General features: G+C 32.9%; 2 protein-coding genes and 1 pseudogene across 3 annotated transcripts in view; all 3 read left to right on the forward strand.

Moving 5' to 3' along the window:
• Positions 1-4491, forward strand: part of LOC123228029 (probable protein kinase UbiB) — an 11665-nt gene extending 7174 nt beyond the window's left edge. For both annotated transcript variants that reach the window (XM_044653217.1, XM_044653215.1), the window contains 5 exons: positions 906-1063; positions 2705-2777; positions 2869-3063; positions 3337-3430; positions 3588-4491. In XM_044653217.1, the coding sequence (XP_044509152.1) occupies positions 906-1063; positions 2705-2777; positions 2869-3063; positions 3337-3430; positions 3588-4363 (1296 nt within the window). In that variant the 3' untranslated portion in view covers positions 4364-4491. The remainder of the gene's footprint in view (positions 1-905; positions 1064-2704; positions 2778-2868; positions 3064-3336; positions 3431-3587) is intronic.
• Positions 4492-24109: 19618 nt separating this feature from the next.
• LOC123226720 (disease resistance protein RGA2-like) lies at positions 24110-27145 on the forward strand. Its single transcript, XM_044651254.1, has one exon. The coding sequence runs from the start codon at positions 24110-24112 to the stop codon at positions 27143-27145; it is 3036 nt and encodes a 1011-aa protein (XP_044507189.1).
• A 2968-nt stretch (positions 27146-30113) lies between these two features.
• LOC123226721 lies at positions 30114-54423 on the forward strand (annotated as a pseudogene).
• The last annotated feature ends 17666 nt before the right edge of the window (positions 54424-72089 follow it).

Raw genomic sequence — 72089 nt, forward strand, 5'->3', positions numbered from 1 at the left:
TTGGTATGGTTACATTTAATGTGTTGCTGGAAATAGATTTGTATGTAAATGCAGGACTTTGCATATAACAAACTTGATTACCTGTATTGCTTTATAAATAATAACACTTATTTAGTCTGAAATTTATGTGACTTATCCGAAATACTGGAAGTGGAGATGTCTGCTGAATGGCTAGTAGAGCTAATCTCCAAGATCTTTAAATCCTGAAAATCACCTGTATTGCTGCTAAACAAAGCAGGGAAACAAAACTATGTATTAGGATCCTAAGTGTAAGGTATGGAACTTGTATCACATAGTGAAAAGTATAAGTAATTAGTGTGGGGTTTATATGACCTTGGACTCTTCCATCTCAATAGCTAATTTTTAAAGTGTGATTCTTCTAAGGTTCGTATCATTTGGTATCAGAACTATTACCACGTTTTCCAGTTGCAATCGTGCGACACAGGTGGTATGTTAAGATCCCAGATGTAAGGTATGAGATTTAGATCCCACATTGGAAAGTATGAGCAATTAGTGTGCGGTTTATATAGTTTTGGATTCTCCCATTTTAATAACTAGTTTTTAAGGTGTGGTTCTCGTAAAATTCGTATCACTATACTCCCAGGTGGTTGGTAACATGGGTTACCTTGAGAGACTTACTTTTGTTCTGGACATGAACAAAACCTTAATCTACCTCTCTAAGATTAAAGTGGAGAATGCTATAAATAATATGTTTATACTATTTTGATATAAGAAAGTTTAATAGGAATAGGCATTTATAGTGAATACTGAAGAAAAATATTTTCAGTTTGTTGGATTATTAATGAGCTTATTTCTCTATTTTTGGATGCCAAAATATGAAAAGGAAGAATTGAAGCGGCAATTATTCTTATTTTTTATCAGATTTTCATTAATGATGTCTTCAGGTTTGTGCATACAAAGATGGTAAGGTGATTATAGATACTGCTGCCGGAGTGCTTGGTAGATATGATCCTCGTCCTGTTCAGCCTGATAGTCTTTTTAATGTTCTTTCGGTAACAAAGGGCATTACAGCAGGATTGTTACACTGGCTTGTTGACAAAGGGTATGTTAATGTTCTTATGGGTACTATGCTTTATGTTTGTAAATCTGTATGCTTTACCGTGCTAAAATTCTATTTGGCTAGTTATTTTATGTCCATTAATATCTATTACCTGCAATTATACAACAGATAATCAGGTTTCTAATTTATGTTGTTGAGGTCTGGCTATACATATTAGAGAAGTGTTTCTTTTTTTTTTTTTTTTACAAGGCAAGATTTTCTGATGTTTTGGATGGTCCACTTAAACTGCATGTCAAAGGACTTTGTTATACATAGCACTTAGTTCAATATGATCTGGTAGAATTAAATGTTGATATGGTTAGAGATTTACTCGCATGACGTTTTTTAAATTTTGGTGATTTTCCTCAGTTTTTTTCTTGGTCTCTTTTCAGAAATACCGAAAATATATTTTATTGAGGATCATGGTATTATTGTAATATCGTTGGACATAGTCCAAAATATTGATGCCTGGAGATAAATCTATTTCTCTTCTTGAAAGAAAAGTAGAGTTCTTTCCTGTAATTGAGTAAATGAAGAAAAGATGACTATGCCATATATATTACTTGAGAACTTCTTAACCAATAGAGATATGCATTTGTAAATGTCCTAACTAGCATCAAACCTTTGGTTTTCTGGTGATACACCTACTTCTTTTGTTTATTTAAGAAATTTAGAATTAAAAAAGTAAAATCATAAAATTTGGCTACCAAAGTGTCCCTCAACCTGAGTTTTATTGACTGGTTTTACACATTGCTACCCAAGATTTCAAGTTTCTAGGATTTTTTGTATAAAAATCCAAACTAATCCTTGATTCCAAAACAAAAAATCAGGGTTTAGCAAAACCGATGGAGCATTAAAACTTTTAGGAAGATGACTTGGGTTCGAGTTTTTGCTATGTTTGTGAAACCCTAAAAAAATTACTTTCCAAAAAAAAAAAAAAAATTTAAGTTTCTAGTGCATTTCATGTCATTCATCATGAGCAAAATAACAATAATCTTTATTTTAGGTGTCAGGATACCCCACTATCTAAAATCTTAAGCTAGTAGGTAGGGAGGGCCTTGTTAACATTGATATTTATCCAATAGACTCTCTCATAGAACATGGATTTTCTTTTTCCTTTTTTCTAATCTAGTTGAAATGTAGGGATTTAAACTTTGCAACCTTTGGCAATGATATTGTGTTAAGTTACCACTCTACCTAAAAGCTTAAGCTAGATATCAACATTGATAGTTAATCCAATAAGCTCAAAGATGTGAGAGACCAACGATGCATACTTACAAAGCGAAATAGTAAATACTCAGATTATTCATTTTAGTTAGTGAAAGATGTAATAATAGTGTAGACTTCAGAGCTCCTTTCATTATATCACACTTGGTGTATTTTGAGATAATTAAATAATCCGGGTTTGAAATCATATGGCTTTAGTTCATGAACTATTCTATCATACCCTATAGAATTCCAAAAAGATTCTGTGAATTTGTCAATGATTTGTACTGGGAACAAATCTGCAAACAGCAAATTGATCCATAAAGATTCTCAAATTAATGGATACTTTGGTACATGAGAGACCAGTGTGTGATCTCAATTGTCAATGTTAGTTTAGCTGTTCTTCAATTTTACAAATTTTGGCATTTTGTCTTGCAGAAAACTCAAGCTTGAGGATAATGTTGCTGACATTTGGCCTGAATTCGGATCAAATGGAAAAGATCTCATAAAGGTTTAATCTTATCCTATGACCTTTTTAAACATGCCCTGTGGTTAGCCATTCTTATGAAGGTAACTGAACATAACTTGGTTTTGGATTTTAGGTCCATCATGTGCTTAACCATACTAGTGGTTTGCAGAATGCTTTAGATGAGATTGGACAGGAAAATCCCATTCAATATACTGACTGGGATGTTTGTTTGAGTAAAATTGCTGCATTAGAACCTGAAAGTAAACCAGGCCAAAAGCAGGTCTATCACTATATGTCTTTCGGTTGGCTGTGTGGTGCAATAATTGAGGTATTATAGCTTGCTTCTGTTGCTTTCAATTGAATATAACTTTCAACTATGGTTTCAATCAGAAGATTTATGAACCCTGAAATCTATAGATAACAAATATCTTGCCTATATTTATATGTTGATGTGTAAAGATGCCATGTGATCCTAGGTATGCCAGCTGGATTGATTGTGAGTAGATCTTTTTGCTGGCCTTCAGAGTGATCAAAGAATTTGACTATATTTTCAACTTCTCTATGTAGTCCCCTATGCTAATGATAAATTTCAATAATACAGCGTGCATCTGGCAAGAAATTTCAGGAGATTCTTGAAGAAATATTTGTTCGACCCCTAAATATAGAAGGAGAGCTGTATGTTGGAATTCCACCAGGTACTCGTCAAACTCCACTTTCTTAATCTTCTCATGTTATTTCGTACAAAGCTTACAGGTACATGTGTACAAAATTATATTCTAATAAAAAGAACAGAAATTTTGTAGTCTACCGAAATCAATGACATTATGATGCCTTTCAATGTCTATCCTTCAGGTGTGGAATCTCGACTTGCAACTCTTTCAATAGATGAATATGATCGCATAAAGTACTCGGACACATCTTATTATTCTGCTCTACCCCCTGAGTTCCAGCTTGACAAAGTTGCAGAGATCATCACCTCCTTGCCAGTTTTCTTCAACATCTTGTACGTTCGCCGTGCTGTCATTCCTTCTTCTAATTTACATTGCTCAGCTCGTGCAGTCGCACGCTACTATGCAACTCTAGCTGATGGGGGAGAGATTCCATCCCCACATTCCTCTTTATCCAATCCACCGCTTGGCAGTCACCCTCACATCCCCAAATTTCCTTCACAAGAGAAGTCAAAAAAACCAAAAGGTAAGAAAAACAAGGATGTGCCTTCTGCTTCAGAGAACAATACAAATATTAGGGGTAAAGATGCTAGTGGTGATGATAGCACTAGGCCCATAAATATTGGTGGCAAGATTTTTAATAACCCTAGAATCCATGAGGCGTTCCTGGGTGTGGGTGAATATGAGCATTTGGCCTTGCCAAATGGGCAATTTGGACTGGGGTTTAAGAGGAATAAAGCTGCTGATGGATCAATTATCGGTTTCGGGCACTCAGGCATGGGTGGATCAACAGGTTTCTGTGACATAAAAAACAGATTTGCTATAGCAGTGTCATTGAATAAAATGTCATATGGTGCTACAACAGCAAGAATCATGGAGTTGGTTTGTTCAGAGCTCAATATCCCACTGCCGGTGGAGTATAGTAAAGTCAAGGACTTTGACAAGCCTCTCACTCGCTGAAATTGAGTATCTCATATTCCCATTGTATAAATTATATCCTCATCTTATGTTGCTTCCACAAAAGCTGAATAAGTATACATTTCAATCAAGTCATGATATTGAATAAGAGAAAGTTCAGTATTTTATCATCTGGGTCTGGGGGTTGGAATTAACAATTTTAATTATCTAGTGATATACTGATATATCGGCAAAGCATTGTTGGGTGATAATAGCCAAAGCAACCTTATTAACAAAATTGATCTCATTGCATTGTTGAAAGTTTTACCTGCTTGTTTCAACTTAGAGAAATGTTTGTCTTGTCGATTTGTTGTCAGAAGTGTTTTTGTAGAGTTTTTTATCAGCTAGCATGCTAAATCTTCTATTAGTATACAATGTGCGCAAGGATGTTTAAGGAATTATTTGGTTTGTCAAGTTTTAGATGGAAAAAAATAATTATTTTGTAATGACTTATTGTTATAGAAAGGAAGAGACAGAGAGAGAAATGGCTATGCTATTGAGTAGTAAGATAGTTATTTGATAAAATTTTATATGAGAATATCGTATATTTACAATTCATTTTCTTAAGAATGGATTTAAGTCGAGTTGACTCGATTTAAATAAGTTTGAAACGAATTTAGTTTAATGAGTTTGAGCTCAAACTCGAACCTAAGAATTTTGTATTATCTAGCTTGAGTTTGAATTTGAGTTTACGGGGTATTCGAATCGTCAAGCATATGAACATAAAAAATTTTGATATAAATTCATTAAAACAATATCATTTTGGTAATTTTTAGTTTGACTGCAATATCAAATCAAATTTTGCACCCTTGCCCCTAAACCCTTAATTTTTTACTGCATAATCTGAAGAAAAATTATAATGTAATTTCCAACTTAATTAATATATCTCTAATGTACCAAATTGCACAAAATGAGCAAGTTAATTTTGAAAATAATTTTGTGGTGTTAGGGAGGACTTAAAAGTCTTTTTGTATGGCCTAAATCAAACACCCAAATAGTGGCATGAGAAGTTTGATTATGCATTTCTATGTGATGGTTTTTCTTCTATTGAAATACATAAATATGTTTATTCTAAACTAGTAGAGGATGAATGTATGATTATATGTTTATATATATGTAGATGATATGCACATTTTCGGTACTAGTCTTTAGGTAATACATAAAATTAAAGGATTTATAGCTTATAACTTTGAGTGTTATTATTAGGAGATTAAGAAAATATACACACAATTCTAAGTATGATCATTCAACCACATTGGTCAGACTAATGAAAGATATAACTAATTATAAGTATATGATTTTTTACTTTATAAATAAAAGTTGATCCCTTCTTTACCTTTAACACCATACTAACACTACAATACATTAATAGTAACAACTTACAAATAGAAAAACTTAAATTATTTTTATCTATCATTAAATAAATGAGTCAAGTGAGAGAAATTAATATGTTCTGAATTCTTTATGAATTCTCTTTATGTTTTATACATTTTAAAATTTAATGGATCAAGATATATTTATCCATCTTCAAACTATGTGAAGAAACATGAAGTTTAAGATTTACGGGTATAATGATTTGATGGTTAACTTATCTTCATGAATGAAATTGTGATTTACATGCATATGATAGTTTGATGTTTAATTGTTTCTTTATAATAAATGTAATTATGACTTATATGTGGTATCAAAGCATGTTTTAAAAACTCATGTTTTTCCATTAAAGATTGTTGATTTAATATATAGTATAAATTAAATTTGTTTGACTGCATATAAAAGTAATAATATTGATTTGTGTATAAATGTAAATAATGAGTCTTTGTATTACATAGACAAATATGACATATTCTTCGTCTTTTATTTTCTAAAGAACGCATAATAAATGTATTAGAATTTGTAATATCCTTAGTTATGCTCTAGAGGCACTAGTGCCATTTTCCTAAATTTTCATTTTTGACTGGGTCAAATCTAAGTCAAAATCAGAAATAGAATTCTAATTGGGTCAAAAATAAAAGGGGGTTTGGATTTGGCCACCCAAATATGTATTGACAAAAAATAAAAAATAAAAAAACAAAAAACAAAAATAAAACCCTAAATGAGGTGGGATGTATTGCATATTTAAGCAACTTCCCACCAGGTTTAAAGGTGGATTCTGCCACTTTTCTTCCCCATTAAAGTAGCAAATCAAAAAGCAACATTTTGACAATTGAAGGGAAGAAATTTGACCGGTAGGGAACTTTCTCTGACAACCAAAATCTTGAAGAAGAACCAACCTGTTGTTAACTTTGTTGGAGCAAATTTTAGGTGAGTAGGGACATCACTTTCTTCTCTCGGATTTCATGAATCTTGCCTTTGTTTTATGCATGTTTGGGGTTAATTCTTGTTAGCTTTATGCATTGGACTTTTGTTGCAAACTTTGGAAAAAAAACACTTGAATCCTGAATATTTATGAATGAAATATGCATTTATAGTGTGTGCTTGTATATGCTATGTACGTGTTTTTTTTTTTTGGTATAAATTGTTGGTTTGATGATGGCCCCTTGGATGGCTTCTTGATGGCTAGAATCCCATGAATGAATACATGGTTATATGTTACTTGCTTAATTTTGTTAAACATATTCATATTTGATCTAATTCTAATCAGATTTGATTCTAATTTAATCTGATTTTGATAAAGTCTGATTTTTTTTGGTTCTTCCTCTCCTCACAACACCAAAATACACAAGCTCCTCTCTTCACAAAAATGCAAGTACATGAAACAAACTATGTTGTGGATATGAAAGTAATAATGCATCGTATGTTGTAGATCATCCAACAATTAATTCGATGCAATTCGAGAACACAATTAATTGTTTTCATAATTTATAGAATTGGCATTATTTTCCAACATTGGTATTAGAGTCTAGGGTTGATGAGTTTATTTTCCAACATTGATATCAGAGCACTATTTGGACACATGAAAGCGCTTGGGACCATCTTTTGGTGTGTGACAACTCATGGATTATTACTTCAAGTGTGTTAATGGGCATGAATGGTCCCTTCCAATGTGCGACAACTATTTAATACACAGATCAATGCGTGGAACAAAATCAGTGGTCCTACACAACTTAAAAGCAAGCAATACCTCATTTCAGCTTATACAAACAAGTATCGGTATTTCAAAACACATGTTTCTAATTTATGCAAGCTTGTTGACTAAGGACCATTACATATAATATAAGATATGATTAACTGACAATCTAATATATATAAAAATAAAGATTTAAACTTAAAAGTAAGTCATATTCTCTTAATTGGAAAAGATATGATATATAGTCTAATTATATTCACGCATGACCATTAGACTCTCGTAATAAATGATATTAGTTGAGACAAGAATGTGAAGAACTTTTGGGATTATGTGGATACATTATAATTTGCTAAAGGGCTACATCTAGTGATAAATATAAAAAAAATCAACTACTTTATTACTATCTCCAAATCAATGAAATGTGAAACATTTGGCCTATCATAAAGACCTTATCGTGAATAAAGTAACTCAAAGAATTGTATCAGATGATGAAATAGTCCTAGTCATAATTGTATTGCATTTGTTGTATTACATATTATAAATGTTAAATATGAGAATTCCAAGATTTGTAGGATTTAATAAAATTCTCATCCAGAATTAATATTGGCACAATTGGATTGAATTTTAAAATGTCAAACATTTGAGTCATGGAAGATGACTGGAAACATGGTGAACTTTTGATTTTGTGCTTTATGTGAGATATTTTAAATTTTAATGTGTAATTACGATAATTGATGTGTATGTAATTGCAATAATTAATATTGTGTCTGATGTGTCTTTATGATCTAATTAACAAGTCATTCTAGAAATTATTGATTTGAATAAGGCCAAGAAACTGAATAGATAATTATAACGTATGATATTTAAAGATACACTATATCTTAGACGAGCAAAATGTCTTCAAGGTCATAAATGAGGTTATGAAAGAGCTATAGCTGACTAAGGGATACAAACCCGAATAGTGTCTTACACAAACACGATGTAGACACAAATCACACATGTAAAAAGAAAACTTTTATTGCGTGTGATATCTCGACCAGTTTTATGAATGACAATCTGGTATATTAGTACTAGTAATACCCAATTGCACACGTAACAAGAATGGTTTTGAAAGAAAAGTTTGGAGGAATTGCAATCCTTAAACTAAAGTAATTGATTGTCAAATTTGACATATATAGGAAAGTCTTCAATAATTCGATGAAACAATGTCTGGGGGACATGTCAAATATGATTATAGAGTCGACGTCAACTAGACACAACTTGATAGATAAACAACAGATTCATGTAGGAATACATATTTTTTCAATAGTTGGGAACATATGAAGGCATATATGACCCATAATAAGAATATAAAGACTTTTGTTGATATTTCTCACTCCATTGAGCTAAAAGACGAGTGCCTTGAGGTAGTTAGATTAGGTACTCATACATACATTGCAGAGTCGAGTTCCAAGAGTTATTTATGGCTTCAAATGTAAGTGGTACAAGTCTAAGAAAATGAAGGAGGTTGCATAAGGATCAAAATACAAGAACAAGCAATTAAAATGACATAGAGTGATAAACATGTTTGAAGAATAGACAAAACCAAGATGACATGTTGCAATTATAGCAATAAGGGTTATTTTGCTTGTGAATGCATGAAGCCAAAAAAATATTGTCTCATTCTACTTTAAGTGATAAAACGTTAGTTTCCAGTACTATACAATTAATTGAGTCTCATTCTACATAGACTATAGATTTAGGAACCACAAACCGTGTAGCCCATGATAAAGGGGTTTTTATGGAATTTCAAAGAGACAAGATGAATTTATATAAGCAACAATTCTAAGGATGTAGTATGAGGAATAGGTATATGTAAATTAGTTTTACAAGGTGGTCAGATCTTATACCTATATAAAGTCCTATAAGCTCTAGATATTCGATGAATTTTCGGTCTTAGTATTTGTTCTACTTAAACTAAGATATAATTGGATTTTCTTTAGGAACTTGGTCAAAATATATATAATAGTATTGACGTCTATAGATTTGGTTTGTTGTTGAATGGTTTTTATAGGTTTAGACACCCTTATTATGATAATGATAATGCTAGTTTTTCATTATTTTTTACTCCAAAGGCATAGATGTGAATGCAAACAAATGACATGATAGATTAAGACACATTCACCAAGATAGAATGAATAGATTGCCTTATAAAGGTTTATTAGGAACTATCATATAACTTGAACTGCCTATATGTGAGTATTGCCTTGCTAGAAAAATTACTAGAAACCCATTTGACAAAGCTGAAAGAGCTTAACTTTCTTTGTAATTCATATACTTAGTAATATGTGGTCCTATGAATGCTAAAGCAAGGCATGTTGCCTCATATTTCATTACTTTTACATATGAGTATACTCGATTTGGTTATATCTACTTTATCTCCTATAAGTCAAAAGCAATAAACTTCTTTAGACAATATAAATTAGGTTGAGAATCAATTAGGCAAAAGGATAAAAGCTTTAAGAACTAACTGAAGTTTTGAGAATTTGTTTGAAAACTTCAAGGAACTGTGTAATGAAAAAAGAATAGTAATACAACTAATAATTCCTAGAACTCCATAACAAAATGATGTAGCAGAGTAGAGAAATTGAACTCTAATGGAAATAGTTAATTTAATGATGGCGTAGACAAATCTTCAACATCACTTTAGGGCGATGTGTGTTAACTGTTACCTATGTACTTAACCGAGTGTTTATTAAATCAGTTACTTTAACTTCCTATGAGTTATTGACAAGTAGGAAACCTGAGTTAAATTAATTATGACTTCATAGGTTAGCAGTGTTTATCCATGACTCTTCCCTATAGGTTTGAAAAATTGGGACCAAGAGAAAGAAACATATTTTTATAAGATACGTTGAACACTCCAAAGGGTATGTGTTCACTAGGAAGGATTCCATTGGAATATTAATTGAAATCATATCAAGAGATGTTATATTCATAAAAGATGTTTTTCCTAATTGGTGTGATACTAATATAAGTCTTCATTTATATGAGATGAAAGAATAATGGGGATAAGTACATCTCAATGACCATTAGCTAAGTCTCAAAAGGTAGTTTCTATACTTGTTCTAGCTAATGGGAGCAAATGAGATTAAGCTCCAACCTATTTTGGAAGCAATAATTTTTAATTGCTTGTCTCATCCATCTCAACCTAGTAAAAACAGTGAGATTAAGTTCTAATATATTTCAGATAGTAGGAGTTATGATCCTTCATAACATAGGAGTAGACATCCAAAAGTACCTAAATGACATTTTAAAATTGAAAATGAGGTTTTCATAATCACTCCCCAAGATAATGAAAAACCAAATTTGGAGTTTGGTTGATTTACTATTGGGTCGAAAATCTATTGGGAACAAATGGATTCTCAAAATCAAACGTAAGGTAGACGAATCAATAGATAGATATAACTTCATCTTGTGATAAAAAGCTATACTCAATAAGAAGGTATAAATAACTAAGAAATGTTTTTGCAATTTATAAAATTCACTTCAATCTGTTTGATTCTAACTATAGTGAAATGTTTGATTTAGAGTTGCATCAAATGAATGTCAAGACAATTTTTCTTAGTGGAAAGATTGACAAAGAAATCTATGCAAAAAACTTTATAGATTTTGTTATTACAGGTCAGAAACGCAAAATGTGCAAACTTTAAAGATCAACATTTGACTTGAACCAGTTATCTAGACATTGGTACTTGAAATTTCACAAGGTTAAAATCTTATGACATTAAGATGATTAAACATGACTACTGTGTCTATGTGCCGAAGTCTGATGATAAATTTGTAATTTTATCTTTGTACATAAATAATGTGTTAATAGCTGAAAACGATTTAAAGTATATGATGACTATTAAAGGTTAATTATCTACGAATTTTGACATGAAGGATATAGGAGTGGCAAATTACATATCAAGAATTAAAATCAAGAGAGATCATTTAAAGAAACTTTTGATTTTATCATAAAAACATTATATTTAAAAAGTAACTAAAACGATTCAACATGGTAAACTGTAAACCCATTGATACTTCTATGCCAAAAGGCGAACTATTCAATCAAGAGATATGTCACAAAACTCAATATGAAAGAAGAGAAATATCAATATTATCCTATTTTAAATGTCATCGGATGCCTTATGTATGTTATGGTGCGTACATGCTTAGACATTTGTTTTTGTTATCAAGTTGGTTAGTCGATATCAGTTGAATCTTGAAAAAGAGCACTAGAACACTAAACCCATTTAAGATGATTAAGATATTTAAAAGATACTGTGGATTATTGTTTATGTTATTAATGATCAAATTTGTATTTGATTGGCTTTTTAAATGTCAGTTGGAGAGGTAATTTAGACCAACACAAACCCATTTCTAGCTATGCTTTCTTACTATAAAAAGGGTCCATATCATAAAATAGTGAGAAATAAACAAGCATAGTCTTATCCATAATAAATACCAAGTATATAGCTTGTTTAGTGATTGTGCAAGAAACTATTCAATTAAGAAGATTCTTACTGAATTTGGGTATACAAAACAATATTGTTGGAGTAATAGTTGTTCACTATCATATCAAGTCGGGATAGCTTTACAAAGGATCCTAAATTTTATAGAATCAAACATATCGACACTATACATAATTTTATGATTGACATCATTTCCAAGAGGAAAGTGAGTGTATAATATAAAACAACATATCATATGGTCACTGATCCTTTAACTAAACTTATTATAAGAGATGTTTATTTTACACATGTTAAATCTCTGATTGCATAAATTGTTAAGCTTATATATTGTATTAGTGACATAATGTTAAAAACCATGAATTCAAGATCATTTTTGTTTTTGAACTTGCATCCCAAAATTCATGTTATTTGACTGTATACACATCATTTTATCTGAAAGCTTAATAAAATTAAAATATCACACAAGTTTAAGATTGGCTCACTCACATGAGTAGTCACTTTTGGTGTTGAGAGAGTGTGCAAAGGTGAGACATATTTCTTGAGAAAAGTAGCACTAAGAGAGGGCAAAAAGAGGAGCAAGTTGCTTGAGAAATGAATTATTAATTGAAATGTCGCTTTGATGATTAATCAATATGAGGTCATAAATAGATAAAATTGATAATGACTTTGGATTCTCCTTGTTCAAATAACTTTTGACAATCAGATGTGAGTTCTTAATTAATATTTTTAAGCGTGAAGATGATCAAGAACTTAAGTAAGGTGCTAGGTGTAGTGACTAAACTAAGATCTGTACAACGTTGATATAATGACATTTATAGAAAATACACATTGTAGCACATGTTTCATGCCATGGTTGCATAAATGAGTTGACCAATTGAAATAGTGAGAGGATGAATCCTTGCTCATTCACTGTGTAAGACTTTATGAGTTTCACCTTATTTCGATACCCTTAGACTCTTTACTATTATTTAATATTAATGTTTATTACTCCTCCCAACACCAAAATACAAAAATTCCTCTTTTTAAAAAAATGCAAGTACATGAGCAAGCTATGTTGTGGATATAAAAGTAATAATGTATCGAATGCTATGGATCATCCAATGATTAATTTAATGTAATTTGGGCACGCAATTAATTATTTTCATAATTTACAAAATTGGTATTATTTTCCAACATTTTCCTATTTTATAGGATTAGGATTCTTGTTTAGACTACATTGTAATACTATATATTATACAATATTTCTTCAATAATATTAATTTGATTTATAACCCAATTCATAATTCTACATGGTATTAGAGTGGCTAATATCCATTTTTAGCCTTTAGTTTTGAAAACTGAATTTTCTTTTTCCCTAGCCCTACTCTCGTCTCTTTCATGATTGAGCCTTTGTTCTTGTCTCTCTCGCAATTGAGCCTTCACTCTAGTCTCTCTCACGATTGAATCATCACTCTAGCCTCTCACATAATTAAATACCAGTTCTCATCTCTCACACTATTGAGCACTTGTTTTCATCTCTCTGTTATTGGTTGTTTTATCACCCATACTATTGATGTCCTATCATTTCTCTATTTTTGAAAAGAACCAAGTTTTTTGTTTACTGTTTTTCTTTTTTTTCTTTTAATGGCTAATTTGAACCTTTTTTCAATCACTATTAATTCTACTACTATGGTATTATTTTCAATCCCCATTGTCTTCAATTGTTTGTGATTCTCTTTTTGGAAACATCTTTCTTCTATCTTCGGTCGCATGAGATTAAGCCAACATATGCTCAGCCTTTCTCTCTAACGTGTTCTCTCTCTCCTAAAGCAATTGACTTTTCAACTTCTATCTCCAATTGTAGCTTTGAGAGCTCTTGCTGTAATTATAGGGGAGTGTTAAACATATTCTTATTTAATCTAATTCTAATTAGATATGATTCTAATTTAATTTAATTTTGATTCAGTGTGATTTTGACTTGTTATTTATTATTTTTCCTATATCATATGATTAGGATTCCAATTTAGTTATTTATTATTTTCATATTTCATAGGATTAGAATTTCAATTTATTTATTTATTATTTTTCTCATTTCAGAGGATTAGGATTCCTGTTTAGATTACATTGTAATACTATATATTATACATATTTTGGCTAGATGACAAGCCATATTCAGAATGGAAAATATGCTTATCGAGTATGTCAATGACTTCAAAAAGGTAACCATGAAAGTCTTGCACATGCTTTTGAACATAATGCATTTGAGTTATGAACCCAGATTGGAATTTGAGTTGAAAAATATGTTGCAAGTTGCCCAACTACATATGTCATAAGAATTCATTATACAAGTACTAGCAATACTGGACTATTTCAACTTGTGGAGGTGCGTGGAACCATGTTTTGGTGTGTGACAGGTTGTGGATTATTGCTTCAAGTGTGCCAGAGTGCATGAATGCTTTCTTTCAATATGCAACAACTATTTAATGCTCAGATCGATGCATTGAACAAAATCTATAGGTCCTACAAAGAGTAAAAGAAGTAATACCTCATTTCGGCTTATGCAAATACGTATCGGTATTTCAAAACACATATTTCTAATTCATGCAAGCTTGTTAACTAAGGACCATTACATATAATATAAAATATGATTAACTGACAATCTAATATATACATATACATATACATATATATATATATATATATATATATATATATATATATATATATATATATATAAAATAAAGATTTAGACTAAAAAGTAAGTCACATTCTCTTAATTGGAAAAAAGATGATATATAGCCTAATTATATTCATGCATGATCATTAGACTCGTGTAATAAATGATGTTATTCAGGACAATAATGTGAAGAACTTTTGGGATTATGTGGATACATTACAAATTGCTAAAAAGTGGTGCATAGTAATAAATATAAAAAAAACCCACTACTTTATTGTTATTTCCAAATCAATGAAATGTGAGACATTTGGCCTATCATAAAGACTTTATTGTGAATAAAGTAACTCAAAAAATTGTACAAGATGATGAAATGGTCCTAGTTATAGTTGTGTTGCATTTGTTGTATCACATATTATAAATGTTAAATGTTGGAATTTTGAGATTTGTAGGATTTAATGAAATTCTTATCCAGAAATTAATATTAACGCAATTGGATTGAATTTTAAAATGTCAAACATTCGAGTCATGAAAGATAATTGGGAATATGGTGAACTTTTGATTTTGTGTCTTATGTGAAATATTTTAAATTTTAATGTGCAATTATGATAATTGATATGTATGTAATTGCAATAATTAATGTTGTGTTTGATATGTCTTTATGATCTAATTAATCAAGCCATTCTAGAAATTATTGACTTGAATAAGGCCAAGAGATTGAATGGGGATAATTATAATGTATGACATTTAAAGATACATTACATCCTAGATGAGCAAAATGTCGTCAAGGCTGTAAAATGAGGTTATGGAAGAGCCATAACTGATTAAAGGGTAGATACCCGAATAGTGTCTTACACAAACATGATATGACATATATCACACATGTAAAAAGAAAGATTTCATTACATGTGGTATCTTGACTAGTTCCATGAATGATAATCTGGTATAAAGTACTAGTAATGCCTAATTGTATATGTCACAAGAATGGTTTTGAAAGAAAAGTTTGGAGGAACTGCAATCCCCAAACTAAGGTAGTTGATTGTCAAATTTGACATATATAAAAAAGTCCTTAACAAGTCAATGAAATAATATCTAAGCGACATGTCAAATATGGTTTTGGAGCCGAAGTGAACTAGACACAACTTGACAGATGAAATATAGGTTCATGTAGGAACACGATATTTTCCTAATAGTTTGGAACATATGAAGGTGCGTATGACCCATATTGAGAATATAAAGACTTTTGTTGACATTTCTCACTGCATTAAGCTGAAGGACGAGTGCTTTGAGGTATTTGGATCAAGTACTCATGCGTACGTTGCAAAATCGAGTTCCAAGAGTTATTTATGGCTTCAAATGTAAATGGTACAAGTCTAAGAAAAGGAAGGAGGTCGTATAAGGCTCAAATTATAAGAACAAGCAATTAAAATGATATAGAGTGATAAACATGCTAGAAGAAGAGACAAAACCAAGATGACATGTTGCAATTGTAGCAATAAAGGTTATATTGCCCGTGAGTGCACGAAGCCAAAAAAGATATTGTCTCATTCTACTTTAAGTGATGAAACGTTAGTTTCTAGTACTATACAATTAACTGAGTCTTATTCTACATGGACTCTAGATTTAGGTACCACAAATCGTGTAGCCCATGATAAAAGGGTTTTTGTGGAATTTTGATCAAATTTTAAAGAGATGAGATGGATTTATGTAGGCAATAATACTAGGGGTGTAATAAAAGGAATAGACATATGTAAATTAGTTTTGCAAGATAGTCAGATCCTATACCTACATAAAGTCCTATAAGCTTTAGATATTCAATGAATTTTTGGTCGTAGTGCTTGTTCTACTTAAACTAAGATATAATTTGAATTCCTCTAGGAACTTGGTTAAAATATATATAATAGTATTGACTTCTATGAATTTGGTTTATTGTTGAATGGTTTTTATACACTACAACAAATATTAAATTTAAGAACAAAATATTTAGAGACAATTATAATTTTGTCCCAGAATGTTACTTTTAGAGACAAAATTTTAATTTTGTCCCAAAATAATTATTTTAGGGGACGAAATCTTAATTTCATCCCCAATAAGTTAAGATTTACTTTTAAGGATATTTTCAATGTTGTCCCAAAATGATAATTTTACAGACAATTTAATTAGGGTTGCAAAATGATAATTTTAGGGGACAAAATCTTAATTTTGTCCTAAAAAACGTACGATTTGTTTTTAGAGACGATTTTAATTTTGTCCTAGAATTTCACTTTTAGGGATAATTTTATTTTTGTCCTAGAATAATAAATTTAGGGAATGAAATTTTAATTTTGTCCACAAAAACATAGAATTTATTTTTAGGGACAATTTTATTTTGCCCCCAATAAGTTAAGATTTATTTTTAGAAATGATTTTGATTTCGTTCTAGAATGTCACTTTTAGGGACGTTTTTATTTTTATCCAGGAATGATAATTTTAGGAGACGAAATTAAAATTTCATCCCCAAAAGCTTAGGTTTTATTTTTAGTGACGATTTTAATTTCATTTTGGAATATTACTTTTAGAGACAATTTTATTTTTGTCTTAGAATGATAAATTTAGGGGATGAAATTTTAATTTTGTCCCCAAAAACATATAATTTATTTTTAAAGATGATTTTAATTTCATCTCAGAATGTTACTTTTAGAGACGAAATCTTAATTTCATCTCCAAAAAGTTAAGATTTATTTTTAGGGATAATTTTGATTTCATTCTAGAATGTTACTTTTAGGGAAGATTTTATTTTTGAACCAAAATGCAAAAATATAGGTTTTATTTTTTAAGGACGATTTTAATTTTGTCTTAAAATGTTACTTTTAGGGACAAAATCTTACTTTTATTCCAAAAAATGTATGATTTATCTTTAGTGTCAAATTTAATTTTGTCTTAGAATGTCATTTTCAGGGACCATTTTATTTTTGTCCCAAAATAATAACTTTAGGGGATGCAATCTTAATTTTATCTATAAAACATAAAATTTTTTTTTTAAAGACGATTTTAATTTCATCTCGGAATGTTACTTTTAGGGACAAAATCTTAATTTTATCTCCAAAATCATAAAATTTATTTTTAGAGATGATTTTAATTTTGTTTAAAATATTACTTTTAGAGATGAAATCTTAATTTCGTTCCCAATAAATTAAGATTTATTTTTAAGGACATTTTTTAATGTTGCCCATAAATAATGATAATTCTAGGGATAATTTTATTTTTGTCCCAAAATGATTATTTGAGGGGACGAAATCTTAATTATATACCTAAAAATTTGGTTTATTTTTTGGCACATTTTTAATTATGTCACAGGATAATAATTTTAGAGAGGATTTATTTTTGCCTAAAAATGATTATTTTAAGGAATAAATTTAAGATTTAAGACTTATTTTTAAGGGCAATTTTAATTTCATCTCAAAAAACATAAGATTTACTTTTACAAATGATTTTATTTTTGTACTAAAACGTAACTTTTGGGTACAAGTTTATTTTTGTCCTTGAAAGATAGTTTTAGGGGATTTCAAAAAATGTAGGATTTATTTTTAAGGATGATTTTAATTTCATCTAAAATTTTACTTTGGGGGCAAAATTTTAATTTTATCCTAAAATATTATTTTAAATCAAATAAACCTCAAGTTAAAAGATGTTTGTTTCAGATTGATTTTTGATCAATAATTCAAATTTAGATCTCGATTTAATTTAAATTCATAACTAAGTTAGATACAAATTTATAATTCAAATAGGTAGTTTTATGGCAACCTCTTTGTTCCTTTTTTTTATTATATTATTTCTGGTTTGCTAATTTTCTCTGAAATCCAAAAATTAGCGTTTACAAAAACAAGGCTCCAAAATCAATCACATTTCTTCCTCTTTGAAGGTAAATCCTCTTCTGAATTATCACTACTTCACTTACTAATTCTAATCTCGGGCGAATTCTTTCTGTAATTTCGTTTTTTTATTAGTTTTTCTTTCTGATCGAGAAACGACGTAACATCGATTCTTTTATGGTGGTGGCAAATGCGGCTGATGAAACCACACAAATATGCAGTCACTAGTAATCATATTACTTAGCCTATATATTATGTGATAATTTGTGGTAGCTTATGAATTTCGAAGTGTTTTTTTTTTTTAGTTTCCATTTGTGATTTTTTTGTAGAATTTGTTTTCCATATTTAATTTTGTTAGAGAAAATTTTTCATTTTGATATATGATTCATCTCTAGTTTGATATCTATGGAATGAGTGCAAAAAATCGTAAGTCAACTTAGTTAAGCTTGAGCTAACTAGTTTCTTGGATTCTTAACTTTCATTTTATTGTCCTTTATCAGACTTTCCAGATGGTTAGATTTCGTGTTTCATGTTCATTTCTGTACAGTCATTTATGTTGCATATGACCTTTGCTTTGTATTGTTAACACGAATTGATGTGTTCATAGTTTTAGGCAAGGTTTATTTGAGTCTATGGTATTAATTGATTTTTTAAAATTTTAGTCAGACCTAATTAACATGCTTTCCCTTAAGGTAACTGAAATTGTGGCCTCTGAGAGAACATTTGGTATTTCTTCTAGAGTAATATAGCAAATCTTTAGTTATAGAAACTATAAATATGTTTATGTATGAAGGTGGTTAAGTCAGAATCATTTATTGAATGAAAAAATATGAAAAGTTAGTTAGTTACTTTGTACAAATGTCTATTCCTTTTGCTTATCATTCATTTCCTTGGTTGGCAATCTAATTTATTTATTTATGAGCAATGTTATATGTACATATTTTTTTACATAATTTGGGTATATAAATGATATGTCATCATTTCATTGAGTATTATTTTATCTTTAATTCAAAATCATCTAATCGCATGATAATACATTATCTGTGTATCCAAATTATATATAAAAAATATGTATACATAGTTTTATTATTTATTTATCTATGTCATATATTTTCATGCAGATTTATAGTGAAATTGAGGTTACATTGCCTCTAAGAGGAAGTAGTCACCCCTCTTCTAGGCTAGCCACTACACATAAGCCACCTATAGGTAATAAACGAGGTGTTTCTTTAAAATTTGGTCACTTAGCATGAAAGACAATCTCTAATGAAGCAATAAAGGGATAAATAGAATTGAAAACTTATAGAAGTTAGAGAGATTGCAAACAGATTTTGTTAGTTTTTCTAATTTTGTTGTGACTGCAAATAGGAGAATGAGATTGAGTTTGTCTTTTGTATTTGATAGGTAATAGTGTTTACTTGTAAGGATGCTTGCCACTCAGCTCGTTCATATGCTTTGTCCTAATTTGTTCCGTGTATTGTATTTGTGATTCTCTAAACCAAAATATTATAGAATTGATGAATGTTTTTACGTTTTGGCTTTTGTAATGGGCAATTTGTATTTGTTATTCAATTAATTAAAGGAATTCCACTCGAAGATACTTTAATTAAATTTGCATTTTAATTCTTGAACTCGATTATGGTTAAGCTTGTATCTACAGTATTGAGTCCATAGAAGTCGAGTGTAAACATCACTCGACACATGAGTCCTAACTTGAGCATATATCCTTCAAAACTCATTGAACTCAATTATGTCTAGGCTTAAGTTCAACTCTTCTTATGCTAAGTTAAGCTCAAGTAAGTTAAAACTCAAACTCAACTCAGTTTGAGTCCATCCCTAATTTTAAATTACTAATTTGCCTTGTGAATAGATGGTGCAGAATTTTTCACCGGATAATAAAATCTTATGATTATTTAGTGCATGTTCATATGAATTTTCAACAATTCTACGTATTATTATAGATCCTGAGTGATCTAGATAATTATGCCAAAGCATAAATTCTTTTGGACTAGAGAGCTTCTTGTTCGATATTGCATAGTTTTCAATTGCCTTTATAATTATATAATACAATCCTGATAATAAAGTGGACAAATTTTCTAGTACAAGCCTTTTTTTTGAAAGCATTACCAATTATACAAGAGAATTTTACACCATTTTCACTCATGGTTTCTATGTGATAACATTATTTCTTATATCTTTAAACTTAAGTATATTTTTTATTGGATCTACTTGAATATAATATATCATTTATGCTTAATTTGATCTCATTTTTCAATAAAATTGTGGCTTTTATGAAGCTTTCAACAAGATTTATTAATCCTGAAATCATGTTTACTTTAGCTTCAATTAGTGCTAAAGTTAAGAAAATTTTCTTTTCTTTAATAATTATGTATGTTGTTGCACTATCCACCAAATATATATCTTTATCATCAACCTTTGAAGTTTTTATGCTTCAATTTTGGAGTTCATATCCTTCCATTTAAAAATTATGTTAATTATAACGTACACAAAATAGTGAAATAGAGGAGAACATGATAATAAGGCACAAAATAATATTCACAACTCCAAAATAAAGATTTGTTATGGATTTTAATTATGAAAATTTTTGAGCATGCACGTAATTAGTCAAGTGACATATATTTTTATTCTTGAAAGAAGTCTTGAAACATCAATTCATTAGATCAATATGATCTAAATCATCAAAAAATTCGATTATTTTTTTATAAATGTTTAATATAGATCCACCCAATGTTTGTGTATACTACATATATGCAACCAATGACATTTACGACCACACTGATTATTTTATAGTTTACTCTGTATTATTTATTATTTCATTTCAATCTTAGTCCACTTCTAAAAGTATGACTGAGATTTTCTATTATAATCATCTTTAGGTCAAAATTGTTTCATCCAAGACCTTACTCACACCCATGATAATTAATTCTAGTAGTTGCGTTCACTTGAGGAAATGATGTATTGTTTGTGAGGCGACTTTGATTGTTTTTCATTAACAAGACATATAACATTAATTTAGAATTTCTTTTCCCAATATTGTTATACATTATAAGGATGAAATGTGGAGAATATTATCTGTTTCACATTACTTTAATTAGGGAAAAAATTCTAAAAATTGTAAAGTTGTACTAAATTACAGAGCTATTAGGAGTATTATTAAATCTAATATTTAAATTTATCTTTCAAATTTCTTCACAAATTTAGTATATCTATCATTATATCCACGTATTCACTTTGCAATCATTCAGGAAAGTGATGTCTATAATATAATGGCATTAGATTTGTCATTTTGGGATATTTTATTTAATCACATTTTCAAGGCTCATAAATTCTAGGTAGAGAGTCACGTAAAAAGTCAATTTAATTATATCTATCCAATTTTAAAAACTTCAGGTTCAAATATTGTCCATACTCACAAAACTTATAGTTTTGTAAATAATATATTGGATTAATCTTTGAAACTTCAGGTTTAGATATTGTCTGATATTTACAAAATTTATAATTTACAGTTTACGGTTGAGGGTTTAGAATTAATATTTAGAATATTAATATTCAAAATAATATAGTATTTTAAATTGTAATTCTAATGATATTTTAGACTTCAAATCCATATTTAATTTATGCAAACTTCATATTACAAAAAAGATATAGTTATTATAAAACAAATAAATATTTTAATGAAATTTGGGACTTTGAGCCCATATGTATATAAATATATATTCTCACAAATTCGCAAACTTTAAATTACAATTCAGATACAATTATTATAATACAAATAAATATTCAAATGATATTCATAGTTTCGGGTCCAGATTCATGATTTTACAAACTTTGGGTTGCAAATGAGATACAGTTATAATTTGTATTTACAAATATGAAACAATTATAAAAATTAATATAACTACAGTTTGTTATTCACAAAAGGAAAAATAAATATAATAAAAAACTTAAACAGAATAATAATTAAAATAGTCACAGTTTGTTTTATGCAAATAGGATAATATCATAATTGAGATATCTATATTTATATAATACACACAAAATGGGTATAGTGAAATGGGTAGTAATAATATAATTAAAAAATAACTAATATTAAAATAAATGTGAATGAATGGTACTAATAATATATTATAAATATAATAAATATACGAAGAAGAAGACTTGAGAGATAGATTTATATTATAACCGAAGGAAATAAGAGTTGAGACAATCGAGAGGCAAGTTGAGAAACGTAACTATAAGTTACTTTTATGAATGAATTTCATTTGTACAAGATGAGAGGCATTTAAATGCATTCCCACTGCATCAACTGATTTGATTAGCTAGAAATCTACTTGGGTAACAATTATTTTATAATAGCTTTAAGCTAATTAGTTTTAGAAGTGGTCCAGTTTCAGTTTGAATTTATTTAGTTTATTAAGTTTAAATTAAAAAGATCAATTTGTTTTTTAATCAAATTGTATTCTAGCTAAAATCAATTTGACTTAATTCAATTTAAGTTTATGGTTTAGATTTCTAATTCAGATTTATAGTTAATTAACAAGACAATATTGCTTGATTTATTATTAGGTAAAACGATATCATTTTGTTAATAAACAATAAATTTGAGCCATTGATTAGAATTATAAACTCAAACCGAACTCGAGCTAAATTAAGTTAAACCATTTTTTATTTAATCTGAATTTGAATTATCCTTAATTTTGATTTAATAAACTTGATTCGAATCATTTTTATTTAAACTAAACTCAAATTAAAAGATCTTCTAGCTCAACTCAGTTTACATAAACCCTACTTATTTTGAAACTTTAGGAGTAATTACAAAGTTTCATAATTACATATATTAGCATTTCTTAAGTTGATTCAAATGAATTTTAATGATTGATTCTCACACAGGCATTGTTCGGACATGTTCAAGACTCAATCATCTCAAAGTCAGTGAATGATTCTCCCCAAGGACAAAATCACAATGTTAATTGTTTAGTTTTCTAGACTGAGTTATATTGAATCAAATTGTAAATCGTATTTTATATATATAAAACTATATTTGATAAATTTTCTGATAAATAATTAGATATACAATTTTTTTATATTTATTTTGTTATTTCCTTTATATTTATATTTAATATATGTTACATATCTATTTTACATTTATATGTTTATATTATGTTTTAAAAAATTTTAATTTTATTAAATAATATATATTTATAAATGAATGAGTTTAATAGGGTTAAATTATAATTTAAATCAAACAAAACTATATTTTTTTAGTTTGGTTAGGTTTGAAAATTTTTTTAGTTTGGTTGGTTAGTTTGGTTAGTGGGTAGACCCTGCCCGGCGTACCACAGAACGTGGCTATAAAAAAATTGGTAGTAAATAATGTTTTGATGCAAATAAAGAATTACAAACCCTTAATAGATTAATGTTTAATATTCACAAAGCAAAACATTCTGTTGATAATTGCTGGTCTTTTTCTATCATTACGCCAAGAATTTACTACCTCTTTCCTTTTCGCTTTGGATTCCATCAACAAGTAAAGTATCTTCTTCATATTTTATGTTAAGAGTCCTGACTTTTGTCTATAAACATCACCAATATTGTCTTACAACTAATTTTTACAGCTACCTCTTGAAAAAAATCAGTTTGTATCACAGCAACTGAGAACAAATGGCTGAAGGCATTCTATTTAGTGTTGCGGGCAAAATCTTGGAAGGGTTGGGATCCTTGCTTCTCCGAGAAGGCAAATTGGCATGGGGTGTTAAGGATGAGATTCAAAAACTCAACAAGACTGTCAACACTATCAAATCAACACTTCTTGATGCTGAGGAGCAGCACAACAAAATGAACCAACAGGTAACCGATTGGATCCACAGGCTTAAAGATGCTTTTTATGATGCAGATGACTTGTTAGATGATTTCTCTACTGAACTTCGCCGGCGAGAGGTGATGACTGGAAACAAATTGGCATATAAGGTACGAATCTTTTTCTCCAGATATAATCAAATTGCATTTAGTCTTAGAATGGCTCATAAGATTAAGACTATCAGGGAAAAACTCGATGAGATTAAAAGTGATAAGCAGTTCCACTTTTCTGATCGTCCTGTTGAAAAGGGAGTCATAAGTATTGAAAGGGAAACTCATTCTTTCGTACGTGTAGAAAAGGTAATTGGAAGAGATAATGATAAAAGTAAAGTTATAAGACTTGTATTGGACTTAAATGATTCTGTGAATGTTTCAGTCGTTACCATAGTTGGACTAGGAGGAGTAGGAAAAACCACACTTGCTCAGCTTGTTTATAATGATCAGAATGTCATAAACTATTTTCAGTTAAGGATGTGGGTGTGTGTCTCTGAGGATTTTACTGTAAAGACAATTGTCGAAAAGATAATAAATTCTGCAACTCGTAAAGAACTTGGAAATTTTCATTTGAATGAATTGCAAGAATTCCTTAGAAAAGAAATTGATGGGAAAAGATATCTACTAGTTTTGGATGATGTATGGAATGAAAAGCAGAATAAATGGGATGAATTGACTGATCTATTAATGAATGGTTCAAAAGGAAGCAAGATACTAGTTACTACACGTAGTAAAGTAGTTGCTAAGGTTACTAGCAAACTTGAATCTTATGTCTATCCCTTGACTGGACTAGATGAAAAAAAGTCTTGGTCTTTGTTTACCCAGAAAGCCTTTCAACATGGGGTGGAACCAAAAGATTCAAAATTAATAGAGATAGGAAAAGGGATTGTAGCAAAGTGTGGTGGAGTTCCTCTTGTCATAATGACAATAGCACAATTACTGTCTGGTAATAATAAGGAAGATGATTGGCTGAATTTTAAGGAAAATGAAATGTCAAAGGTGATTAAAGAAGAAAGTGATATTTTACCATTGCTCAAGCTCAGCTATGATCATCTCCCTTCAACCTTGAAACAATGTTTTGCTTATTGTGCATTGTTTCCAAAGGATTATAAGATTAAGAAGCAAAAATTGATTCATCTTTGGATGGCGCAAGGGTTTATTCAAATGTCAAATCCAGAAGATGTTGGTGATAAATATTTTTTGACTCTACTTTCAGGATCATTTTTCCAAGATCCAGAATATGATAGATGGGGCAATGTAGTTGCTTGTAAGATGCATGATCTTATGCATGACCTTGCACAATCGGTTGCAGGAACTGAATGCACCATGCAAACATTTGAAAAGATTGAACGTGTGAATGTAAGATGTCGCCATTTATCTCTAGATTGTGGTGAAGTAAAAGCATCATGGAAATTTCCAGCTGTGTTATATAGTGGAAATAATATAAGAACTTTGCTTTTATTTTGTAGATTAAATTGGGGTTTCAACTTGGATCATGGTGATGAAATTTTAACTAGTTATACATACTTACGGGCATTGGATTTTGGAGGGTTAAAATTTCATAAACTGCTGAGTTCAAATGGGGAACTTTTGAGTTTATTTGGTGAATTGAAGCATTTGCGATATCTCAATTTTTCTGGTGTAGACATTAAAATACTTTCTGATTCATTGTCAAGACTAATAAATCTGGAAACATTAGATCTGTCTTACTGTAGTGAGCTTATGGAACTACCAAGAGATATTAAAAAAATGGTGAACCTTAGACATCTTATAAACAAAAAGTGTGATTCTTTAACTGGAATGCCATATGGACTGGGGCATTTAACTAATCTTCAGACTTTACCACTATTTGTGGTAAGCGACCAGTCCAAAAGAAAAAGTAATCATAGTGGGACAGAGGAATTACATGGGCTGAACAACTTGAGAGGAAAACTCGAGATTAAAAACTTAAAATTTGAGGCAAGTAGAAAGTCGGCCAACTTAGAAGGGAAGCAATTTCTTTGGTCTCTGACATTGGATTGGGGAAGAAGTGATGATGGAGAGGTTCAAGGAAATGAAGTAGAGGTGTTAGAAGGTCTAAAGCCACACCCAAATCTTAAGAAAATCAGTGTGAGATCATTCATGGGTGTTAAACTGTGTGATTGGCTTTTGTCTCTTACAAAGTTAACTTCAATTAGTATTAAAAAATGTAGAAGATGCAAACATATCCCACCATTGGATAAATTGCCATGTTTGAAGACTCTGTATCTTAGCCATCTAGATGATCTGGAGTATATTTCAGATGAAGCAAATAAGAGTTGGTCCACATTGCCAGCAACATTCTTCCCATCCCTAGAGCAATTCACCCTTTGCGATTGTCCTGAATTAAAGGGGTGGTGGAGGGAGCATGATTATAATGATACAGAGTTGCCTTCATTTCCTTGTCTTTCCAAATTAGATATCCAAAACTGCCCCAATTTGATGTTCATGCCACTGTATCCATCTTTGGTAGAATTGAAATTGCTCAGGACAAGCTCGAAACCACTGCAGCGGATGATGACGATGACGTTGAAGAATAAAGGGGAACCATCAACTTGCTCTTGCTTTTCTGCCCCTCTCTCCAATTTAAAGTCGATGCTTATGTTTAAAATTCCTGATCTAGAATCTCTTCCAGTGGGTGCCTTGCAAAATCTGACTGCTCTTGTGGATTTGAAAATTTTGTCATGTCCAAAAATTAGTCAACTGGATCAAGCATTAAAGTTTCTCCCATCTTTACAAAATTGGAAAATTACATCCTATGAAGAACCAGAGCCGGAATGGGAAGATATTCGTCGTATGGGTCTTCGTTTCATACCCGATTTCGGTTGAATCCAGAGGAGACTTCTTCTTAAACAGGTCAATACTTCTCGATCAATCATTCTTAGTACTTTTTTTTTCCCTATAGCTATTTTTAAGTAAATACTTGTCCTTTTAATGTCTTCTGATTCAGTTCCTTGTTATTCTATTTGCAATTGTTATGCTGCTTCAACAAATATGCAGATGCAAGAATCATCAACTATCCGCTAATATTTCTTATTCTTGTGTTCACTAGGGTGAATAAAAAATTCAAACAACTCTGTGTATATGTTAAATATAATATTTTCTGGCTATATTACAAAAGGTAATCTTATTTCCTTATCATTTGGATAATGTAAACTGTTGTGTACCTTGAAATAGAGCATTTGGGATTATTTTAACTAGGGGTTCAAGCCAAATTGACACTAACTCAATTGTCAACTTGGCACATTCGAGCTTGAAATAAACAATCACGAATCAAGCTTGAGTCATGGGTACGTGATGCTATCAAGTTTAACTTTGAACTCAAACTATAAAAGTGTTCAATTAGTAGGCTTGTAAGCAGTTTGCATATATAAATAAAATAATATCGTTTTATCTAATTCAAAATGATGTCGTTTTACATTGCTTATATAATATAAGATTGAAGCAAAATAACGTCGTTTTGCTAGATAACTATAGTCAAAGCAATGTTTTCATTTTTTACATTTATCAAAGTTATTTGGTTTTTAATGTGATGAATTCTCATAGTTTTACACCCTAATCTCTTTCTCAGACAGTCCTCCAAACCTCTCAAATCCTAGTTATTTACACCGTAATCATAGTTGACGTTATGTATCCTACAAAGGCTAACCGATTTCTCCCACAAGTTTTTAGTTTTGACTCGGTAAGATTTCTTATTTATTTGTTTAATAAGAATGATTCTGTGAAATTGTTGGTTGTCATTTGTGAAATTATTGTGAAGTGTTGTGGTTCTTCCTTCGAATATTGTTTTGGCTATTTTTGTCGGTCATACCACATAGCTTTTTGCTTTTGCAGTTATTGAGCTCGTAAAAAACAATTTAAAAACCTAGAGGGTTATGGGATGTGCCCCCACTTTTAAGGTGGCTCGTGTCGAGATCCAAAGGGCAAGTTTAAAATGACCTGTAAAAAATTTAAAATATTTTTAAAATTGAAAGAATTAATTTATGACCATTTAATTTACAAATACGTTGATTGAAAAGGAGGGAGGGAGAGAGTCGATAGTTAGTGATGGGAGGTTGGTCACTAGAGATGAAAAAATGCAAACCCAAGTTGAATAAGGGTTAAACTGAGATTTTTTAAAACTCTAGAGGTAACTATTATGATAAAAAGATGAGAGTTTGCAACTCTAAATTTGGGGAGGGGAAGAATTAGTTTTTTAATCTGAAAAATATGAGGTTTGGGGTACAAATAATAATTACAAAACTTGAGAGATTCATAATATATGTTCAAATAAAATTTTTAAATAAAGACTTTATTTCTAACAATAACAATGAAATTTAATAGATGACCGAATACTTGGATTCATAGTTTACAAAATCGGACTGAACCAATCAAATCGTGAATCGATAGTTCAAACGGTTTCTAAAGTTAAAAAAATCCGTTTAATGGATGTTTATGGACTAGACTGCAATTGGATTGGCAGTTCGTTTTTGATTCGCGGTCCAATCTGGTTCAGCCTGCTTTGGTCCTCTATAATAAAAAATATAAATTGAAAAACAAAAATCAAAACCAAAAACACCTCTCCTCCAACCCTTTCTTTTGCATTGCCGATGTTCTTCTCACGCGTTGCTTCTTCTTCAACTTCGACTCTTCCTGCAGAAAGAGCTTTCAAATCTCAAAGTTTTATGTGCTATCACCAGCGGGGACACTCACCATGTGCCCTTCTTGTGAAAGGATTGGTGGCATTGCTGATAAGGCTCCATATTCAATGGCTAAATCCCTTTGCCCATTCGACCTGCCTGGCCCCTCTTCTTGTTGTTTGCTTTTATTATTTTGGTGATCCAACGACTCTTATCCAATCAATCAGATTTGAAGACATTTAGCAAATATTTAGCCACATATCTACGTTTTATTTTAATCATAAGATAATACAATTTTGGTCACATATTGACTTAGAAATGAAATCAAAGTTAAAACCTAGTACTTTGTTGATTTAATTATTAAAAATTATAATTTTATTTAATCTGAATGCATATTTTATGTATGTTTATAACTTTATTTTATAAACTAATAAGTGGACTCTACTGTAAATTTATATATTTCATATTTATAAATTTGTAAACTAAAATAAGTATATTTTGCTATTATAAATTATGAATTGTTCATATTCTTATACAAAATTGAAAATTCGATTTGATCAGTTGGTCAAAATGGTCTAATCAGTTCATCCAAAATCAAACCTCAAAATAGTTTATTATTCAGTTTGATTTTTAAATCTTTGTTTAAATTTTCAATAATTAGCGAATGAATAATTAAGTTTACATCAAATCTAGATGGAAAATAGTCTTTCGGCCTTTGATGAATAAAATGTTATTGTCCAAAAAACTTTAGGGCTGACGACATGCTTTGCTAAAACCTCAAATGGGACATTTAGTTCTGGGAATGTTTTATTATTAAAATTGAAAGAATTTGAAGATACATTACTTTAAAAATTATTAGGTAATCTTTTAATACCTAAGTTATATGTGATAATCAAATTACCTCTTATATTACCTGTCACATCACCATTGATAATAAAAAATTATCAAAATCTTTTATTACTTAGTAATATAAATAATAAAAGATAGATAAGTAATCTTTAATCTCGCTCAACCAAACGCACCCAAAGAGTTTCATTCCATGATCCAACCAAATTCCACCAAAATATTCTCAAAATTTATCAGTTATGGTCACCACTCACCCTATATGAAACGATATCATTTTCCTTTTCCAACTAGAATCATCAAATTTATTGGGTTTTAAGAAGGTTAAAATTAAAATGAAAAGAGGAAAATTGGGTGTACGGTGGCCTTGGAGGCCTCATGTGGCCGCTGCCAAGACTCCCATAGGGTATGTGCATATTCCTACATTTTTGGAATGTTTAAATGTGGTAGTGTTGTTTACAAAGGTTTGTCAGACCATAGAGAAAGAGCTTGGTAAATCCATCGACGATGTCTTCATGGATTTTGTTAGAACTCTTTTGGCAACAGCATCAGTAAGACCCTCCTACTATAATTAGTCGTATTAGCTATTGAATCAGTCACTGCATTATGGGATTTTTATGTTTTACGCTATGCAGATTGCACAAGTCCACCGTGCCAAGCTGATTGATGAGCGCGATGTTGTTGTCAAAGTTCAACATTCGGGCATCAAGACAATTATCTTAGAGGTTTTATATGCTTTTGTTTATAAAATTTTGATGCTAAGTAAAAGTTGCAGTGATTAAATGGTTTTTAGGCATGGCCTAATTTTATAGGACCTGAAGGATGTAAAATACATTGTCGACTAGATAGCTTGGGCAGACCCTGTATATAACTTCAATCTTGTTTTAGACGAGTGGTGCAGAGAAGCTCCAAAAGAACTTGAAGAGGGTATGCTTATGTTAGAAAAAGAGTTTATGTGAGGACAAAAGGAAGGAAGAGAGCTACAATGGAGAGAACAAGTGGCCAAATGGGGGAGCTAACAGATGGCAAAAACCTGTTGGAGAGACAAGCAACAGACAGTAAAAAAAGATGTAGTGCCTAGGCCTTTAGAAAAGAGGACCACTGAGAGAGTGTATGCTGAGGTGGCAGCCTTAGAGGAAGAAGACAATTATGAAAGCATAGGGGAATATAAGCAGGAGGAAGAAAAAGGAGCAGGGGAGAAGAAAATGGAAAAAGTAGAGCATTGAAGGAGAGTCCCAGCCTCTCGAAAGCTGGTGGAATTGTTGTTGAGTTTATTTTTATTTTTTTCTGTAATGACTCTTAAAGAGTGTTTGTGCTAGCACTGGGTTGATGGGAACCAAACTGAATTCACTTTTAAAGTACTTATTAATAGAAGAAAACTAATTTCATTACTGTTACATTGAGTTACATCTGATTTACAATCAGCAATAATATCTACATTACATTCTCACACTCTCTACATCTATTTCTCACGTTGGTATCTTCATCCACTAGAGTTGAAGTAGTCAGCTTGTAGTGGCAGCACTAGGTTCCTATCATAGTGGTATTAGAGCATTACCAGAATGGAGGCTAGGGTAGAGGGAGTTGAGAAAGAAATAGGAAGGATGAAAGAAAGTTTAGAGGAGATGGGTAGACAGATGGTTGAGATGAACAGAGGAATGAGTGATCGAATGGATAACATGGAATCGAAGGTGGAATCCCTTCATGGGTACCTCCATGAGTTACGAGATGCCATCGTTGGAAAGGAGAATGAGAATAAGGGCAAGGCTCCAATAGGTCAGGGGGCATCCCCTTCTTATTCGCTACCGCCACCACCTCCAATAGAGGCAGAAGCTCCACCTGTCACAGGAGAAGTGGAGACAAAAGGTGGACATAGAGCAACCTCAGGGGACACCACTCGAGGTCGTCGAGATACCCTTTACCGATGTTTAGACCTTCCCATATTTAACGGCGACGATACTCTCAAATGAATTTTCAGGTGTGAAAGGTACTTCGATGTCAACCATTTGGACGAATGAGAATGACTCACAACGGTTGGGGTATGTATAGAAGGTATCACTCATGGGTGGTTGAAATGGAGAGAGAAGAGAAGGAGGTTTCGGAGTTGGGAAGAGTTTAGGAACCTTGTGTTCAAACGTTTTCGATCAAGGCACAAATGAACCCCTTGAAAGGAGTTATTGGCTCTTCGACAGATAAGTTCAGTTCACGAGTATCAGTGTCGATTTGAGTTACTGTCGTCGACGGTGGATGACATGACGGAAGAGACCTTAACTAATTTATTCATGAATGGCTTGATGGATGGCATCCGAGCAGAGACCAAATTGTTTCACCCATCTGACTTAGAGGAGGCGATGCAGCGTGCAGGAGAAGTGGAGGAGAAGAATGAGATAATTGATGGAAAGTAAGGAGTATGACCTGACTCGACTAACCCGAAACAAGCAACCAACCCCACCCATTTCACAGGCCCATTTACCTTTAACAGCCCAGTAAACCAGTACTTGAATCGAGCCCAAAGCCAAACCGCGTCTAGCCTGACCCCACCGTTCATCTTAATCCCAGTCGTAATACATATCAGACCCATCAAACTGGTTCCATCAGAAGCCCCAAAAATTTTCATCCCCCTCCTCCAACTCATATAAACCAAACTCCGTTGGTAACCTCCACAACCATGAGGGCTCCCATGAATTCAGTCGCGTCTTCTTCCACTCTCCGACGAGATGGAAACCCACGATGACTCTCTAACGAGTAATACCGAATAAAGGTAGAGAAGGGGTTATGCTTTCGTTGTGATGAAAAATTTATACCTGGTCATAGATGCAAATACTGACAGCTAAAAGTGATGATAGCTGGTGAAGAAGAGGAACAAGAGGAGGAAACTGAAGAGGAAGAGGAGTCGATGTCGGTGAAGGAAAGAGAGATAGAGGCTACTTTAAACGTAAGCTCTGTGGTCGGTATTCATAAGCCTAAAACTATGAAAATCTTAGGGTCGGTTAGAGGGAAAGAAGTGGTGGTTCTCCTGGACAGTGGAGCTACCCATAATTTTATTTCGGAGCAGTTAGTGACGGAGTTGAGAATTCCAGTAAAGCCCATAAGATTTGTAGTGATCTTGGGAGATGATCGTAAAGTGAGCGGAGTGGGAAAATTTGAAAGAGTCAAAGTGAACATGCAGGGAATCAAAATCACTCAAGATTTCTTGCCTTTCCGTTTGGAAGGGTTGATGTTATTTTGGGAATTGACTAGCTCAGTAAATTGGGGGAGGTAAAGATAAATTGGAAGCATCAAATAATGAAATTCATGTGGTATGGCAGCAGGGTGGAATTGAGAGGTAATGTATCATTAACTCAATTGGAAATGTCACTGAAAACTGTGTTGAAGTCTATGTGGGAAGGTGGAGAAAGCTACTGGATTGAAGTGAGACCAGCCATGAAAGAAGTGGCAACTAAGGAAGAAAATATTGTGCTAGAACTGAATAAATTATTAGAAGAATTCTATTCCCTGTTTTCAGAACCACAAGGTTTGCCGCCCAATCGCACTAAGGACCATGCAATACGTCTAATGGCAGAAGCTTAACCCCATAATATTTTCCCTTACAGGTATCCACACTACCAAAAAAATCAAATTGAAAGGATTGTCCAAGAAATGCTCGTGGCTGGAATTATTAGATCGAGCACAAGTCCGTTTTCGAGCCTGGTAATTCTCATGAGAAAAAAAAATAGTGGGTGGCGATTTTGTGTTGATTATCGGGTATTAAATAAGATCACAATCCCTGACAAATTTCCCATATCGACAATTGATAAGCTTTTAGATGAATTGGTTGGCACGAAGATTTTCAGTAAGTTAGATCTTAAATCTGGCTATCATCAGATACGTGTTAGAGAAAACAACGTCGAGAAAACTGCCTTTCGAACACACGAAGGGCATTACGAGTTTCTTGTTATGCCTTTCGGACTGTTGAATGCTCCAACGACCTTTCAAAGTGTGATGAATGAAATTTTCAGGCCTCATTTGCGTAGGTTTGTTCTAGTGTTTTTTGATGATATACTAGTGTATAACAAGGGAGTTCGGGAGCATTTATTACACCTTAGGGAGGTGTTACGGTTGCTGCAGGAAAACAACATAGTAGTTAATAGAAAAAAGTGTTCATTTGGGTGTGAAAGAATGGAATATTTGGGGCATTTGGTCACCAAAAATGGGGTGGAGGTTGATCCAAGAAAAATTGAAGATAAGCAAAATTGGGCCACACCGACGAACTTACGGGAATTGAGAGGGTTTTTGGGGTCGACAAGGTACTACCGTAAGTTTGTTAGGGGCTATGGGAGGATCGTAGAACCTCTTACGAACTTGCTAAAAAAGAATGCCTTCCAATGGAGTGAAGAAACACAAAGGGCTTTTGAATGTTTGAAGGCCGCTATGATATCTACTCCCGTGTTGGCCATGCCTGATTTTTCAAAAGAATTTATTGTGGAGACTGATACTTCCGGGCAAGGGTTAGGTGTCGTGCTCATGCAAGAAGGGAAGTCGATTGCATTTCTAAGCAAGGTGTTATCCCTAAGAAACAAGGGAAAATCGGTGTACGAAAAGGAGCTAATGGCGATAGTATTAGCTTTTCAAAAATTGAGGCATTACCTTTTAGGATGACATTTTAAGGTACGAACGGATTAGAAAAGTTTACGTTTTTTAACCGAACAACAGATAATTGGACATGAACAGTAGAAATGGTTAATTAAGATGTTGGGGTTTGACTTTGAAATTGTTTATAAACCGGGGTGCGAAAACAAGGCAGCAGATGCCTTATCCAGGAACCCAAAATTTAATAAAGAAATGAAGGCCATTTCTGTAAACAAAAGGCATTCAGCAAGAGGTGTTAAATGATGCAAATCTCCAGCAGGTGGTTCAACAAATAATTAATCAGCAAAGTGGTTATAAAGGGTATTCACTCAAAAACGGCACTTTTCTTTACAAAAACAGATTAGTGTTGCCGAGGCAGTCACGACTTATTCCTCAACTTTTGGCGGAATTTCACGCCTCCCCCTACGGCGGACATTCAGGTTTTTTTAGAACATATAAAAAGGTCAAAGCAATATTATTTTGGGAAGGGATGAAAAGGGACATTAAGCAATATGTAGCATAATGTGAGATATGCCAACGAGTTAAATACAAGGCAGCATCTCCAGCGGGTTTTCTGCAGCCACTGCTGATTTCGTCAAATATTTGGGAAGATCTTTCAATGGACTTTATAACCGGGTTGTCAAAAGTTAAGGGGGCAGATGCTATACTGGTGGTTATCGACAGGCTCCCGAAGTATGGACACTTTATCGTAATTCGCTATCCTTACACTGCAAAAGAGATCACTGGAATTTTTATAAAAGAAGTTATGTGACTTCACGGCTTTCCCTGATCCATTGTCACGAATTGTGATCGCATCTTCATGAGTAACTTTTGGTTAAAGCTGTTTAAGGCAGCAGGAACAATTCTAAAATTTAGCTCGGCTTTCCACCCCCAAACGGATGGACAAACTGAGGTTGTTAATCGGAGCATTGAAGACTACCTTTGTTGTTTTTGCTGGGACCAGCCAAAGGCATGGGTTAAATGGTTGACGTGGGCTGAATATTGGTATAACACGAGCTTCCACAGTGTAGCCAGGATGACACCATTTAAAGCCATATATGGGAGAGAACCACCACCTCTGTTGAGACTAGTGGAAGAGGATTCAAAAGTGGAGGAAGTGAATGTAATGATTCAAGAAAGGAATTCAGTCTTGGATCAGCTAAAAGTGAATCTCAGCAAGGCATAGTCTCGAATGAAGAAAAATGCAGATAAGCATTGTAGGGAGGTGGTGCTCCAGGTGGGGGATTATGTATTTCTTAGACTACAACCTTACCGATTTTGTTCGTTAGCTTCCCACTGCAATGAGAAGCTAAGTCCACGTTTCTATGGGCCGTATAAAGTGATCAAAAGAGTAGGAAAAGTCACATATAAGTTGAAACTACCAGAGACAACACTAATACATCCTATATTTCATATCTCACAGCTCAAAAAACAGGTAGGAGCGAAGACTACCTGTCAGCCACTACCAGTTGGGTTAAATGAAATAGGGGAGTTGGAAGTACAACCTTAATGAAGCTGAGTGAAGTATGCAGCTGCTGGAATTTATTTTGATATATTGAAGATGTTGACAAACTTTCTTATCCATTTTGAGTTGTTTTAGTTTGTATTTAGTTAGAATGTAACCAATGCAGTCTTGGAGTTATTAGAGCAGGTAAGTTTTTGGTTTGCTTTGTAAGAAATTGGATGGTTTAGCTTAATTTGAGCTGTTGTGTACTTGTATTAAGTAAGATAGGATGTATATAAATATATTATTGAAATGATGGAAAAAAAAGAAGTAACCTTTTACAGCGAAAAAGACTTCTTCCGTTCTAGCTCTGTTTTTTCTTCTGTTTTTTACGTTTTTTCATGCTTTCTTTGCATACAAATCTCTATTAAAAACCAACAATTGGTATCAGAGCCTTTTGTCTTTGTAAGGGCCTGTGTCAAGGAAGATTTGTAGAAGTGTTAGAAAAAAGGAACTTAGCAGTAACCATGGCTTCCAGTAACTTTACAGGAATGACTGCACCAGTTTTTTCTGGTGAAAACTATGCAGCCTGGGCAGTAAAAATGAAAGCCTATTTGAGAGCTTTCGATTTGTGGGATGTAGTTGAAGTGGATAAGCAGCCAAATCCACTACCTGAGAATCCAACACTAAACCAGATTAAACATCACTCTGAGGAGACAGTAAAGAGGTACAAAGCTTTGTCTTGTATCCATTCTGCTATTTCAGAAATTATGTTTGTAAAAATCATGGCCTGTGAAACAGCAAAGGAGGCATGGGATAAGCTAAAACTAAAGTTCTATGACAATGAAAAATCAAAGCAAATGCAGATTTTCAACTTGAAAAGAGAGTTTGCTTTACTTAGAATGAAAGATGGAAAATCAATCAAAAGTTTCATTGATAGATTGATGAAGATAGTGAACCAGCTTACTCTTCTTGGAGAAATCACTTCTGAAAGTAAGGTTGTGAAGCAAGTGTTAGTAAGTTTACCAGAAAAATTTGAAGCAAAGATTTCCTCTTTGGAAGATTCAAAGGATATGAGCACTATGACTATTTCAGAATTGTCCAATTCATTACAAGCTGTGGAATTGAGACAAGCCTTTAGAGATAATATTACAGTCTCTGAAGGAGCATTTACAGTAGCCCAATCATAAAAAACACAAGCTGGTTTCAGTTCAAACAAGCAGTATGTTCAAGAGAAAGTAAAGGAGAAGAAGGATGGATATGATAAGAGGCAAAGAGGAAAGAAAGGCAGATTCTCACCTTGTCTGCACTGCAAAAAGACTTGCCATACAGAAAAGTATTGCTGGTATAAACCTGAGATTCAGTGTAGAGGATGTAAGGAGTTTGGTCATATGGAAAAGGTGTGTAAGAACAAAGGAAAAACAACTCAACAGTAAGCTCAAGTTGCTAAAAATTTGCAAGAGAAGGAAGAGCATTCTGAAGAGCAGTTGTGTAACCTCTCCTAACCATTGGGTGTGTTACAGAAAAACGGCATGAGTTCCCCTATTTTAGAGGGCCCGGGGAATATTTTTTTGTTTTTTCTATTTAATTATGCCCTGTAACACTCCCAATTTGTAATTCACACAAACCAGTCCTAGCAATCGACTGGATTTTTATCACATAATCATAATAAATAAAATAAGTACATAATAATAACTATCATAAAAAATTATCACCCACAGAAACTTTATAACTAATTTTCCAAACTAGTCATATATATATATATATTACATATACATCATAACATTTAAGTCAACAAAAATATGGTGTCTTCCTCCCTTAGCCTCATGTCTCATTAGTGCTCCCCGGGAACCTTTGCTGCATTTCTTTACCTGTAAAATATTAAATTAGACGGAGTGAGCGACTATGGCTCAGTAAGAAAATCATACTAAACACTTAAAGTATTTCATACCAGTATTAATCTTTTATAATCTTTTCCATACTCAGCGTGTCTGAACTATTTACAACAAAATAATTGACACAGAACACGCATTTAACACATATCATAATTCTTTTCTTTCACACATTTATTCATTTCCTTACTATACAAATATGATTCACTCGTTATGATTTATGCATGTATGAGTGTCATGACTTTTGTATTTTCTGATCATACATTTTTCTCAATTCTTTATCGGCCGCATAGGCTTGTATGTATGATTCTAATGCAATTTACTTTCATAAAATATTTACTAATTTGTTTCTCTCTCTTTCTTATTGACCGGTCTAGACTACATATGATAGTACTTGCAGTCATCATACAAAGTATAATTCTCTCTTACACGTAAATTTTTTTTTTCTTTGCTGTCCACACAGTACAGCTGATATTTTTTTCTTTTGCTGTCCACACAGTACAGCTGATTTTTTTTCTTTGCTGTCCACACAGTACGACTGATTTTTTTCTTTGCTGTCCACACAGTACAGCTGGTTGTCCATACAGTACAATCGATTATTTTATTTGCTGTCCACACAGTACAGCTGACGTGTAAAGATTTTAAGTATGTTTTCTGCTTTCCTGTATCATATGAGTCATTATAAAACCAAAAATACTTACTTTCCATTTTCTGAAAGCATGCATGACTTAGAAAATATTTTTCCTCTTTCTTTATTTTTTTCTAAATCATGCATGTGTTATGATTCCTCATGTATGCATATATAATCATAATATAGAATATGCGCATTTGTTATTTTTCCTTATTCTTTTCATTCCTTATCAAACATCATATTCTCTTCTCATGCATTTATATATCTCATACATTTAATTAATTTCAATTATACAATATAGGTTTAATATAAGGGTTATTTCACATAACATGCACATAATTAAGCAACATTAACCTATATCGTATAAAATGACATTTTTACCCTTATGGCCAAAATTACCTTTTTACCCTTATGGCCAAAAATTACATCCTGAATCCTAATGAATTTCTTTATCCTTTTAAGCATAAATCACCTTAATTCTAATACCTTACACACTTATATAAGTTAAGGTTATTTAAATAACCTAACTCAAATTTACTTCAAGTATGTAAAGTATGAAATTCTTACCTTTTCTTTGCTAAATAGATGATTTAAGCTTATTCACCTTCTTTTCTTCTTTCTGGCAACCTTAATCAACCAAAAATATGATCATCCATCAAACTCCCAAATTTCACATATCTTAAAAATTAAATTTCTTACCTTAGAACTGACCAGAATTGACAGATCTACACTTTTTATAACTGGGGCCTTTGGAAATTAGGTGGTTTAGCTAGGTTTTTGGACGAATTTTGGTTAAGGGAAGTTTTTAGCTCAAACAATGGAGGTTCTCGGCAAAATGGAAGAGAAAATGAATAGAAATAAGTTTATAAGCCTATTGGACCATTTTGCCCTTAAGCTTTTCCATAAATTACTATTTTATCCTTAGCCAATTACCAAAAACCCTTAGCACCACCATATAATTTCAAGTGTGCCCTTCAATTTTAATTCCCACTTTGTCCCTTGAATTTTTATAAAATGACCAATTTACCCCCTTTGAAAAATATTGCTCATTTATTAGTTTTCTCTAATTCTTTTGCAATTTCTTTACACAACAAGTTATAAAATCCATTCTAGGGGTAATTTTGGAAGTGGAGTTTACTGACACACCTGAATTCGGATGTTACATTTCTTCCCCCCTTAAAAGAATTTCGTCCTCGAAATTTAAACAAATAAGTTGGAAAATCTCTCTCTCATTTGTTGCTCAACCTCCCATGTGGCTTCTTCCACCTTATGATTCCTCCATAATACTTTCACTAATGGAATTGTTTTATTTCGGAGCTCTTTTATTTTTCTGTCTAGTATCTGTACTGGTTGCTCCTCATAAGCTAAATCTTCTTTTAATTCCACATCATCTGATTTTAAGACATGTGAAGGATCGCTAATATACTTTCTCAATAAAGAAATATGAAATACATTATGAACTCGATCCATACTAGGTGGAAGTGCAAGTCTATAAGCCACCTTGCCCACTCCTTCTAAAATTTCAAATGGGCCAATAAATCTTAGAGCAAGTTTCCATTTTCTTTCAAATCTCATCACATGCTTGTAAGGGGCTACTTTCACAAAAACTTTGTCACCCGGTTGAAACTCTACTTCTTTCCTTTTCAAATCTGCATAGCTCTTTTGTCTGTCCTGAGCTTGCTTCAATCTAGTCTTGATAATCTTTATATCGTCAACCATCCTCTGGGTTAATTCAGGCCCAAGAACTTGACTCAAATCATCTCGCTCTCCTATATCATCCCAATGTAATGGGGATCTACACTTTCTTCCATAAAGAGCCTCATATGGGGCCATTTTAATGGTGGACTGGTAACTATTATTATATGCAAATTCGATCAATGGAATCATTTCATGCCAGGTCATTTTATAATCTAAACAACAGGCCCTCAACATATCCTCTAGTATTTGATTCACCCTTTCTGTTTGGCCATCTGTTTGAGGATGATATACTGTGCTAAATGCCAACCTAGTACCCATTGCTCTTTGTAAGCTACCCCAAAAAGCTGAAACAAATTTGGGGTCTCTATCTGACACAATAGTTTTGGGTACACCATGTAATCTCATAATCTCCCGTATATAAATCTGGGCCAATTGATCTGAAGCAAAACTATCTTTCACTGGAATAAAATGGGCTGATTTAGTCAATCTATCTACAATCACCCATAATGCATTATAGCCTTTTTGTACTCGAGGTAGGCCAATGATGAAATCCATTGAAATATCTTCCCACTTCCATTCAGGAATACTAAGTGGGTGAAGCAAACTTGAAGGTCTCTGATGCTCGGCCTTGACCTGTTGACATACCAAGCATTTAGCTACATAGTCACCAATATTTTTCTTCATACCTATCCACCAATAAGTTTTCTTTAAATCCTGATACATCTTTACTCCCCCAGGATGAGCAGTGTAAAGTGTATCATGTGCTTCACTTAGGATTTTCTTTCTCAATTCCAGATCTTAGGGAATACATACCCTGTTTCTGAACTTGAGCACTCCATCTATCATTTGAAACTCAGTTGTTTTCCCTTCGCATATCTATTGACTTATTTTCTGGCACCATAAATCTTCTACTTGCTTCTCTTTTATTTCATTGAAGAGATTAGGTTGAATTTCCAATCTGGCCACTTGACTTCTTATCACCTCAATCTGTTCCCTCTGAAACTCTTTTTGCAACTCTATCTGAATGGTGAGGTGAGCTATGGCAATCTTTCTACTCAAGGCATCGGCTACCACATTTGCTTTACCCGGTTGATATTTAATATCACATTCATAATCTTTGACTAGCTCCAACCATCTTCTTTGTCTCATGTTCAAGTCTTTCTGAGTGAAGAAATATTTTAGACTTTTATGGTCGGTGTAGATATTACATTTAACTCCATATAAATAATGCCTCCAAATTTTTAAAGCAAAAACCACTGCTGCTAACTCTAAATCATGGGTAGGGTAGCGTGTTTCATAATCTTTTAACTGTCGAGAGGCATACGCTATCACCTTACCCTTTTGCATCAGCACGACTCCCAAGCCATTATGAGGCATCACAATAAATATCATAATCTACACCTTTCTCTGGCAATACTAAAATAGGAGCTGTAGTCAACCGTCTTTTTAGCTCTTGGAAACTTTTCTCACAAGCTTCAGTCCATAGAAAAGGAGTTCCTTGTCTAGTAAGAGCTGTAAGTGGCTTGGCTAACCGGGCAAAACCTTGAACAAATCTTCTGTAATAGCCGGCTAGCCCTAAAAAGCTTCTAATCTCTTTCATAGTCTTCGGCCTCACCTATTCAAGTATTGTTTCTACTTTACTGGGGTCCACAGCTATACCTTCCTTAGTAACCACATGTCCCAAAAATACTACTCGATCCAAACAGAATTCACACTTAGAGAATTTGGCATACAATTTCTTTTCTCTCAATCTTTGTAGCACAAATCTCAAGTGTTCGGCATGTTCTTCTTCTGATCTGGAGTATATCAAGATATCATCAATAAATACCACCAGGAATTTGTCAAAGCAATCATGAAATACTCGATTCATTAAATCCATAAAGATTGTTGGAGCATTAGTCAATCCAAAGGGCATTACCACAAACTTGTAGTGCCCGTAGCGAGTCCGAAAAGCTGTCTTTGGAATATCCTGCTCTGCAATCCTCACCTGGTGATAACCCGACCTCAAGTCAATTTTGGAGAACACAGAAGCTCCTTTCAATTGATCAAATAAATCATCAATTCGAGGCAATGGGTATTTATTCTTCACCGTCAGTTTATTCAACCCCCTGTAATCAATGCACATACGAAGCGACCCATCTTTCTTTTTGACAAATAGTATGGGTGCTCCCCAAGGAGAGTGGCTAGGTCTAATAAAACCCTTATCTAAAAGTTCTTGCAACTGTTTCTTTAATTCTTGTAATTCAGCTGGAGCCATTCGGTAAGGGGCTTTTGAAATTGGGGCTGAGCCAGGTTCTAACTCGATACTAAACTCCAACTCTTTCTCTGGAGGTAAACCTGGTAGCTCATCAGGAAAGACATCTGGGAAATCTTGTACTATTGGGACATCCTAAACACCCAATCTTTGAACATCATGCTCATGTACCACATGAGCTAAATATCCCGTACACCCCTTTTTTAATAATTTTTGTGCTTTTACATTACTGATTATCATACTAGACTGATGACCCTCTCCAAAAGTAAAGTAATCCCCATTATCAAGTTGGAATCGAGCCTTTTTCTTTCTACAGTCAATCTCGACTCCATATCTTTCTAAGAAATCCATGCCTAAGATAACATCAAAATCGGGCATATCAAAGACAATCAAGTCCACCTTTAACTCTCTCCCATGTATCACTACCTTCTCGTCTTTTAGCATTTTATCTGTAATCACACTCCCCCCATCTGGCATCTCAATTCTAATGGAATGGGTAGATCTAACAGGCACTAAACCTACCCTTTCAATAACCCCTGGTGTAATAAAGGAGTGTGTAACTCCTGAATCAATCAATGCATATAAAGAAACAGAGTGGAAAAAGAGTGGAAAAAGAGCTGACCAGTAACTGCAGATGGACTAGCCTCCGCCTGACTATGGGTAGCTGTATAAACCTGTGCATTAGTACCTTTTCTTGGTTGCACTGGTGGAATTAGGCTTTGTGGTGGTTGTATCTGAACTGGCACTTCGGTACTTTGGCAATCTTTTGCTATATGCCCTGGTTGTCGGCATCTATAACAAATCACCTGTTTCTGCTGGTACCAACATTCCCCACTATGACGTCTCCCACAAATCTGACATTGGGGAATATTTTCTTTTCTAGGCTTCTTATCACTCTTCCAGCCTTTTCTATTTGCTTTTGACTGGAATTTTCTTTTTCCTCTATTGTTTCTGAAACTGGAGCCAATTGAGCTACCCCCTGATGTTGTAACTGGTGCTGAAATAGTCAATGAAGCAGGTAAAGCTGACTGACTTGGCATCACTGTTTGGGGTACTGTCAATGATAGAGGTGTTGACATAGAAGGTGCATTTCTGGGTAGCTTATTAACATATACCTCCAACCTCAATGCTCTCTCCAATGCCTCTTCATAAGTTTGAGGAGGTTGTGGTCCAGCTAACACATGCAAGGCTATCTCTGGTCTAAGGCCCTGAAGAAATCTGTCCAGCCAGAGACTAGGGGTACTCACCATACCTGGAGCAAAACTGGCTAAGACATCAAAACTGGTAGAGTAATCCTTTACTGAACCCTCTCCCTGCTGTAAAGAAATAAACTCTTGAACTTTGACTGCTACCACATCAGCTGTTCTGTATTGGGCCTCAAATACCCTTCTAAAGTCTTTCCAGGTCATCAGATCCACATTTCTGGTTTCTTTAACTAGGTCCCACCATACGCGGGCCTCTCCCCTCATCAAGAAACTGGCATACCGAACTTTTTCTCTATCAGTCATAGAAAATAAATCCATAGTACTTTCCACTTGCTTGATCCATTCATCAGCCACTAAAGGATCTTTAGTACCTTTGAATTCAGGAGGGGTATGCTGATTAGGTAAGGAATAAATGGGCTCAAGTCGCTTTTGAGCTCTAATTTCTCCTCTTCTTTCATTCCTCATTTCATTTCTGATTTCTTCTATGACTTCCTCATGAATCTCACTTCTAATCTCATCTCGAATGGCATCTCTGGCTATATTTTCAGGTGTGGGTCTATCTTGACTCTCAGTCAACACTTGACGGACTATATCTCTTATTTCTGCTAGCCCAAATCCTGAACCAACTGACGGGGCAGGGTTAGACGGTTCTCCCGTCTCTCTCTGAATACCTCTTCCACGACCCCGTCCTCGTCCTCGTCTTGTGGTACTCATCATCTAATAATTGCGTAAGTGTAATTACATAATATTCTATTATTTGAATACAGGTAAAGAAAATAACTTACTGCAGTCGATTCTCGGGAGCTAATCTGTGAGACATGAGGGGCACCTGTGCAATATTAGAATGCAAAACCATAGATATATTGTATTATATTACCACACATTATATTATATCTTCCTTTAAGCGCCCAAAATCGCGCTCTGATACCAAAAATGTAACCTCTCCTAACCATTGGGTGTGTTACAGAAAAACGACATGAGTTCCCCTATTTTAGAGGGCCCGGGGAATTTTTTTTGTTTTTTCTATTTAATTATGTCCTGTAACACTCCCAATTTGTAATTCACACAAACCAGTCCTAGCAATCGACTGGATTTTCATCACATAATCATAATAAATAAAATAAGTACATAATAATAACTATCATAAAAAATTATCACCCACAGAAACTTTATAACTAATTTTCCAAACTAGTCATATATATATATATATTACATATACATCATAACATTTAAGTCAACAAAAATATGGTGCCTTTCTCCCTTAGCCTCATGTCTCATTAGTGCTCCCCGGGAACCTTTGCTGCATTTCTTTACCTGTAAAATATTAAATTAGACGGAGTGAGCGACTATGGCTCAGTAAGAAAATCATACTAAACACTTAAAGTATTTCATACCAGTATTAATCTTTTATAATCTTTTCCATACTCAGCGTGTTTGAACTATTTACAACAAAATAATTGACACAGAACACGCATTTAACACATATCATAATTCTTTTCTTTCACACATTTATTCATTTCCTTACTATACAAATATGATTCACTCGTTATGATTTATGCATGTATGAGTGTCATGACTTTTGTATTTTCTGATCATACATTTTTCTCAATTCTTTATCGGCCACATAGGCTTGTATGTATGATTCTAATGCAATTTACTTTCATAAAATATTTACTAATTTGTTTCTCTCTCTTTCTTATTGACCGGTGTAGACTACATATGACAGTACTTGCAGTCATCATACAAAGTATAATTCTCTCTTACACGCATATTTTTTTTTCTTTGCTGTCCACACAATACAGCTAATATTTTTCTTTGCTGTCCACACAGTACAGCTGATTTTTTTTTCTTTGCTGTCCACACAGTACAGCTGATATTTTTTTCTTTTGCTGTCCACACAGTACAACTGATTTTTTTTTTCTTTGCTGTCCACACAGTACAACTGATATTTTTTTCTTTGCTGTCCACACAGTACAATCGATTATTTTATTTGCTGTCCACACAGTACAACTGGCGTGTAATGATTTTAAGTATGTTTTCTGCTTTCTTGTATCATATGAGTCATTATAAAACCAAAAATACTTACTTTCCATTTTCTGAAAGCATGCATGATTTAGAAAATATTTTTCCTCTTTCTTTATTTTTTTCTAAATCATGCATGTGTTATGATTCCTCATGTATGCATATATAATCATAATATAGAATATGCTCATTTGTTATTTTTCCTTATTCTTTTCATTCCTTATCAAACATCATATTCTCTTCTCATGCATTTATATATCTCATACATTTAATTAATTTCAATTATACAATATAGGTTTAATATAAGGGTTATTTCACATAACATGCACATAATTAAGCAACATTAACCTATATCGTATAAAATGACATTTTTGCCCTTATGGCCAAAATTACCTTTTTACCCTTATGGCCAAAAATTACATCCTGAATCATAATGAATTTCTTTATCCTTTTAAGCATAAATCACCTTAATTCTAATACCTTACACACTTATATAAGTAAAGGTTATTTAAATAACCTAACTCAAATTTACTTCAAGTATGTAAAGTATGAAATTCTTACCTTTTCTTTGCTAAATAGATGATTTAAGCTTATTCACCTTCTTTTCTTATTTCTGGCAACCTTAATCAACCAAAAATATGATCATCCATCAAACTCCCAAATTTCACATATCTTAAAAATTAAATTTCTTACTTTAGAACTGACTAGAATTGACAGATCTACACTTTTTATAACTGGGGCCTTTGGAAATTAGGTGGTTTAGCTAGGTTTTTGAACGAATTTTGGTTAAGGGAAGTTTTTAGCTCAAACAATGGAGGTTCTCGGCAAAATGGAAGAGAAAATGAATAGAAATAAGTTTATAAGCCTATTGGACCATTTTGCCCTTAACCTTTTCCATAAATTACTATTTTATCCTTAGCCAATTACCAAAAACCCTTAGCACCACCATATAATTTCAAGTGTGCCCTTCAATTTTAATTCCCACTTTGTCCCTTGAATTTTTATAAAATGACCAATTTACCCCCTTTGAAAAATATTGCTCATTTAGTAGTTTTCTCTAATTCTTTTGCAATTTCTTTATACAACAAGTTATAAAATCCATTCTAGGGGTAATTTTGGAAGTGGAGTTTACTGACACACCTGAATTCGGATGTTACAAGTTGTTTACCGTAGACTGCCATAATACTCAATTTCATTCTCGAAATTGGCTACTAGACAGCGAATGCACTAATCATATGACTTTTGATAAAAGCATTTTTCGGTATGTTTGATAAAATTTCCAATGTCAAAATTGGAAATGGAGAGTTGTTGCAAGTGCAAGGAGTGGACACTGTGGCTATCAAAACAATTTCAGGTACAAGATTGATCAATGATGTGTTACTTGTTCCTGGTATTGCTCTTAATCTACTAAGTATTGGTCAAATGTTAGAAAATAATTATTCTCTAAAATTTGACAATAAAAAATGCCATGTGTATGACTCAAAAGGAATAGAAGTAATGATGGTCGATATGATGCATAGAAGTTTTTGCTTAGAGCTAAATGATGTGAATGCTCAAGCACTTGTTAGTAGTGATGATGAATCAGTTAAATGGCATAAAAGATTAGGCCATTTTCATGAACATGGACTCAAATTGATGACTGAGAAAAAACTTGCTGTTGGGATGCCAAAGGTGGCAATGATGAGGAAAATATGTGAAGCTTGTCAATTGGGAAAGCAAACAAGGCTTGCTTTTCCAAGGAATGAAGCATGGAGGGCCAAGGAGAAGCTGCAGTTAGTGCACACTGATGTGTGTGGCCCTATGTCAGAAAATTCCTTAAATGGCAGTAAGTATTTTGTATTGTTCATAGATGATTTTAGTAGGATGTGTTAGGTGTATTTCATCAAACAAAAATTTGAAGTTATTGATGTGTTTGTGAACTTCAAGAAGTTTGTAGAAAATGAATGTGGATGCAAACTAAGAATGATAAGAAGTGACAATTGAGGAGAGTATACTAATGAAAAATTTGAGAAATTTCGCAAGGAAAATGGCATCAAACACCAGCTCACTGTCCCATATACTCCTCAACAAAATGGGGTGAGTGAGAGGAAAAATAGGACTGTTATGGAAATGGGAAGATTTCTTTTGTTTGAAAGCAATCTGCCAAAGAAATTTTGGGTAGAAGTAGTAAATACTGCAGTCCATTTGCTCAATAGGCTGCCAACAAGAGCATTAAAAGATAAAACACCTTATGAAGCTTGGTTTGATTTAAAGCCAAATGTAAGTTATGTGAGAATATTTGGCTGTGTTTGTTGGACTTTTATTCCAGACGTGAAGAGAGAAAAATTGAGCAAGAAGGCTGAGTTAGGTATATTAGTGGGCTATAGTGACAAGTCCAAGGCATATAGAGTATATCATCCTTCAAATGGTAAAATTGGCATTCATAGAGACTTAAAATTTGATGAAGAATCAGTGTGGAATTGGGAAATAAATGCAGCCCAAAGGAAGATAAAGGAGGAGCCAATTGTGCACAATGAAAGAAAAATAGAAAGTGAGCAGCAAAATAGTAGTGATGATGAAGATAAAACAGTCAAGATGAAACCACTTGCTGATATTTATAGCAGGTGTAATTTGGCAATGATTGAACCTGCTAATTATGAAGAAGCTTCAAAGTTTTCTGGTAGGAGGGCAGCCATGCAGAAGGAGATAAAAATGATATAGAAAAATGAAACCTGGAAATTGGTTGATAGGCCACTTGATAAACATGTTTTAGGTGTCAAGTGGATTTACAAGACAAAGCTAAATGCTGATGGTTTTGTAAAAGAGTTAAAGGCAAGACTTGTAGTGAAAGGCTCTGCACAAAAGGAGGGTGAAAATTATTCTGAAACCTTTGCACCAATTGCAAGGTTTGATACTATTAAACTTCTAATTGCATTTGCTGCTCAAAAGGGCTGGTTTCTTCATCAATTAGATGTCAAGTCATCTTTTCTCAATGGTGACTTGAATGAAGAAGTGTACATAGAGCAAGCTCCTGGGTTTGTGAGAAAAGGAGATGAAAGGAAAGTGTGTTTGCTGAAGAAAGCCTTATATGGCCTGAAACAAGCTCCAAGAGCCTAGTATAGCAGAGTAAACACTTATTTGATGAAGCTTGGTTTTGTGAAAAGCTTGAATGAAGCTACATTATATGTGAAGTCAGAAAATGATGATGTGTTAATAGTGTCCATTTATGTGGATGATCTTCTGATTATAGGTAGCAATGCAAATCTGATCACTTGGCTAAAACTGGAAATGCAAAATGCATTTGAAATGACTGACTTAGGAAGACTCAATTTCTTCCTTGGCATTGAAGTTTTGCAATCAGAATCTAGGATTTTCATTAGCCAATAGAAATATGCTAAGGAATTAGTGAAAAGGTTTGGTATGGAGAATGCAAAAGGGGTTGAAAATCCTCTTGTAGTAAGTCAGAAACTGAAAAAGAATGATGGATTTCCAGAAATTGAATCTGCTGTCTTCAGAAGTTTGATAGGATGTTTGCTTTATCTAACAGCAACTAGACCTGATATAATGTATGCAACAAGTTTGCTTTCAAGGCTTATGCAAAGACCAAGCCAAGAACATTTTAAAGCAGCAAAAAGGGTCCTCAGGTATGTCAAGAACTCTGCTGATCTTGGAATATTATACAGCAGAAATTTAGAGGTCAATTTACATGGGTTTGTTGATAGTGACTGGGGTGGCTCAATGGATGATTTAAAGAGCACCTCTGGTTACATTTTCTCTCTTGGATCAGGATCAATTTGCTGGAATTCAAGAAAACAAAGTGTTGTTGCTCAGTCTACTACAGAAGCAGAATATATAGCTGCTGCTTCTGCAGTAAATCAAACCATTTGGTTGAGAAAGATATTAGGTGATTTGCATGAAAACAAATGAATGCAACACCTATTTATTGTGACAACAAGTCTGCTGTGGCTATAACTAAAAATCCAGTTTTTCATGGCAAAACAAAGCATATTAAGATCAAGTATCATGCAATAAGGCAAGCTGAAGAAGAATCTGAAATCCAGCTAATTCATTGCAGTTTAGAAGAGCAATTGGTTGACCTGTTGACAAAAGCTGTTAGCACAAATAAATTTGTTCAGCTAAGGAACAAATTGGGAATGGTAAGTAAGTTTGTCAAGGAGGAGTAATGAAGCTGAGTGAAGTATGCAGCTGCTGGAATTTATTTTGATATATTGAAGATGTTGACAAACTTTCTTATCCATTTTGAGTTGTTTTAGTTTGTATTTAGTTAGAATGTAACCAATGCAGTCTTAGAGTTGTTAGAGCAGGTAAGTTTTTGGTTTGCTTTGTAAGAAATTGGATGGTTTAGCTTAATTTGAGTTGTTGTGTACTTGTATTAAGTAAGATAGGATTTATATAAATATATTATTGAAATGATGGAAAAAAAAGAAGTAACCTTTTACAGCGAAAAAGACTTCTTCCGTTCCAGCTTTGTTTTTTCTTCTTTTCTCTTCTGTTTTTTGCGTTTTTTCATGCTTTCTTTGCATACAAATCTCCATTAAAAACCAACAAACTTGAAGAAGTGCTTACTCACAGGTACAATCAGCATGGGGAGTTAGAACTCTTGATTAAGTGGAAAAATTTACCTACTTGTGAAAATTCTTGGGAGCTCTTTGTTAAAATTAAACAACTCTTTCCTACTCTGCACCTTGAGGACAAGGTGCCGGTTGATGGAGGGGGTAATGTTAGAGAAAGAGTTTATGTGAGGAAGAAAGGAAGGAAAAGAGCTGCAATGGAGAGAACAAGTGGCCAAATGGGAGAGCTAACAGATGGCAAAAACCTGTTGGAGAGACAAGCAACAGACAGTAAAAAAAGATGCATGCCCAGGCCTTCAAAAAAGAGGACCACTGAGAGAGTGTACGCTGAGGTGGCAGCCTTAGAGAAAGAAGGCAGTTATGAAAGCATAAGGGAATATAAGCAGGAGGCAGAAAAAGGAGCAGGGGAGAAGAAAATGGAAAAAGCAGAGCATTGAAGGAGAGTCCCAGCCTCTCGAAAGCTGGTGGAATTGTTGTTGAGTTTATTTTTATTTTTCTCTGTAATGACTCTTAAAGAGTGCTTGTGCTAGCACTGGGTTGATAGGAACCAAATTGAATTCACTTTTAGAGTACTTATTAATAGAAGAAAACTAATTTCATTATTGTTACATTGAGTTACATCTGATTTACAATCAGCAGCAATATCTACATTACATTCTCACACTCTCTACATCTATTTCTCACGTTGGTATCTTCATCCACTGGAGTTGGAGCAGTCAGCTTGCAGTGGCAGCACCAGGTTCCTATCAGCTTATTTTTTCCTTGAATGGGCAGAGGATCTTTTCTCTTTTTTTCTTTTTTCAACAAAAAGTGGCTGTTTTCTGTTCCTGCAAAATGTGATACGTGCATGAGTTTTGATAAGATAATTAGGGAATGTCCTTGCATTTACAATGTATGGATTAATTTTTTTTGTTCATGCTCACCGATTTTTCTTATTGATGCTTGTTTTGTGTTTGTAGAAAATGCTAGAACTGTGTATGCCAATCGTTGCTGCAAAAACAAATGCGAACATAACAAGTCTGCCAATTCAGTGGATGTTCTTGTTCCCGAAGTTATTCAGGCATGAATTTCTCTACTGATTCAAATTTAAAGTGCTGGGTCTGCATTTTGGGGTTTAGGTGACTCACTGTTATGTTAAATTTGCAGAGTGAAAAGTCTGGAATATTTGTTTATGCTTTTGTTATCATAAGTTATGACAAAAATTTTAGAGAATATCTAATGAGGCAGAAAACTTTTGTCCCAAAGAAAATAATTTCAAGTTTTATATTTCAGGCATATTCTTTTAACAAATAACCCTGCCTTTTCATTTTCAAATGCTTAATATTCATTTTTTTTTTCTTTTTAAATTCTCAGTCAACTGAATCTGTCCTCATGCTGGAGTATATGGATGGGATACGTTTAAATGACTCTGAATCTCTGGAAGCTTCTGGTGTTGACAAGCGGAAAACTGTGGAAGAAATTACACGTGCATATGCCCACCAAATTTTTGTTGATGGATTTTTCAATGGTGATCCTCATCCTGGTATTTGTTCTCATGTGATTTCTTTTATTTATCCTTTATGTCTTAAACAGTATTTTTCACCTTCAGAATGAATTCTAATATTAGCACTACAATGAAAATTGGTTTTTTCTGATTACTACTATACCACTTGTTCTACAGTCAATTCCTCTGACCTACTTCAATGCTTTCCTGGGTGTTTTAATGCAGGAAATTTCCTTGTTAGCAAGGAGGCTCCCCACCGTCCAATTTTTGCTTGATTTTGGGCTCACGAAGAAACTATCAAACTCTGTGAAACAAGCACTTGCAAAATTTCTTGTGTACATTAAATGAAGCTAATCGCCTTGTGTACAGAAAACCAGGGAAACCATAACTCAGGAAAAGGTAAGAAGCATGAAACATATACAGGAAAAGATGCAGTTTGCCCAAAAAGAAATTAAACGCTTTGATCCTGTAAGGCCATACCATCTCCCTTTGTCGGTATGTTTGTCTAAGACATTCATAAAAAATAAACATTTATATTTTTATAACATAGTTAAACACTTTGGTTCTAGTTTGATGCCTTCCCTGGTGATTTTGTGATGTTTTCAAAAGTCCCTACTCTTCTTAGAGGTATGGTATAGAGGCCTCAATTGCTTATGTATTTTTAACCAACTGTGCATTTTTACCTCACTGTCTAACATTGTTCAGGTCTTTCATCTATGATGAAAGTTCGCATTGTATATCTGGATATTATGAGACCATTTGCTGAATCTGTTTTAGAAGGGTCAGTTCATTCTAAACTTGATATGTCATTTCATTGAATTTGCTACTGTCATATATCTGACCACAATGTAATTTAACTGCTTAGAAACATGAACAAGGGACCAGCAACAAATCCCCAGTGGATTTATGATTCTCCAACCCATTCTGAAGTGGAGGCCAAGTTGACGGAATTCTTAGTTCAGTTGGGGAACGAGGACAAAATACTTGAATTTAGGTCTGCATCAATTTTAATTTTTGCATGACAGCTTAATAACCTGAATGGTATCTTCCCAATTATTTCATTTTCAAAGCTTGAAATATTTTTTTTGTTTACTTTCTATATCTTTCCCTTCTATTTCTAGGGTTGTTAGTTTTCCATGCTTGGGGCGCTATAGTAGTCTCAGTTAACAGAGAATAAGTTGATTGAGCCCATTGACTTTTTTAGAAGCCTTCATTTTTTTCCAATTATTTAAAGTGTAACCAGTTATTAGATGCAAAATAATAATAATAATAATGATTATTATTATTAAATACAACCAATAAACAATGGCAACTAATTAATGCCTCTATCCCCTAGAGAACATTGGATGATCCGGTATTTGCAAATGTTGTTGATATGATATAAGTTGTTGAGCTACTTTTTTTTTGGTATGGTGACGTTTAATATGTTGCTGGAAATAGATTTGTAAGTAAATGCAGGACTTTGCATATAACAAACCTGATTACCTGTGTTGCTTTATAAATAATAACACTTATTTAGTCTGAAATTTATGCGACTCATCCAAAATACTGGAAGTGGAGATGTCTGCTGAATGGCTAGTAGAGCTAATCTCCAAAATCTTTAAATCATGAAAATCACCTATATTGCTGCTAGACAAAGCAATGAAGCAAAATTATGTGTTTGGATTCTAAGTGTAAAGTATGAGATTTAGATCACATAGTGGAAAGTATGAACAACTACTGTGGGGTTTATATGACCTTGGGCTCTCCTATCTCAATAGCTAATTTTTAAAGTGTGATTCTTCTAAGGTTCGTATCATTTGGTATTAGAGCTATCACTATATTTTTCAGTTGCAATTGTACGGTGCAGGTAGTGACGTCGTCATTACAGTGTTCACTCGAGATTAGTAGGGAGCCAACGTATAGTCAGCCCGCTTGGGCATCGGGTTGCAGAGCATGATAGTATGTTAAGATCACAAGTATAAGGTATGAGACTTAGATCCCACATTGAAAAATATAGACAACTATTGTGGGGTTTATATGGTCTTGGGTTCTCCTATCTCAATAGCTAGATTTTGAAGTGTGGTTCTCATAAAGTTCGTATCACGATACTCCCAGATGGTTGGTAACATTGGTTACCTTGAGAGACTTACTTTGGTTGTAGACATGAACAAAACCTTAATCTACCTCTCTAAGATTAAAGTGGAGAGTGCTATAAATAATATGTTTATACTATTTTGATATCAAGAGAAAGTTTAATAGGAATAGGCATTTATAGTGAATATTGAAGAAAAATATGTAACGTTTGTTGGATTATTAATAAGCTTATTTCTCTAATTTTGGATGCCAAAATATGAAAAAGCAGAATTGAAGCCACAATTATTCTTCATTTTTTATGAGATTTTCATTAATGATGTCTTCAGGTTTGTGCGCATAAAGATGGTAAGGTGATTATAGATACTGCTGCCGCAGTGCTTGGTAGATATGATCCTCGTCCTGTTCAGCCTGATAGTCTTTTTAATGTTCTTTCAGTAACAAAGGGCATTACAGCAGGATTGTTAGGTACTCAGGCGTGGGTGGATCAACAGGTTTCTGTGACATAAAAAACAGATTTGCTATAGCAGTGTCATTGAATAAATTGTCATATGGTGTTACAACTGCAAGAATCATGGAGTTGGTTTGTTCAGAGCTCAATATCCCACTGCTAGTGGAGTATGGTAAAATCAAGGACTTTGACAAGCCTCTCACTCGCTGAAATTGAGTATCTCATATTCCCATTGTATAAATTATATCCTCATCTTATATTGCTTCCACAAAAGCTGAATAAGTATACATTTCAAACAAGTTATGATATTGAAAAGATAAAGAGGTATTGTGATTCAATAGAATGGTTGGAAGTGCCAGTGAGGAGAAAAGAAATAAAACTGAAGTATAGAGGAAAAAAAAAACAAGTTTAAAATTAAAATAATAAAAATAATATGATTAGTTTAGGATATTTTTGTAATTTCAATAAAAATAAGATACTTACATTAAGTGTTTAGGATAATGGGTCGACAAAAAATATTTTTAAACTTAAAGGATTTTTTTAGATGAATGTTTGTAGACTAGGAATTACTTGGTTTGTCAAATTTTAGATTAAAAAAAAAATTATTCAGTAACGACATGGTGTTATAGAAAGGAAAAGAGAGAGAGAAATGGCTATGCTATTGAGTAGTAAGATATTTGATAAGATTTTATATGACTATTATATCTTTACAATTCTTTTTTTTTAATGATGGATTTGAGCCGAGTTGACTCGAGTTCAATTATCGATTCAATTTGAATAAGTTTAAACTCAAACTCAAGCCTAAGAATTTTGTACTATCAAGTTTGAGTTTGAGCTTGAGTTTGGGGGGTATTTAAGTTGTCAAGCATATGAACATAAAAAATTTTGATATAAATTCATTAAAACAATATCATTTTGGTCATTTTTAGTTCGATTACAATATCAAACCGAAGTCTACACCCTAACCCGAAGCCCTTAATTTTTTACTACATAATCTCAAGAAAAATTATAATGTAATTTCTAACTTAATTAATATGTCTCTCTTATACAAAATTGCACAAAATGAACAAGTTAATTTTGAAAATAAATTTGTGGTGTCATGGAGGAAATAAAAAATCTTTTTGTATGGCCTAAATCAAACACCCAAATAATGGCATGAGAAGTTTGATTATGCAATTCTATGTGATGGTTTTTCTTCTATTGAAATAGATAAATATATTTATTCTAACTAGTTGACGATGAATGTGTGATTATATGTTTATATATATGTAGATGATATGCACATTTTCGGTACTAGTCTTTAGATAATACATAAAATTAAAGGATTTATTGCTTCTAACTTTGAGTGTTATTTTCGGTGTGAAATTAGAAGGAAGAATGATAAGATAATGCTATCTCAAGAACATTATGCGGAGATATGTTTAGACATTTTGATGTCACACTCAAATGAAGAAAAAACCAAAGTGATCTGATAGCGGAGCACGAAGGATGATTGATGGAGATTATGAGTATATGTTGCTTTGTTTGAAAATTTCTTGTAAACTATGGTTGGATAATTCTACCTCAAACTCATCTTTGCTTATCGCTTTATATCGAGTAAACTTGGCTTCATATATTATAGATTGATCTTTCTCCTCTCTTTTACTTTGGTTGTAGTTTATAAATTGCTTATTTTGTAAATATAGTTTCATTGGCATCGTAAAGTAGAGCGGTGGCTAGAAGAACTTTGGACGTGGACAGTTAGCTTTAAGGATGCTGCCTTTTCAATTGCATTGGAGGTATGGACATTCTCTTTTGGTTTCTGTTGAAAGACCTCTTCAAGAGATGATGGAATCTAGAAATCTTGATCTTGACCTTAGAAACTAAGATTTGGATGAGTTTATGACGGATTAAAAATATCTTGATCATATAATACACATTTTGATGTCACACTCAATTGAACATTATGCGGAGATATGGTTAGACTAATGAAATATTTTAGAGGTATCATGAACTCTATATAATGGTTTTCCCATTGTATTAAAAGGATACATTGATGATAACTGGATCTCAGATTCAGATGAGACAAAAGCCACTAGTGGTTATGTATTCACCCCTGGTGGGACTGTTATTGCATAGAAATCAACCAAACGAACCATTGTTGCAAAGTTAGAGTTTGTAGCTCTTGAGTTGGCTGATAATGAAGCTGAGTGGTTGAGAATGTTCATAGCAAAAATACTGTTAGGTATAAAGCCAACATTTTCCGTGTTTATGCATTGTTATTACCAAGCAACAAACAGTTTCCAATGTCAAAACAGACACATTCGTTTGGGACATGATATGGTTAAAAAGCTACTAGATGATAAAATTATATTCATAGATTCTGTGAAGTCACAAGAGAATTTGACCAATTCTTTGATTAAACTTTTAGAGATAAAATTAATTATTTAAACATCGCGATGAATGGGACTTGAACAAATTTGAGATACAAACAATGATGGTCGTTAGATTTATGGCTTACATGACACATCCAAAGTTTATTTTATCAAATATAATCGTATTTATTTGATATAATAATTAATAGTTAATATCTAAATTCAATTGACTAATATAAAGATATGACTTTTTATAATAAAAAAATATAATTATTTATAAAAAGAGATAATGTAACTCATTATAAGTATGCGATTTTTTATGGAAAGTCATAATTTACTTTATAAATAGAAGTTGATCCCTTCTCTACCTCTAACACCATACTAATACTACAACACACTAATAGCAACAACTTATAAATAGAAAAACTTGAGTTATTTTTATCCATCATTAAACAAATGGGTCAAGTGAGAGAAATCAATATCTTTTGAATTCTTCATGAATTCTCTTTATGTTTTATACATTTCAAAATATAATAGATCAAGATATATATATCTACCTTCAAACTATGTGAAGAAACATGAAGTTTAAGATTTACGGGGTATAATGATTTGATGCTTAATTTATCTTCATGAATGAAATTGTGATTTACATGCACATGATAGTTTGATGTTTAATTGCATCTTTATAATAAATGTAATTATTATTTATCTTTGGATGGCACAAGGGTTTCTTCAAATGTCAAACAATGAATGTTTAGAAGATGTTGGTAATAAGTATTTTAGGACTTTACTTTTAAGATCATTTTTCCAAAATCTAGAAGATGACAGATGGGGCAATGTAGTTGCTTGTAAGATGCATGACCTTGCCGAATTAGTTGCAGGAACTAAATGCATAATGCAAACTTTTGTAAGGTTAAAGGTATGAATGTAAGATATCGCCATTTATCACTTGATTATGGTGAAGCAAAAACATCATGGACATTTCTAGTTGTGTTATATAGTGAAAATAATATAAGCACTTTGCTTTTAATTTGTAGATTAAATTGGGGTTTCAACTTGTATGATGGTGATGAAACTTTAACAAGTTATGAATACTTACGAGCATTGGATTTTGGAGGGTTAAGATTTTAGAAACTGTTGAGTTCAACTAGGCAAGGATATTAAGGTTTAGGATATTTTAGGTCGATTTTTCTCTCTCCTATAATGTGTTATCTCCTTTGTCTAAAACCTTAAACACTTTTCCCCTCCTATTTGTTGCTTAACCTTTGATGGTTTTCTCTCGTATCCTTCATCTAGCTAGTGGCCCTTTTGGTGCTAGCCACCTCATTGGGGACCCCTCTAGTCTTTAGTTTCCTTCCTGTTTTTCTCCTTTCTGCCCTTTTTTAGTGGTTTGCTTCTGTTAATTCCTTTTCGTTTGTGTTATGGTATGTGTGGTTGTGTCATTTTTCCTTTCTATGTTATTAGGCTACCTGGTTTTTCTGCGTTTAGGTGGTGTTGTTGGTGTGTTGGGCTTGTATTTTCTATTTCTATTTATGTGTAATGGTTTCAGGTTTCCTCTTTCTAGTGGTTTCCTCTCTGGTTGATGCTCATCATTTTTGTCCTTGGGAGAGAAGGTGTTCCTGCCTGTAAGTGGCATGTTGTTGGGTTCAATTTTGTGCACTAGTGTTTTGTGGATTAGTTAACTTTATCCATGTGGTTCCTTTGCTACATGGCTGTCAGAGTGTTTATTTCTGCCAACGTGTTTTATTTGGTCTTGTTGTAGGTTGTTTCCTCTTTTATATAGACTGTTTCTTTTTAAAGTGGGGTGTTGGAAGTGTGTGGTTCTTTGTGAGTAACACCAGATGGTTGGGGTTCCTTAGCATAGTTCTTTTTATGAGGATATGCCCATTTCTGTCGAGAATGGTGATGGTAAAAGCAATCCTTCCATGTTGAAGCCTTGGAATAAATTATTTGACTTTAAGAAGATTGTAACGAAGCTAGAGTATTTCCTTCATCATCCAAGGAAGTCTCTAAATAGAGCTTTTGTAGCTCCGCCGAAGGAAGTCACAGATCAAAGTGCTAAAAAATGGGAGTTATATGCAACTGATTTATTTCTTGGTAGAAGGATTCCTTTTCCTATGGTGAAAAGATATGCCAACAAAATGTGGGCAAGTTTAAGCATCATTACTAATGGAAGAGGAAAGTTTATTCTCAAGTTCAAAAGTGAGGAGGATCTCATGAGAGTTTTTGAGGAAAAAACTTGGGTTGTGGGAGGCCAGCCTTTTTTGGTTCAAAGGTGGAAAAGAAATTTAGTAATGGAAACAAAGAACATCAAGGCAGTGGCAGTTTAGATTAAAATTTATAATAATCCATCGGAATTTTAGAGTGCCAAAAGGCTAAGTCTCTTAGCGAGCAGCCTTGGAAAACCTTTTTATTTACACTTGGTGACAAAGGATAGATTACGACTGGAATTTGTGAGAGTGTGTATTGAAATGAAGGTGGAGGAAAATTTTCTAGATTTCATTGACATAGAGCTGCCAGATGAAAGTAATATAGAATTGAAAGTTGAATACAATTGAAGGCCATTGAAATGTAGTAAATTTAAAAAGTTATGGCCATGTTCAAGAAGAATGTAAAGTAAGTGTTGAGAAGAAGTCTTGGAGTAGTGGCTTATATCCAAAAATGGGTCTTGGAAGTAAAGAAAGAAGCAATGATAAAGAGGCTTTTGTTAAAGAATTTTTTAAGAATGGGGTGATACCAATTCAGGATATTATTGGTAATGGAACTAAAAAGCTCCCAGAATAATTTGCTCACCTTGTTGAGGAGGTAACATTCAATAAGAAGGAAGGGAGGATTAAGACAATTCCCAAGGCTTATAAGGCTAAATTAGCGGAAAAAATAAAGGAGGTGACTAAGATTAGTAAGGAGGAAACTAAGAAGAGAAAAGAAAAAGAGTTATTGATAAGTAAGAACAAAAATAGGAACAAGAGTTGGATTCAAATGATGATGAAATGGAATCTCCTTTAGTTATGACATTTGGAAAATTACTAAAGGTAGATGAAAAAGGTATAAATGGGGCCTCAATAAGCGTGATGAGCAAATACCAAAAGAAGAAACTTACTAAGAAGAGAAGGCAGTCCAATTCCACCAACCTTCCAATGATTAATCTTGTAGCTTGGAATATTAGGGGATTAAACTCGTACTAAAACAAAAGGAAATGAAACTTGATATAACTAAGAATAAGATTGACTTATGTGTTATTCTTGAGACCAAGGTGAGGAAGGAAATCAGAGAGAAGATTAGATGAAATATTTTTAGTGATTGGGATTTTGTGAACAACAATGACCTTAATTCTAAAGGTAGTGTTTGGATGGCTTAGAACCAAAGAATTATAAATGTGTCAATTATCAATATAGATGAGCAAAACATTCATATAGAGGTTACCATTTTATCTAGCAAAGAAAAGTTTTTTCTAACTATGGTTTATGGTATGAATTGTTGTGTTGATAGAAGAAAGCTTTGGGAGGAGCTTGAGAAGATTTATGGTTGCTCAAATTAGTCCATGTGGATCATCCTCGGAGACTTTAATGTCGTAAGAAATGGTCAAGAGAAAGATGGAGGTTCTAATTCATGGGAAAGATATAAAGATGAGTTAAATGAGTGCAGCAAGAGTATTCAAATGGATGACCTTAGATATATGGGTAGTTTTTACACTTATAACAACCAAAGTGAAAGAGACAACATAGTGAGTTGCAAGTTTGATAGATTTCTTGCAACTGAGAAGTGGGTTGACAAATTTCCAAGATCTTTTGGTTGGTTCCCTCTTGGAATCATTTCAGAACACTACCCGAGTATCCTCATTGGTGGGAAAGGGATACAAACTAGGAGGCCTCCTTTCAAGTTCTTTAACTATTGGGTGAAAGATTGGAACTTCATGCAAATTATGGAAAGTGTTTGGAAAAGAAGTATCAGAGGTAGTCTTATGTTTAGGCTTTATTCTAAGCTTAAATTAGTCAAGGCTAAACTAAAAGAGTTAAAGAAGAATGAGCATTATTGGTGTTTGTCTGAGAGAGTTAAACTTGCTAGGTCTGATGTAGAAAGAGTTCAAACTAAGCTCTCTAGATCCCCTTATAATGGTAGTTTGATTAAAGAAGAAAAAAGGAAAGCTCAAAAGTTTAGAAGATTAAGTTGGAGAGAGAAGTCATTTATGAAGCAAAAATCTTGGGTGAATTGGTTAAAAGAGGGTGATCAAATTGCTTGTTATTTCCATAAGTACATTAAAAGGAGAGTTAATAGAAATGCCATTGAAATCATTTGTCGTGAAGATGGAGAACTTGTGATGGATAAAAAGAAGGTGAAGATGGAGTTTATTGATTTCTTTAGAAAGTTTCTTCCAAAGCAAAACCATGTGAAGGAGCATAGGAATATTGATGAGGTGATTGATTATAAAATTCCTGTGGAGAAAAGTAGTCACATGATTAGGGAGGTCATGGGGGAAGAGATAAAAAAGGTCATCTTTGCCATGGGTTACAATAAGGCCCTGAGATTGGATGGCTTTAGAGCTTACTTCTACAAGAAGGCTTGGAGTGTGGTTAGTTAAGATGTGATTGAAGCTATCAAAGATTTTTCAAGAATGGCGTTTTCCTTGAAGAGGTAAATTGCACAATTATTGCGCTTGTTCCTAAATGTTCTAATCCTACTTTTCGCAAAGACTTTAGATCTATTTCTTATTGTAATACAATTTATAAATGTATTACTAAGATTATGGAAAATAGACTCAAGGGTATCCTCTCTAACTTCATTAATAAAGCCCAAATGGCCTTCGTGGAAGGAAGAAAGATTGGTCATAATATCCTCCTTAGCCAAGAGCTAATGTATAAGTACCATAAAAAGAATGAGGTAAGCAAAAGATGTGCCATAAAAGTTGATCTCTTCAAGGCTTATGATATGGTTAGACGGGAGTTTTTATTGAAAGTGCTCTATGTGATTGGGGTTCACTTCACTTTTGTAGGATGAATTACGAAGTGCATTACCACTCATTCTTTTTCTACTTGCATAAATGAGGAATTAAAAGGTTTCTTCAAGAGTTCAAGAGGGTTGAGACAAGGGGATCCCATATCCCTCTATCTCTTTGTTATTGCCGTGAAAGTTCTCTCTAAAATCCTCCAAAAGATGGTAGTTAAAGATGGGTTTGAGTTTTATTGGAAGTGCAAAAAGAATGGTATCCCTCACCTTTGTTTTGCAAATGATCTCTTTTTTTTTTTTGTAAAACTAATGTTAAAGCCACTAACTTAGTTAAGAAAGGTCCTGAGGAATTCTTTAAGTGGTTAGGCTTGAAGGCTAATGCGAACAAAATTTATGTTTTTTTCTCAAGAGTTATTAGGATGAAAAGCTTAAGATAACTAGATGCCTACATTTTGAGGAAGGGATTCTTCATTTTTCTTACCTTAGTGTCCCTATGATCTCTTCCAAACTCTCCTTCAATGATTGCAGGCCTCTTTTAAGCAGTATTATAGGAAGAATTCGTTCTTGGAAAAGTAATTTTCTCTCTTATGCCAATAGACTTGTGCTCATCAACTTTATATTGTTTAGCATTCAAATCTATTGGGCCTCTGTCTTCATACTTCCCTTTAAGGTGATCAACGAGATTGAATCCATGATGAGACTTTCTTTTGGGATAGAGTTGGTCTAAATAAAAGGAAAGCCAAAGTAGCTTGGAATGAAATATGCAAGCCAAAAAATGAAAGAGGTCTCAAAATTTTTAGTTGCAAGGAATGGAATAAGATTGTCTTTTCAAAACATACAGGGGACCTTTGGAAACCTTTAAGCAATTCCCTTTGGGCAAATTCGATTAAAAGTAATCGAATTAGGAATAGAAGTTTATAGGAGATAAATGTTGGAAATTCTAGGCCTTGGAATTAGAAGAAATTAATGAAGCTTAAGGAGTTTATAAAGAATAGAATCAAGATAGAAATTGGTGATGGTAAGGCTACTCTTTTTTGGAAGGATTGTTGGCATCCCCTTGATCCTCTTATTAATAGGTTTGGATAAAGAATCACCTATGAAGCTCGTTTGAATTTAAATTACAAAGTAAAAATAACAGTCAATGGAAAAGCTTGAAGATGGGCAACTGTTTTGTGCTAGAATTTAATGGAGGTAAAAAACTTGGTTGATTTTTTGCCATCAGGTGAAAAGGACAGGTTGGTGCGGCTCCCCAACCATAATGGTAAGCTCTCTATCAACGTAACTTGGAATGAAATTAGAGCCAAAGGGCAACAGGTTTGTTGGAGTGGGGTGGTGTGGCATAAAAAATATATTCTTAGACATTCTCTTATTCTTTGGATAGCTATGAAGGGTAAGCTTTCCACGAGAGCTAAACTTGCAAAGTATGGTGTTATTAATTCGACAAAGTGTGTCCTATGTAATGAAAAGGAAGAAAACTTAAACCACCTTCTTTTCTAATGCTCTTTTAGCCAACTGTGACATAGAAGATATATTTGTCAACCTTAGAGCATTTATGTGGAAGAGATCGCTCATTCTTGGAGGAAAAGTAGCTTGTAAAATCTTATGTGCAAGATGAGTCTTACAGCCGTGGTGTATGCAATTTGGATGGAAAGGAATATAAGGTGTTTCTCAAATGTATTTTCTTCCAAAGCGCAAATTATGAACAGCATCAAGAGAGTTTATGGCCATAAAGGAGCAAAGTTTGAGAATATGAAAAAATTAAGAAGGAATGAAGAAGTTGCTAAGAGATGGGTTTGCCAAGTTGTATCTTTAAAGAAGCATTACAAAGTTAATGCTTTGGATGCCTTCTTGTGGTTGGTTTATCTAACTTTGGGTTATTTTGTAGGTTTACGTTAGATATGTTAAGGTAGTCAAGGTTGTTTAAGAAGGTTGAGCCCTGAGTTTCAGCTTTGTTTGATAGTAGTGTGTTTCCCAAGGGTCTAGCAAAAAAATAAAAGACCTTTTTATTGTTGCTTCTTGTGGCTGGTTCTCTCTTTCCTCTTGTTTTTGTCGTGTTGGTCCATCTCTTGCTTGTTTAGTTGAGTTGTTGGTAGTCTTGTTTAAGATAAAGGTTATGTTGAAGGCCTTTCCTGCTTGTTTCTTGATTCTTGTTGGCCCCTTGTTCTCCTGGTCATTAAGAATTCTGAAGGCAGAAGTTATGTTGCCCTCTTATTGTTGGTTGGGCAGCTGCATTGATGTTTGCTGGATTTTGTCCTTTAAGGTAGCTACTTTTATTGGTTTCAGTTTGTAGGAATATTTTTTGTTGGCTGGACAGCTTCATTTTGCTTGCTAGAGCTGCTCCTTGCTTTTCTTTCCATTTTGAGAAGGCTTAGAGTTTGTGATTGGTGTTTTCTCCTTGTCTTGTTGTACATGTGTAAATGGATGTATATGGTTATTTTTGTTTATGGTTGTAGACGTGTTTTGGGTTAGTTTGTTTTTTAGTTTTTGTGTACAGTGCTCTATCTTGTTTTCAATCTTATTTTTGTTTGGCGAGATAGAAAGTAAGAGAGCAGTGTTCTTGGGTTGTTGTGTGTCTTTGGCTTTTTCCTTTGTTTCAGGCTTTTGGGTCCCTTTGCTTTGTTCAATGCATACTTAGCAAAAAAAAAAAAAAATCAAATGGGAAAGTTTTGAGTTTAATTGGTAAGTTGAAGCATTTGCGATATCTTAGTTTTTTCAGTGTAAATATTAAACTACTCTCTGATTCATTATCAAGACTAATAAATTTGGAAACATTAGACCTCTCTTACCATAGTGAGTTTATGGAACTACTAAGAGATTTTTAAAAAAAATGGTGAACCTTAGACATTGTAAAAATAAAAAGTGTGATTCTTTAACTGGAATGCCATATGGACTGACTATTTGTAGTAAGCCAAGGAACTAAACAGGCCATCAGAAAAAGTAATCATAGTGGGACAGAGGAATTATATGGGTTGAACAACTTGAGAGGAAAACTCAAGATTAAATACCTAAAATTTGAGGCAGGTAGAAAGTCGGCCAGCTTAGAAGGGAAACAATTTCTTCGGTCTATGACATTGGATTGGTGAAGAAGTGATGATAGGGAGGTTCAAGGAAATGAAGGAATAGATGAAGTAGAGGTGTTAGAAGGTCTAAAGCCACACCTAAATCTTAAGAAAATCAGTGTGAGATCATTCATGGGCGTTAACTATGTGATTGGCTTTTGTTTCTTACAAAGTTAACTTCAATTAGTATTAAAAAATGTAGAAAATGCAAACATGTCCCACCATTGGATAAATTGCCATGTTTGAGGACACTGTTTCTTAGCCATATAGATGATCTGGAGTATATCAAATAAGAGTTCGTCCACGTCGCCAGTAACATTCTTCCTATTGCTTGACCAATTCACCCTTTACGATTGTCCTGAATTTAAGGGATGGTGGAGGAAGCATGATTATAATGATACAGAGTTGCCTTCATTTCCTTGTCTTTCCAAATTAGATATCCAAAACTGTCCCAATTTGATGTTCATGCTGCTATATCCATCTTTGAAAGAATTGAAATTGCTCAAGATCAACTTGAAACCGCTGCAGTAGAATATGACGATGACATTGATGAATAAAGGGGAACCATCAACTTCCTCATGCCTTTCTGCCCCTCTCTCCAACTTAAAGTCAATGCTTCTATTTAAATTCTTGAACTAGAATCTTTTTCAGTGGGTGCGATGCAAAATCTGACTGTTCTTATGGACTTGAAAATTCTGTCATGTCGAAAAATTCTTCAACTAGATCCAGCATTAAAGTTTCTCCCATCTCTCCAAAATTGCATAATTACATCCAATAAAGAACCTGAGCCTAGATGGGAAGATATTCGTCGTATGGGTCTTTGTTTCATACCCAATTTCGTTTGAATTTAGTGGAGAATTCTTCTGAAATAGCTTAATACTTCTCTCCAAATTTATCGATCAATCATACTTAACGCTTTTTTTCTTATTATTATTATTATTTTTTTGAGTAAATACTTGTCCTTTAATGTCTTCTGTAACAGTTCCTTGTTATTGTATCAGCAATTGTTTTGCTGCTTCAGCAAATATGCAGATAGAGGAATTATCGTCTATCTGGTAATATTTCTTATTTCTTGTTCTGGTGTTTACTAGGATGAATAAAAAGTTCGAAGAAATATTAATGTGTATATATGTTACATATAATATTTTCTGGTTATATTTCATAACGCTCATAACCTCCTTATCATTTAGATAATGGAAATGTAGTGTACATTCCAATAGCAGAGCATTGAATGAAGGGTGAATGTTAGGCCTAATTTGGGATAATTTTAACCAGGGGTTGATCCCAACCAAGTTAGCTTGAGCTTAATTGTCAGTTCAACTCGTTTGAGCTTGAAATGAACAATCAAGGGTCAAGCTTGAGCTATGAGTATATGATGTTATTGAGTTCGAGTTTGAAGTTGAGCAAAGAAAATATTTGATTTGATAGGTTTGCAAGCAATTTGTGTATATAGATAAAACAACATCTTTTTAATTAATTCAAAATGATATCGTCGTTTTGCCCCAATATAACTTTATGTAAACAGTGTAAAATGACATCTTTTAATAATATAATTTAGAGTCCAAATAATATTGATTTACTCCAAGTTTATTAGAAGAAGCACAAATTCTGGACTTCTTCTTTGGTCCTCTTATATTGATGATGAACTCACAATATGAGCAAAACTTCATGGTTACTTTGATGCTTTTTTCTTTTTACATAATTATATAATGTACAATATGGTCATAATAACATACAAAAATGTTTTGTATTGTAGGCTAGAGAGACAATGATTCACTTGATTCTAATAGATGAGCAACTATTCATGATGATTGAGTATAATGGCTTCAATTTATTTTGCCAAGTTCTTCAGCCTTCGTACGAGAAAATTGGTAAGAAGCAAGTTAAGCCAGACTATCAAAGAGTTGTTTATGTTGAAGCAAGAAGACTGAAGAAAATTTTTAAATAATGTACCAAGGAATCTTACTTTTGGTTTGTGAAGGTTTGATGCGCAAAGCATTGAGTACATGATGACCACTGCACACTAGGTGGATCAAATATGATCGTTAAATAAAATAATAATAATTTTTGCCAACTACGGCCCTCAAAGAGAGGATTAGACATTACAAAGACGATGTTTAGTTATTTCAAGGACTAAGAAATAAAAAATATGGTAACTATTATTAGGATTTCTTTTAATAATCAATTTCATGAATGAGGGAAAATTTTAATATGCACAGGAGGTTATTGTGTGATAGAAATCTCATAACACATTAGGTGCACAACTCACATTATCAATCTATTGGTCCAAGATAGGGTTGATGAGATTAAACAAGTTATTAAAAACATCCAGGAGAATGTTAAGAATGTCAAAACAAGTGAGGTGAGATAGTTGTCATTGTGAGTTTTTGAAAATTTTCAATGATGTAACCAATATAGTAAAAAGATTAAGGAGATTTTTACAAAACAAGAATTTGATCCTGATCCGAATGTGGCAAGCATGATTACTAGGATAACAATTAAGTTTGATAAGTATTGAGAGAGGTAACTGTGTCTATGGCTATTGCTAGCACTGTGGATTTGAGGTAAATAACTTGAAATGAATTGTGGGTTTTTTTTATTTCTACATATTTTGTTCTCATTAGACATATTACTAATTTACTTATTTCTAATTTGTTATTTATCTTTGTGATTTTTCTATGATAAAGTTTGATATGTTAAGTTGACTTTTCCCGTTTTATATAATTAATAGAAGACAATAGAATCATCATACAATGAACGTGTGGACATTGTTTCCTTAAAAATACAAAGCATCGCACAATCACAAACATAGTTTATTGAATCAAGTATAATTTTTCATTAACTATTTGTTTAAAAACTTGATTTAAAATATTATGTATTTATTTGGACGTCAACCTTGTAGGCAAAACATCCAAGTCCTGAATTTCCTGTGGTAAATGTTAGATTTTAGGATCATTATTACAACGAGTTTCAATTCCAGATATATATATATGAGAAAGGGTTTTAAGAAACATAAATAATCAAATCAAGATGCAAAAGATTTACTTGGTTTGGGTTACCAAATTGAAACACTACATCCAAGGCAGAGACAAAGCTCTAATCGAATCCACTATGAATCAAAATAAGAGTTCAACTTACAATACAACAAACTTTTGACCAAGATGCAGAAACACCGACAAGATTAACCTATAACAGGAGCCCAATAACAAGAGATAATACATAGACTCAGAACCTCTTCACTTGATCAAAGAAATCCAGAAGATTTCCTCTCTAACTCAAGCCCTAGAGAGAGTTCTAATGAGAAAAACCCGAGAAGCCAAAATGGAGAGAGAAAAAAACAGAAGCTTCTAGCCCTTTCTACCATATTTCAGCCATGCAAGGGAAATGACTTTTAACCCTAAAGTTTAGAAAAAATGACTACAAGGACTAAATTACCCTCTGACTTATAAGAAGACTTAACAACCCTTATAATCATCACATTATTACGATTTTGCCTTTCAGGTTTAAGCCACACTACATCACAAACCTCTACCTTGGCTTAAACCTACAAGTCAACTCAACTAGAGCTTTCTCTACAAGCAACAAAAACATTACACTTGACACACTTTAAGCAAGCTTAAAGCTTCTCTAAACCTGCTTACAGGTACTGTTTTTGTTAAGACATCAGTTGGATTAGTACTAGACTCAATTTTCTCAATCCTAAGTTGACCATTAGACATAATATCTTTAATAAAATGAAGTCTTACATCAATGTGTTTTGTCCTCTCATGAAAAACACTATTCTTTGAGAGATGTATGACACTTTGAGAATCACTGCAAACCACAGATGCAACATTTGATAATCCCAGTTCAGCTACAATTCCCTTTAACCACAAAGCTTCTTTCACAGCTTCAATCAAGGCTATATATTTTCCTTCTATAGTTGACAAAGCTACAATATGCTGCAAATTGCACTTCCAACTTACCACATTACCTCTAAAAGTGAAGATAATATCATTTTACCAGAATATGGTTTGTAGCATTAGTGGTATAAAGTAAACCATAATTTGATGACCTTTTTAGATATTTTAATAACCACTCATAAACCTGCTAATTAAACTAATAGAAAAAGCAATATCTGGCCTAGAACTAATCATTGCATACATCAAGCTACCGATTATATTAGAATAAGGTACTTTTTTCATAAAATTAGATTTATCATTAGATAAAACAATTGTAGCTTTTAATCTAAAATGAGCACCTAATGGAACATTTAAAAATTTTGCTTCACACATTTTATAAATTTCAAGAATCCTTCTAATATAACCAGACTGAGACAGAAATAAGTAGCCTTTTGTTCTATCTCTCACAACATCCATTCCCAAAATTCTTTTAATAGGACCTAAGTCTTTCATTTCAAATTTAGAGTTTAACATGCGTTTCAATTTATTTAAGGTAGGTTTGTTTTTGGAAACTAGAAGCATATCATTAACATATATTAAAAGATAAACATAATCATCATGTTCAGATTTCATATAATACACACAATGATCATAATTGCATCTAAGAAAACCAATAAAAAGAACAAATTCATCAAAACTTTTATACCATTGCCTTGAGAACTGTTTCAACCCATATAATGATCTATGTAACAAGCAAACCTTCTATTCAGTACCAGGTTTTACAAAACCTTCAAGTTGCTCCATGAATATTTGTTCATCTGGTTTTCCATGCAAGAAAGTTGTAATGACTTCCGTTTGTTCAACTTCCATGTCAAACAATGCTGCAACAGACAAAATGAGTCTAATGGATGTATGTTTGACTATGGGAGAAAAAACCTCATGATAATCCACTCCTTCCCTTTGAGAAAAACCTTTTGCCATAACTCTAGCCTTAAATCTAGGTTCCTCTATCCTAGGTATTCTAGGTTTTCTTTTGAATACCCATTTGCAGCCAATTACTTTCTTGTTGGCCTATCCACTAAAGACCATGTATTATTTTTCCATAAAGAAAGCATTTCATTTTTCATGGCTCTCTTCCACTGAGAACTATATTTACTATCACAAGCTTGCTTCTAATTCAAAGGTTCATCTATTTCAATCACATCACCTATTTGAAAGGCATAGGATATAAAATTTGTTTGTGAAAATCTAGCAGGAGGTTTTGTTTCTCTTCTAGTTCTATCTCTTACTAATTGATAATTGGTTAAGTCTGGATTTTCATTAGTATGTGAACTCTCACCATGACCTGTAGTGGTGGTTACTGATTCGAGCCTAAGATTTTGCACTTTAGAGCACGAATTAAATCCAAACCCAAATCAGGTCTACCACTTGACTCCTAAGACTTAGTAAAAGAAGATGAAATACTATGAGTACTTTTAACAAGTGTCTCCATCTCAAACTGAACCTGCTCAGTTGATTTATTAGTAGAGAAAAGATCTTTACAAAATTTAAATTCATTAAAAGTAACATCCCTACTAACAACACACTTTTTCTCATCAATCAACCAAAATTTATAACCCTTTGTACCTTATGGGTGGCCTAGGAACACAACTTTTAGAGCTCTTGGATTTAACTTTCCCTGATTCACATGCACATATGCTAAACAACCAAATGGTCTTAAATGATTAAGAGATGGTGGTCTATTTGACCACATTTCCATAGGTGTTTTAAAGTCTAACATAGATGATGAGGATCTATTTATCAGATAACATGCAGTTACTAGAGCTTTTGCCCAAAATTTTTTACTCAAACCTGAATAAGACATTATACACCTAACCTTATTAAGAATTGTTTATTCTTTCTTTCAGTAAGACCATTCTATTGAGAGGTTTCAGTATAAGTTCTATGTCTAAGAATGTTATGTTTTTTATAAAAATCAGAAAACAATTTATTACAATATTCAAGCCTATTATCAGTTCTAAGAACTTTAATTCTTTTCGCAGTTTGATTTTCAACCATCGTTTTCCAGTTCTTAAAACAATTAAATGCTTCATCCTTTTGTTTTAGAAAATAAACCCATTCTCTCCTAGAGTATTCATTAATGAATGTGATAAAATAATGGGAATTTGATAAGGAATTTGGAACTTAAGGAGATCCCCACAAATCAAAATGCACATAGTCTAAAATACCTTTGGATCTATGAGTGGCAAATGCAAATTTCAATTTATGAGATTTACCAAGCACACAATTTTCATAGAAATCAAGATAAGATATGGTTTTTGAATCAATTAATTTATGCTTAGTCAATTCATGCAAGCCAACTATACTAATGTGCCTTAATCTCTTATGCCACAGTGTAGTTTCATTTTTAATATCAATATCAAAATTCATAACATCAAAAACTACATTACCATCCAAGATATATAAAGCATGTGACAACTTTTCTTTCATCACAACCAAAGATCCTTTTGTTACTTTTAACATACCATTTTCTAATTTATAAGCAAAACCACTTGAATCTAAAAGACCCAAAGAAATTAAATTTCTTCTCAATTGTGGTACAAGTCTAACATTCTTTAGGATTCTAATAGAACCATCATGCATTTTAAATTTCATATTGCCAACAACAATAACATCACAGGATTCATCATTTTTCATTAAAACTTTCCCCCTATTTACATACTTTAAATCAGTAAGCCATTCTTTCTTTGGTGTCATATGAAATGTGCAACTTGAATCTAATACCCACTTCTCATCTAGAACTCTTTCAGATAGAAGTAACACTTCAACACTTCATAGCCATCCAAAAAATTTTCCAATTCTTGCTTTTTAGAATTATTAACATGTATTTTCTTTTTCTCAAGACAGTTTCTTTTAAAATGACCTTCCTTATGACATTGCTAGCATGTTTTCTTAGACCTAGTAGGTTTTTTCTCTTTTTGACTATTACTTTTATCAGACCTACCTCTAACTTGAAGACCTTCACACATTGACTTTTTCTCAAATTTTATTTCTAGGTCTTTAGATCTTAATGCACCTAGAACTACTTCTAATGATAATGACTCTTTACCATACTTAATGGCTGCTTTCACATCTTTAAAAGATTCAGGCAAAGAGTTTAAAATTATTATTGCTTGATTTTCATCAGATATCTTTTCATCTATACTATTCAAAGAGTTTATCATCTAAAGATTTTGTTAAGTCCATTTTAAAGCCAAAAAATTGTTTTTTCAAATAAATTTTGTTTGTCAAGGATTTAGTCATATACAATGATTCAAGTTTTAGCCATACTTTAGTAGCAGTGTCAACATCATCAATCTTTCTCAAAACATTACTAGATAAATGTAATATAAGCAAGCTATAGGCAATTTCCATTACCTCTGCTTTTTTTGCATCAGTCATACCTTTTGAAAAATCGGATTGACTCCTAAGAGCTTCGACACAATTCTAGTGTACCACGATTACGTACATCTTTTTTCTCCAAATATTAAAATTTCCCCTTCCATCGAATCTTTCAATACCAATCCTAGTCTGTCCTATCTCCTTTTACTTTAAAATCTTTTAATTTTTTTTTTTCAAAAAAATGTTAACAGTATCACAGAAGCATAGGTACACAATCAAAGAATTATCATAGATAGGACATCGATAAAGTAGTGAACAAAATTCAACAAAAAATACTCAGTATAAACCCTAAACAAAGCT

Source organism: Mangifera indica, chromosome 10 (genome assembly GCF_011075055.1).
Source record: "Mangifera indica cultivar Alphonso chromosome 10, CATAS_Mindica_2.1, whole genome shotgun sequence".
Classification (NCBI taxonomy): domain Eukaryota; kingdom Viridiplantae; phylum Streptophyta; class Magnoliopsida; order Sapindales; family Anacardiaceae; genus Mangifera; species Mangifera indica.

Bases quoted from the DNA above. Each gene is read 5' to 3' on its own strand.
- LOC123226720 (XM_044651254.1), top strand. From the start codon at position 24,110: ATGGCTGAAGGCATTCTATTTAGTGTTGCGGGCAAAATCTTGGAAGGG.